Source organism: Budorcas taxicolor, chromosome 16 (assembly GCF_023091745.1).
Source record: "Budorcas taxicolor isolate Tak-1 chromosome 16, Takin1.1, whole genome shotgun sequence".
NCBI classification, from domain to species: Eukaryota; Metazoa; Chordata; class Mammalia; order Artiodactyla; family Bovidae; genus Budorcas; species Budorcas taxicolor.
The window spans coordinates 60,209,568-60,281,071 of record NC_068925.1 but is presented as its reverse complement, the minus strand read 5'-3'; the positions used below and the strand labels follow the sequence as shown (position 1 = coordinate 60,281,071).

General features: G+C 44.8%; 1 protein-coding gene across 1 annotated transcript; it reads left to right on the top strand.

Moving 5' to 3' along the window:
• The first annotated feature begins 13,745 nt into the window (after positions 1 to 13,745).
• Positions 13,746 to 54,862, top strand: SEC16B (SEC16 homolog B, endoplasmic reticulum export factor). The gene is made up of 25 exons (XM_052654003.1): positions 13,746 to 14,041; positions 15,509 to 15,621; positions 16,838 to 16,958; positions 17,723 to 17,831; positions 19,268 to 19,412; positions 22,542 to 22,693; positions 23,086 to 23,147; positions 25,025 to 25,160; positions 25,612 to 25,842; positions 30,862 to 30,959; positions 33,331 to 33,412; positions 37,491 to 37,608; positions 38,810 to 38,921; positions 40,761 to 40,866; positions 42,628 to 42,768; positions 44,115 to 44,234; positions 45,012 to 45,084; positions 46,401 to 46,685; positions 47,535 to 47,602; positions 51,298 to 51,450; positions 51,601 to 51,699; positions 52,107 to 52,215; positions 52,349 to 52,422; positions 54,076 to 54,174; positions 54,794 to 54,862. Exons 1-25 carry the CDS (start codon positions 13,746 to 13,748, stop codon positions 54,860 to 54,862), a joined length of 3,171 nt encoding a protein of 1,056 aa, XP_052509963.1.
• The last annotated feature ends 16,642 nt before the right edge of the window (positions 54,863 to 71,504 follow it).

The following is a 71,504-nucleotide window of genomic DNA, read 5'->3' as shown; positions in this document are numbered from 1 at the left end:
ATTGCTGGGAGAAATATCAATAACCTCAGATATGCAGATGACACCACCTTTATGGCAGAAAGTGAAGAGGAACTGAAAAGCCTCTTGATGAAAGTGAAAGAGGTGAGTGAAAAAGTTGGCTTAAAGCTCAACATTCAGAAAACGAAGATCATGGCATCCGGTCCCATCACTTCATGGGAAATAGATGGGGAAACAGTGGAAACAGTGTTGGCGTGCTACAGTTCATGAGGTTGCAAAGAGTTGGACATGACTGAACGACTGAACTGAACTGAAGGAACCTGGAATACAGAGAGGCAGAGGTTTATGGCAAACCTCTATTTAACAGGCACTGTGGTGTTTTGCCATAAATGATTTCAGTCTATCTGCATCACAGCCCTGTGAGGTACTTTTTCAGTGCAGTTCAGTCCAGTCGCTCAGTCGTGTCTGACTCTTTGTGACCCCATTTCCTGCTGCACGCCAGGCCTCCCTATCCATCACCAACTCCCGGAGTTTACTCAAACTCATGTCCATTGAGTCGGTGATGCCATCCAACCATCTCATCCTCTGTCGTCCCCTTCTCCTCTCGCCTTCAATCTTCCCCAGCATCAGGGTCTTTTCAAATGAGTCACTTTGCATCAGGTGGCCAAAGTATTGGAGTTTCAGCTTCAAAATCAGACCTTCCAATGAATATTCAGGACTGATGGACAGGGAGGCCTGGCGTGCTGTGGTTCATGGGGTCGCAAAGAGTTGGACAAGACTGAGCAACTGAACTGAACTGAACTGATTTCCTTTAGGATGGACTGGTTGGATCTCCTTGCAGTCCAAGGGATGCTCAAGAGTCTTCTCCAACACCACAGTTCAAAAGCATCAATTCTTCGGTACTCAGCTTTCTTTATAGTCCAACTCTCACATCCAGACATGACTACTGGAAAAACCATAGCCTTAACTAGATGGACATTTTTTGGCAAAGTAATGTCTCTGCTTTTTATTATGCTATCTAGGTTGGTCATAGCTTTTCTTCCAAGGAGCAAGCGTCTTTTAATTTCATGGCTGCAGTCACCATCTGCAGTGATTTTGGAGCCCCCCAAAATAAAGTCTGTCACTGTTTCCACTGTTTCCCCATCCATTTACCATGAAGTGATGGAACCAGATGCCATGATCTTAGTTTTCTGAATGTTGAGTTTTAAGCTAGATTTTTCACTCTGCTCTTTCACTTTCATCAAGAAGCTCTTTAGTTCTTTGCTTTCTGCTATAAGGGTGGTATCAGTTGCATATCCGAGGTGATTGATATTTCTCCTGGCAATTCCAGCTTGATTGATTTATCTTGTGCTTCATCCAGCCCAGTGTTTCTCATGATGTACTCTGCATATAAGTTAAATAAACAGGGTGACAATATTCAGCTTTGACGTACTCCTTTCCCTATTTGGAGCCAGTCTGTTGCTCCATGTCCAGTTCATTTTTTTTTTTTTTTTTAATTTTTATTTTTACTTTACTTTACTTTACAATACTGTATTGGTTTTAACTGTTGCTTCCTGGCCTGAATACAGATTTCTCAAAAGGCAGGTCAGGTGGTCTGGTATTCCCATCTCTTTCAGAATTTTCCAGAGTTTATTGTGATCCACACAAAGTCAAAGGCTTTGGCATAGTCAATAAAGCAGAAATAGATGTTTTTCTGGAACTCTCTTGCTTTTTTGATGATCTAGCGGATGTTGGCAATTTGATCTCTGGTTCCTCTGCCTTTTCTAAAACCAGCTTGAACATCTGGAAGTTCACGGTTCACGTACTGCTGAAGCCTGGCTTGGAGAATTTTGAACATTATTTTACTAGCATGTGAGATGAGTGCAATTGTGCGTTAGTTTGAGCATTCTTTTGACATTGCCTTTCTTTGGTACTTGTTAGACTTTATTTTAAAAATGAGGAGACTGGGACTGATAAGGTTGGAATGATGGTTTTCCAAAGGCACATGGCTGAGAAGTGGTGATGTTAAAACTAAATCCAGATTTCAAGTCCTATTTCCTTTCTCCTGTGCCTTTGCTCCTTCCCAAAGTGATTGAGGGAAGGAAATTGCACAAGGAAACATAAATGGGTTGGGGCTGTGAAACCTAGAGAGAAGAAGAAGGCTAAGCGGCATGACATTTCCTCCTATTTGAGGCGTTTAAGTGAGTTTGAGTCATGTATGTGTGTTACCATCAAGGAAGAGTATCTTCATTTTTGAAAATATTTATTTATTTGGCTGCATCATCTCTTAGTTGCACAGGCTCAGGAGTTGCAGATTGTGGCCTTAGTTGCCCTGTGGCATGTGGGATCTTAGTTCCCCAACCAGAGATTGAACCTGTGTCCCCTGCATTGGAAGGCAGATTTTTAACCACTGGGCCACCAAGAAGCCCAAAGGGAGAATAATTTAACTCTAAAATATTGAGGTGTGTTTCTATAAGGAGTCTGAGGACTTACCAACTGGAGAACAAACACTTCCTGTCCCAGGTAAAGCAAGAGAGTCATTGGCCACCTAGGTACTCTATAGAGTCTTATGTAAGAGAGAATTTTTATCCAGCAGTGGAAAGCCTAGAGTGCTGCAGGTCTGGAAATCAAAGAGCTGTATGCCTTGGCCTGAGTCTCTCTGGCTTAGACACTTGGACATCACCTGCATGGATGGATTCCTTCCAGAGATTCTCCCCAGCTCATCAATTATGTGTCCAAATGTCTGCTCTTGTTCAAATGTGTCTCTCAAACCTTTCCATCAAATGGCAGGGAGTGACTCCTGGGGATGCAAGGTATGTGTATGTGAACATGTGTCTGTGTGGGATGTGTGTGTACCTGTTTCGGTGAAGTAGGAAATTTTTTTGAAGTTTTTCATGTTTTGTTGTAAAAAGTAATACAGATTTGAGTTTTATTCCATTATATTCCATATTATAATATTTTTGTTTGTTAAAAATTAAGGTAATATTTTAATTTGCTTATAAAATAAAATTAGTGCTGATCCTGTGGCATCCTGACAGCGGCTACAAGTTGTCCAGTGTGAGAAGCATAGGACTGCGTTGTCATGAAGTTTCTAATTCTGAAGTTCTTACCTTAACCCATTGTTTTATGTCATATGTAGTTGTGTGACATAGTCTCTCAATTTTTCCCTGATCTCATGGTTCAGTGGGGACACTGGGTTAAATGTAGAGGAGGAGCTGTGGATTTCAGAGCAGTAATGGATAACCAATTAATTCCTGACTGATGACTTGTACTGAATGCTTCCTGAGCACTTTATAGCATTTTCAGGGAAATGGTAACAGTTAACATTTATTGAGCATTTAGTATACATCACATTTATAGTTTTTTAATCTAAAAATGTACCTTTAAATTATAGCTCTCTGAGAAAGGTTCTGTTATTATTGTTCCCATCTTATAGAGCAAGAAAAGGAGATATAGAATAACTTGCCCAAGTTCACACAGCTAGCAGGTAGTGGAGCTGAAATTCACACTCAGCTTTATTCTGTCTATTTCCAGTTGGCTTTGGGGGCTTGGAGGACTCTCCCAGCATTTATAGCCTTTTATTTCATTTAGCAGGTGCGTGAGTCATCTTTGCCTGATGGAAGCTTGATGTGGGGTTAAAAGTCAGAGCAGTATCCATCTGCCATCCCACTCATCCAGGTTCAGGGGGCATCGATAAAAAGGGAAGGGTGAGGAGAGGAGAGACTGAGGCCCCATCTCCTTCACTTCTAGGGTAAGAGCAACAGTCCCAGGATTGGCATGGGTAGCTCATGCTGCCTGTGCCAGGTTAATTGTCTCTGGCCCTTATACCAGGTTTTCCTGGCACATGTCCTTGCTGATAATGGAACTGCTGACAGGCATGTGCTGCTATGCCTGTCACCTGCCACCCAACCCTCCTGAAGAAGGAGGTTTAACCCTTGGTTGCCAATCCCTGGCTGAGGCCATGAACTCCATATCTCCAAGTCAGGCTCCAGGGGCTGGCTTTGCTGGAGTCTACAGGCTGCTCTGTGCTAAACCTTCCCCTCCCCGCCCCGCCCCTGACTGCTTCCTGGAGCCAGCGCTATGAGATGCTAGCTGACTAAAAAGCACTTCATTGTATCAGATGTTTTTGGAAAGTCTGAGGTTGGCATTATCCAGTCATTCCCCTTTAACTGAAGTTTTACATTTTGAATCATGATTGAAATTTTTTCTTTTGCTGTCTTATTGGAGAAGCCTCTTATGTATTTCTAGGCACCTCCCTTAAACAAGGTATGCAGAGAATTTGTGTTTCTGTCTCATTTATGCCCTATGTGGTGCCCCTTCCACCAGTCTTCAGTCAGTCCCCTTAACTCACTGCCTTAACATTCCCTTTTACTTTCCCTAGGAACTCTCTGTCAGAGTTTAATTCTATACTCAGGCTGGGAAAACTACTGGATACAATCTGCAGCCAAGACTGTTGCTAGACATCTCAGAGGTCCATTCATCTATGGATGAAGTCTTTATTGTGCTTTGTCACACACCAGATGCTGTGCTAGGCCTGGTGGTCATAGCATGGACAAAACCCCAGATGCTCAATGTCCTCATGGAGCTTCAGATCCATCCAAGGGTGCAGTAACAGCTGCCTTTCCTGCCTACTGCTTCCTCTGAGGACATGTTCCTGGTTAAAGCCCACTCCTGTTTTCCGCATTGGCCAATCCAAACCATCACCATATTTTCAAGTTTATCAACATAAGCTCACTTTGATCTCTAGCAGTCTATTCTGCAGAGAAGTCTCAGTAAGTACCCAGTCCCGTTTTGAACAGACTTGTCTCCATCCAAGCCTATCTTCACCGCTTTTATCTCTTTCTTGGAGGAAAAAATGCCCTTTCTTTAAGCTAGGCTTAACTGTTACTTCTATACTTCCGTATGATCAGCCTCTTTTGAGATTTAGTCCTTCAGTAATTTTGTTTCTGTATCTCCAATCTCCACATGAATCAGCATTTAACCTTTTTCATCTTGTCCACACGAAGCCAGTTTTTCAATCCTGAGTGCCAGTAGTCCTGGCTATTGTCCCCTCTTCTTCATACCCAGGCTTCTCAAAAGAATAATTCTTACTGTCTCCTTTTACTTACTTTCCATTTGCAGCACAAGTGATTTCTGTGTCTAATTCCTCACACCATTGACTATATATCCAAGGAAATTGTTTGTGTCGTGATCATCAAACCTCCTTATTGGCAAAACCAGTGTAGGGAGAATACTTTCACTGTTGCCTCTTTCAATGTCTCTCCTACATTTGGCATTGTCGATGACTCTCCCATTTCCGAAGCCGTCCCCTTCCCTGGCTTCTGGGACACCATTCTCTCCTGGCTTTCGGCCCACCTTCATTATTGTCTTTCACAGGCTCCTCTTTCTGTGTCCAGCTTTTCAATACCTACTGCTTCAATGAACTGAAAATTTCTTTAGGGAAAGGATTATGTTATTAATCTCAGTGTCCCCAGTGCAAGTGACAATGCTGGGCATGGAGTGGGTGTTCAATAAAGATTTGTTTTGTAAATGTATGACTTCCAGAATCATCTTTCCAGAAGAGCAGATTGCGCGCAGCCAACCAATCTTGGAAGCTTTGGGGACTCACTGCTCTGTTTTAGCAAATTGGGTAAATAATTAATTACTGCTATGACAGGACCACATTTGGATATAGTATTGATTAAAAACCATGTTAGTTGACTTTGTCTTTGAAAACAAGTTTATTGTAGAAAAGTTAGAAAACTTGAACAGCTAGAAGGAAAAAATAAAATCATCCATAGACCCATTACCCAGACAAATAATTACTGGTCATCTGTTGGCATAAGGCCTCTCAGTTCATTTCCTAAATTTTTACTTTCAGAAAAGAAATGGGGTCAAGCCTGGAGAGTATCTCAGCTAATGAGCTGGCCTTTGTAAGGCTCACCAGTCATTAAATCCTAGTGCTCAGGGATTCATGGCAAACCTGACCTGGATCTAGGTGGGTGTTCACATCTAGCAGCACTATTATGGTGGGAAGAGATTAGCTGCAGTATTAGCAGTGATGATGCTTTTGTTAGATAGATGTCAAACTAGGATATTTGCACCTGGTTGAAGCAAGATCCTCTTAGTGGTCTGGTATCTGGAGAGGAAGGCAGAGAAAGGAAATTCACAACAATTAGTAATTGACCAGGGCTCCAGTTCCAGGGTTTGACTTCCCTGGTGACTCAGACGGTAAATCGTCTGCCTACAATGTGGGAGACCCGGGTTTGATCCCTGGGTCAGGAATATCCTTTGGAGAAGGAAATGGCAACCCACTCCAGTACTCTTGCCTGGAAAATCCCATGGACAGAGGAGCCTGATAGGCTACAGTTCATGGGGTCACAAAGAGTTGGACATGACTGAGCGAATTCACTTTCACTTTTCTTTCCAGTTCCAGTGGACAGTTGGCATACAGAATAGAAATTGGGCAAGAGGACAGGACACTTGGGGAAGGGAAAAATGTTAAGACTATAACTGTTTCAGCATATGAGAGCCTATGGGCTCATGTGAGGGCCCTGCAGTCAGGACTTGAGGTGACAAGACCAATTTTAGCCCAACTCCTGTCGGGGATGAGCTGCTAATGTACTGTCAAACTGAGTGAATTTTGTTAGAAACCAGGAAGACTTGAGCTGCCAGGTTGAAAGACTTAGTAACTGTTGATTTATGGGGCTAGGGAAGGCAGGGACTGATAAATCCCAAACCTTTTGGAGTGCTGAAACCCCATACAATCTGTTTCATTTCATGACCCATATAACTGTGGTATGCCATATGTCTACATAAAATAATTAAAGCTAATTAAAATTAATTTTGGTTGGTGAGTATATGAAGAGTTTCATAATAACTCTTGAGATGACTGGAGAGGCTTTGGGACGTCACAAAAGGAGCATTTGCAATAATGGGGCTAGATGTTTAACCCAGATGTGTGAGATGAAAGCTAGAAATAGAATGACAATTCTGTGGTTGAAAGAACACTGGACTAGGAGTTAGGAGTTGTAACCATTGTGCCGGGAAAGTGATTATCTGAAAACAACAACAACCTGGTTTTGCAACATTTGCCAGTTTCTGTGCTGTAAATACCCCCACTGTGGTGGACTTCAAATTATCAACAGTTTTACTGTTGGCTCACATAATTCTTGAATAATTCATAATCACACTTTGGTAAGCCCAATGCAAGACAAGTCCTGTACATCTAGATCATCTTAACTGAGCTTCTAGCTAGCTTTGTGATGTTGACTAAATCACTTTATCTCTCTGGATCTGGTTTTATCACCAACCAAATGAAGTTGCTAAAATAACCTGTAAGGTCTTCCAAAGCTAACATTTCAGTGACACAGCTGTGTTATAGGGCAGGGATGTGCTGTGCTGTGCTGTGCTGTGCTTAGGCGCTCAGTCATGTCTGACTCTTTGCGACCCCATGGATGTAGCCCTCCAGGCCACCTCTGTCCTTGGGGATTCTCCAGACAAGAATACTCGAGTGGGTTGCCATGCCGTCCTCGAGGGAATCTTCCCAACCCAGGGATCTAACCCAGGTCTCCCACATTGCAGGAGGATTCTTTACAGTCTGAGCCACTAGGGAAGCCCAAGAATACTGAAGTGGGTAGCCTGGCCCTTCTGCAGAGGATCTTCTTGACCTGGGAATTGAACTGGGGTCTCCTGCATTGCAGGCAGATGCTTTACCAGCTGAGCTACCAGGGGAGCCCTTGGGGCAGGGCTAACATCATGTTATAAGCCAAAAGAGTTATATCAGATTTTCATGAATGTTATTGTGAGATATTGGGACACATAATTTGACATCTGAGACTGTGTTGTAATCAACCATGTTCTGATTCCTGTGGTCATTGTGTGTGTCCTTTTCCAGTACCTCTTCCCTGGAGGATTAAAAATGACAGGTTATTAGTGAGCCAAGCCTCAGAGCCCACCAGTGGGGTTAGAAACCACGACCCAGAGTCAGAGAATTCTACATTCAGCTGTCATGACCTCGGAATCAGTTGAAGGGCTGTGGCAAAAGCTTTTTCTTAAAACACTAGTTAATTAATTAGGCTCTTTCAGGTCTTAATTTCAGCATGTAGGATCTTCCTTGTGGTGCACAGATTCCCTAGTTGTGGCACTCAGGTCCAGATTGTGTGGGCTCAGTTGCTCCATGACCTGTGGGATCTTAGTTCCCTAACCAGGAATTGAACCCTTGTTCCCTGGCTTGCAAGATGGCTTCTTAACCATCGGACCACCATGGAAGTTCTCTGTGTCATAATCTTATAGCTTAGATACCTTAGCCTATCTGATCATGAGATCAGCCATGGACCATTAGTCCAGGCCTTCCCTGAACTAATAAACAGCATGACAGGTTAATTTGCTCAAAGATTTTTGATGACAAGGACTGTGTCCTTCATATTTATGTGTGTCAAATCCTAACACATAATAAGGACTCAGTAAGTGTTTGTTGAAAGAAAGGATAAACATCTGAGCCTTTTTAGAACAAATTCTGAATTTGATTTGTATTTTCTCCCAGCTCTATTGAGATGTAATTGATGTATAACATTGTACACATTTAAGGTAGACAGCATGATGATTTGCTAACTTTTAAAATATTAATTCAAAGGTAGACATGAGCTTCTTTGTGTTCACCTGAAAAAATTTATTTTTCAAACAAGAGAAATTATTTTCTTGTTGTAATAGAAACTTCTCAGTGCCTTCAATTCAGTATTGAGCATTTAAATTTGCCTTCCATCTGGATAATACAACTGATGCACAGTCAGAATCCAATAGTGAGAAATTCGAATGAGAAAAACATAAACCAGCCATTTACTACCCACCAGTGAATACTCTGGGCTTCTCCGGTGGCTCAGACGGTAAATAATTTGCCTGCAATGCAGGAGACCTGGGTTTGATCCCTGGGTTGGGAAGATCCCATGGAGAAGGAAATGGCAACCCACTCCAGTATTCTTGCCTGGAGAATCCCATGGACAGAGGGGCTGGGTGGGCTACAGTCCATGGAGTCACAAAGAGTCGCACACGAGAGAGCAAATAACACACACAGTGTGTACTCTGCCTACCTCAGCCAGTAGAATTAGATTATCTCCTTTGAAATGAAAAGAAATACTTATCTATAAAGCATACATAATTATATATCATTACCAACATTTAAAGGCATACCTCATTTTATATCGCTTCACTTTATCGTGTTGTTTTACAGCCTGAAGTCTTGGGGCAAAGCTGTGTTGAGCAAGTCTCACGGCACCACTTTCCCAAAAGCACTTGCTCACTTTGTGTCTCCACATCACATTTTGGTAATTCTGGCAATATTTCTCTTGTTTTCTTTTTCATTTTGTACACTGGCAGTATTTTAGATTTTTCCATTGTGATCATATCTGTTGTGGTGATCTGTGATCAGTGATGTTTGGCATTACTATTATAATTGCTTTGGCAATTTTTAGCAGTAGAGTATTTTATATTTATTTATTTGTGTTTGGCTGTGTCAGCACCTAGTTGTGGCTCGAGGGCTCAGTAGTTGTGGGTTGAATTGCCCTGTGGCATGTGGGATCTTAGTTTCCCAACCAGGGATCAAACCCGTGTCCCCTGCACTGGAAGGCAGATTCTTAACTACTGGGTCACCAGAGAAGTCCCCAAGGATTTTAAAATTAAGGGATATACGTTACAGACCTTGTGTTCTTTATTTATGTTTGGCTGCTCTGGGTCTCTTTTGCTGCATGTGGGCTTTCTCTAGTTGCAGCGAGCAGGATTCTCCTTGCAGTGGCTTCTCTCGTTGCAGAGCATGGGCCCTAGAGCATGGGGCACGGGCTTAGTTGTCCCATGGCCTGTAGAATCTTCCAGACCAGGGATCAAACCTGTGTCCCCGGCATTGGCAGGTGGATTCCCAACCACTGGACCACCATGGAAGTCCTGCATTTTTTGTATTTTTTTAGACATACAGCTGTTGCACACAATAGACTACAGTATCATGTACAACATAACTTTTACATGCACTGGGAAACCAACAGATTCGTATGACTCACTGTATTTCAGTGGTCTGGAACTGAACTTGCAATATCTCTGAAGTCAGCCTGTGGTCCTCATGATGACCCTTCTAAGTTAAGTGTTGTTATTTCTCTTTCAGGGGATCTTCCTGGCCCAGGGTTCAGACGCATGTCTCCTGAGTCTCTTGCATTGGCGGGTGGATTCCTTACCACTGAGCCATCTGGGAAAACCCACCTTGTTATTCCTCTTTCAGAGAAGAAACAGAGGTTGAGCAATAGAGCCTCCCGTGGCCCAGACAGGAGTTAACAACGCATAGGTGGCACTCTTCTCCCCAGGCCAGGCTGCCTCCGGGCTTTCTGCACTTCCTCTCCTTCAGGTCTCTGTTCTTTGTTTGCTGGGCAGGTTTGGATTCTTTCACATGTGCAGGAACCTGGCTCAGCCCACTACCAGGCAAACAGAAGCAGCAGCCTCTGACTGGGTTCTGGGCAAACACGCCAAGCCGGGTCTGGACGAAGGAGGGACTGGGCTGTACTTTGCCCTCGTGAATCAGCCCATGGAGGCTGGGCAGTTGCAAAGGTAGCTGACAGGCTGTAGATCTGAGAGCCAGGTAAGTCTTGGTAGATGTGGCACCTGGACTTTGACAGTGTCTAGGAGGGGAGAAGACACTCCTGGAGCGTGAGAAGGGAAGGTGGCGGCTGTCAGAGCAGGTGTGTGGGGATTCTGGTGCCCTTGTAGGCTTTGTCTTGGCTGTGCTTGCTGTGCTGTCAAATTAGGAAAGGCAATATTGACCTCAGTGGGGCCAGGGAAGGTCATTTATGTGGATGTGTGAGTATGACTTGTCCCTGTGCATGCAATGCCTTTATTTGGAGTATCTTAAGTGCTTTTCATTTGGGGTCCTTAATTGTAACCTGAGCCCTAACAAGCTGGTATTGATATCTTGGCAATAGAAATCAACTGGAGTTGACTTTGGTGAAGGGAGTGGGTAATGTGTCTTTGCAGTCAGAGAAGGGCTGTCTAGTGAAAATATCTGGGGATGAGGTGGAAGAGGCTTTCGTCTTCTTTTTTTTTTAAATAGTTTTTTTTTGCTGTGGACCGTTTTTAAAGTTTCTATTTATAAATTTGTTTCAGCGTTAGTTCCTGTTTTATTTATTTATTTATTTTTTTGCCATAATGCATGTGGGATCTTAGCTTCCTGACCAGGGATGGAACCCACACCCCCTGCATTGGAAAGTGAAGTCTTAACCACTGGACCACGAGGGAAATCCTGAGGCTTTCTTCTTGTTGAGCTTCCTTGTGTCCAAATGCTTTCAAATCCCATAGGACTTCAGGAAGGACTCAGGTAGCCTTTCACTGTGCCTGGGGCATTTGGCCTTTGCTGGGATTTGCTGGAAAAGGCTCTCGTTACACCTGAATTTTTCAAGGAAGTAAGCTGACATGGGAAGGAAGATGCAAGTTTTCCTGAACTGTGATTGTTCTGGAGGTAGAAGGCATTTCTGCTCCTTGTTCTTCTGGAGCATTCTGCTCACAGCTCTCTGCTCATAGCTGTGGACCCTGGCTCCGCAGCATTGGAGCAGAGTGACGTCTTGATTTCAACACATACACCCTTTGACCTTTGCTTCTGATATTTATTATTATATTGAGCTGGGAGTTTCAGGTGTGGGAGCAAGTTGTGGATCCGATTAGAACTTTTCAACCTAACATAGTTCCCAAGAGAGAAGGAACATGGGATCTGATGGAGCCATGTATCCTCCTGACACAGGAGACTCCTGAGCAGCTGTAAGGGGTGATGGGTGCTTTTCTTTGAAGGCAGCTGGGTGCCAGTGCTGCTCTGTGATACAAGCAGAGAAGCTTGGAAGGTAACTCGTCATTGGGAGCTATATCCCAGTTTGAAGAATAAGTGGGGAAAACCAGTTTGATCCTGGGGAGACTTCCAGGTTTTAAAATCTCCAGGCAGGAGACACAGCTCTCTCGTTTGTCGCAGAAGCAATCCCAAACCCTGTGTCTCCTCACCTCTCCTGGAGGAGGGGCAGGCATGGGCAAGTTATAGAGCATAGTTCTCTAAGACTTTAAGGATTTAGAAAAGATGTCTCTTGAAGTCACTTTAAGCTGCTGCTGCTTCTTTTTAAACATCTGTTGATTTGGCCATGCTGGGTCTTAGCTGTGGCAGTGGGATCTTTGTTGCAGGTGTGGGCTCCAGAACAAGCAGGCTTCAGTGGCTGTGGGATGTAGGCTTAGTTGCCCCAAGGCATGTGGGTTCTTTCTGGACCAGGGATCAAACCTGTGCCCCCTGCATTGGCAGGAGGATTCTTCACCACTGGACCACCAGGGAAGTCCCTAAGCTTCTTTTTATCTAGGAAATCTTTTCAGCTACTCACCCTACGCTAATCTCTACCTCTGATAACAGTGTTATTTATTGAACCACTACTGTATACCAGGCATAGTGTTCAGCACTTTACATAAGTATCCCTAACACTGAGAGTGACCCTGTCAGCTAATGAGTACAGTCCTTATTTTATGGGTAAGGAAATTAAGGCTGGAAAAATTTAACTCGCTAATAAGTGGCAAAGTCAAGATTTTTTTTTTTATTAGAAAATAATGTATTTATTTATTTATTTTTGGTCGTGCTGGGTCTTTGTTGCTGCATGCGGGCTTTCTCTAGTTTGGGAGTGTTTCTCACCCATGGGCTTCTCATTGTGGTGGCTTCCCCTGTTGCGGAGCACAGGGTATAGGTGTACACGCTTCAGTAGCTCCAACATGTGGGCCCTAAGGCTCGTGTGCTTCAGTAGCTGTGGCTCTCGGGCCCTAGAGAACAAGGCTCAGTAGTTGTGGTGTGCAGGCTCAGTAGTCGTGGCTCACAGGCTTTAGCTACTCCTTGGCATGCGAGATCTTCCTGGTGTGCCTAGTTAACTTCAGTTGTGTCCAACTCTTTGTGATCCACTGGGCTGTCGCTCGCCAGGTTCCTCTGTCCATAGGATTTCCCAGGCAAGAATACTGGCATGGATTGCCATGCCCTTCTCCAGGGGGTCTTCTCGACCCAGGGATTGAATCCATGTCTCTTTAGTTTCCAGCACTGGCAGGCAGATTCTTATCCACTTTACCACCAGGGAAGTTCAGAGTTAGGATCTGATCTGGGTCTAGCTCTGTCTAAAGCCCACTTTATTTCTATGACAGCACAGGGCCTCCTGAATGACTGTTTGTTGGTGCAATAGGTGAGCACACATGTCTTAATTGGAATACTTTAACTGTGTTTTGGAGCTTCATATATTGTTGTTCTCTCTCCCAGGCCTCCCACATCTATTGTTGCTCCCAATATACTTTAAAATTTTCATAACAACCTCAATATAATTGTCTAGCCTGTTATTTATTTCAAGTATCTGCTTGCGATTTTTTTCAGGTGTCTCTGTCTCAGTGCCTGTGTGGTTTGTTTTAGATAGAATCGCCAGTCCAGGTTCGATGCAGGATACAGGATGCTTGGGGCTGGTGCACTGGGAAGACCCAGAGGGATGGTACGGGGAGGGAGGTGGGAGGGGGGTTCAGGATGGAGAACACGTGTACACCCGTGGCGGATTCATGTTGATGTATGGCAAAACCAATACAATATTGTAAAGTAATTAGCCTCCAATTAAAATAAATAAATTATTTTTTTTTTAAAGAAGATTTTTGAGGACCATGGGTGCTTCTTTCACAAAACCCAATTAAACATCATGCTTGGATATAGCCCTAAAATGATATATATATGTATATTTTTTTGGTCTGGCAGGAAGATAAAATAACTACACAGCTGACTCAAAACACTAGAGAAATTCAGAAGATCTAGGATGGAACCTTGGATTCCCCAGAGGCTGCCTCAGCCATCGGGGAGGCCCCCAGCACCATCAAAGGATCCAGACCGAGGGCTTCGGAGAGATAGATACTATCAGCCTATTCCTCACTCTTGGCACAATGGAGAGAGGGTCCATCAAAGGCAAGACATGGGCAGGAGCCCCCAGCCACAGCAGGACCCCAGAGCAGACCACCAGGAGCCTCCCTGTGCAGCCAGATCTGGGGAATGGCATCCACCTGTGCCCGGGGTTGACTATTATGAAGGCGGTTATCCCAGTCAGTTGTATTCAAGGTATGAGTTTAGAGCTTGGACTTGACCCAGCTCTCCTAAACGCTTACGAACAGATCGTTCTTTTCCGTCTTCCTTTTCCTTTTATTTCTCTTCTTCCTTTTCCTCCTCCTCCCCTGACTTAGCTAAACCCTTTCCTCTCCCAGGCTGGATTTTGGTGACTGAAAATATGGTTTATTTCCCTTTGTTAGTCCCTAGGGGAGCTTCTTAAGAAGCCATCACAACGCGATTGGGTGTTGGGGGCAGAGGAGAGGGTAGAAAGAATGGTGAAATTCAAGACGGCAGATGAGACCCTCTTACTCTGGGATCACAAAAGGCAGGATTTGTGGACTATGGAAAGCTTTTCCTGTGGATGTCTATAAAAAGTTCCTTACCCTCGTTGATAACTCTAACCCAGGGTTAGCACCAAACCCACCAGCAACATAAGAGTCCTAGTGCCTAGATCAGCACATACAGTGTGATGCCTACACAGAAAATATATACATTGAGTGAATGACTGGGAACTTAAAAAAATCAGAGAGCAAATAGAAAACTGGAGTCTCCAAGCTCAGAATGAAAAGGTCTCTGTGAGGTAATGCTGGGAGAATCTGGAGTTTCTACTTCTGGCCTTCATATTTTATGGAATGTTGCAAGCCATCTATTGTTTTACTTTAGCTTTTTCAGGTGAGATAATATTTTCCTGCATCTAGGTTTAAGGTTGAAATTATGACAGCTATTGTAAAGAATCCTGCCCCTATGAAATAGTAAAGAATTATTAATTGATAAAAATAGTGTTGAATTCTTGAAGGAAGGTCTGTTAAGGGTAGAGGCAATAACAGCAAGCAGATTTAAAATGGTCCAATTTGACTTTTCTGTCTCATTTCCATCTATAATATGCATGGGAATTACAGTGGTGTATTGGGTACTTTACACAATTATCTTGGGAAGGGGTTTCCTAAGGTGATATCAGGGCAGGGTTTTCTTAGATAATATTTTGTGTTGTTGGATGTGTATATTTGAGGAGTAAAAGGGATCATGAGGAAGGAGAAGAGACACTTGGCTGTGGTTTTACTGTAAAAATTGCAGCCTCGTTCTGACACAATGATCCTATTCCTGTTCCGATTCTAGATTTTTGGTTGTAGGATGAACCATAGCTTTAGAGCAGATTCTGGATAGGTATCACAGTTTTGTCCTCTGAAGTTGTTTTGTTTGTCAAATCCTTCATTGTTTTTCTTTTTAAAAAAAATCATTTATTTATTTGGCTGTGCCGGGTCTTAGTTGTGGCACTCAGGATATTTGATCTTCGTTGCGGTATGTGGAATCTTTAGCTGGAGCATGTGGGATCTAGTTCACTGACCCGGATCAAACCCAGGTTCCCTGCATTAGGATCACGAAGTCTTAGCCACTGGACCACCAGGAAAGTTGCTCTCCATTGGTTTTTCTCTTTGCTATGCTCATCCTTGAATGAGTGGCCTTTTTTTGATTCTTTAGGTGGAGCATTGAGGATCTCTATCAGAGCTATTACTCTCCAGCCCTAAGGGAAGAATATGCTTATGGAAGTTATTACTACCATGGATACCCACAGCAGCTTCAGGAAGAAAGAGGTATGGAATAATCTCCAAGAAGCCTTTGGGATGGTACCACTGGTCTGACAGGGCAGAGGCCAAAAGGGCCATGCTCAGAGCCTCATCCTAGGTGCTCCCCCACCTGCTTCTTTATTGGTCAGATGTTGCTGTTGCTAAGTCGCTACAGTCATCTTCGACTCTGTGCGACCCCATAGATAGCAGCCCACCAGGCTCCCCCGTCCCAGGGATTCTTCAGGCAAGAGTACTGGAGTGGGTTGCCATTGCCTTCTCCGCTTGGTCAGATGAGGCCACAGCAAACACACTGCTGCTGGCCGTCTTGAGAAGAGATAGAAAAGAGTCATTTTTCTTTGTACATGTAGGTGTAGTTGATGGGACTGAAACTATTATTATGAGTGTTATGGAGAGTTTGTACTTCATCCATTTTTTTTTTTCTACTCATTATAACCAAGATTATAGTCTCTCCCTGATCAAGTCACAGTGAAGTCAGTTCTTAACAGTGAAGTCATCAAGTGTGTGGGTAGGCTGTTATAAGTCTGACCATCACAGAGTGGCAGATTTGCACAAAAAGGAATTTATACCCTATACCAATAGTAAGGATTTAGGTGTGTGTTAATGGCAGCTTCTGACCGGCTAGTAAAGAGAAAAATCTGTTTCAGTACTGAAAACACAAACACACACACAGGATCCCCACTGTTATACTATCCTGTACAGTCATGCTGATTGGTTCAGAGAAGACTGAGATTCATCCTACAGACTTTCACTGTTGGCTTTCACTTACCAACTTTATTCAATTTGGCAAATACAGTCAGCCCTCCGAATCTGCAGGTCTGTCTCCAACTGGTGATTGAAAATATTTGAAAAAAGGAAAATTCCAAAATTTAAAACTTGAATTTGTTGCTTGTTGGCAACTATTTACATAGCACCTATGTTGTATTTACAACTATTTGCATAGCATTTATATGGTATTATTAGTTTTAGAAGTCATCTAGAGATGATTTAAAGTTTGTGGAGGATGTGTATAGATTATATGCAAATATTACACCATTTTATTAATATATAAGGGACTTTAACTTTCTCAGGTCCTGAAACCAATCCCCTAAAGCATACAGAAGGATGACTGTATGTCTTTATACCTGCCTTGCTCCAGTAACCCAGCTTCACAACTTGCTAGAATCTCTGAACTTTTAGGAATAGGAAGTGACCTGTCTTTGTTTTTTTTTCTCTGAGGGTGCAGTGCCAAGGCAAGGGAGTCCTTATATCTGGCAGGAAGATCATCGAGATCAAAAGTACCTCAGTGAGCATCAACATGAAAACCAGAATAGTCAATTTGGAACAAATAGGGAGACCCAGTTCCAGTAAGTGCGAAAGGAGAGGCTGGTTCAACATGATTCAGCCAAGCTCAGACTACGTTTGGCAAAATTGATGTCATCTGGTACTGGTCCTTCATCTTCAGAAGCCGGTCTGCTTTTGTTCTGGCCACAAGGATGGAGCTCAGGCTGGCCCGAGCCAGCTGTTCGCATGGACCCTGGAAGGAGGGGTTCTTAATTCTGAGTGGCAGTTCCCCAAACCTGCCTAAGTCCCCAAACCTGTGAGGTTACTTGAGGTCCATGTTGAAGGAGGGCCTTAATTCTATGTTGGCCTTGGAACAGATGAGGCCTTGCAGAAGTTCTCATGATTGCATCCTGCCTGGGGATGGGGTGCTTCTCCTCTGCCCGGTCCTGTGCCCTAAGAATGGTCTCTCCCCTGGGACGAGAAGAGCAGGGAGGAGCATTTTGTACATGTACCTGTCTGGTACCCTTAGGCCTTTCCCCTGCCTGAAACTCACCAACCTGCCTGCTCTGATTTAAGTCATTCTGGGATGTCAGGCCACAGAGATCCAGCCTTCTCTGCAGAGTTTGGGGCCACTTCTAGTAACTGTACTATGAACCCCGGGAGTTCCTGTTTTTCTGGCTTAATAGACCATGGCAGCACAAGGGAGGACAAGGCTTTTCCCTATGGCACATGTGCCAACCTGACACCTGCCCACACTTTGCGGCAGAGCAGCCCCTAGTACAGGGCAGCTCAGCCTTGCTGGTCTGCCCTGGATCCCCTCTCACACGCTCCTGTCATTTTGCTACAGATCTAAGAGTCGGAATCCTTATAAAGACAGTCCTGCTTCTAACTCTGGACAGGAGAGGCCCGGGGACCTGTTCATGGAGAGTCCACTAACTGGGGCACAGAAAAACAAGGTAACCTGAAGTGACACAGGGCTGGTGATCTGTGACAGTGCATCAGAGCTGACACCATCAGCAGTGGCAGGGCAGGGCCCTGGGGGTGGGGGTCCCTAGTGCCAGCGGTCTAAGGGGTATCATTCCTCCCCTCTTGGCAGAGCCTCCATGCCTACGCCCTCCTTTCCCTGATTCCTGTTTCAATCTTCTGGGTCTGGGGCCCTTATTGAGCCCTTTTGCATTTTTTTTTGCCAAGTTAGCTGTCAGGAAGTATCACCCAAGTCACTCCAAGGTGGGAAAGAAAAGAAGTGTTACTGGTATTCTGGTGAACTAGCAATTTGGTTTACTTAGGAAGTGGGAAGTTGCTAGCATCTTTTTATTTGGGTATGAAAAGAAGAATTTAAAACCTTTCTTGACTCTTCCATTTCTCTCTTCTGAAATCTTACTGTGTGTACCAGTTGGGCTATGAAATGGAGCTCTTGAATTTTTTAAACTTTCAATTTTGGAATAACTTTAGATTTATGGAAAAGTTACAAGAGACAAGGTCTTAATTTTTGACAGTCTCGTATTAATCTTCTATCCCTGATTAGATTTGTATAATTTGGGGGAACAGTTTCTTCTGTATACCTAATACTTAACAGGGCCGGGCACCTATTAGGACTAACAGTAACAACAACACAATAACAGCAGTCATATATGAGTACAGTACCTTACAGTGTGGACAAAGAGCTTTTGTATCCATTGTTTGCATCTGCTTTACAATCCTCCCAGAATATAAGCTCTGTGAATTTCTTTTTAAAAAAATATTTATTTATTTGGCTGTACTGGGTCTTAGTTGTGGCATGCATCTTTATTGCAACATGCAGGATTTTTTTTAGTTGCAGCATGTGGAATCTTTTAGTTGTGGTGTGCAAATTTTTAGCTGCATCATGTGGGATCTAGTTCTCTGACCAGGGATTGAACCTGGGCCCCCTGTATTGGGAGCACAGAGTCTTAGCCCCTGAACCACCAGGGAAGTCCTTTTGTACCCATATCCTTAGGGAAAGCATTGCACCTGGAGCATAGTAAGTGCTCAGTAGACAGTTGGTGAATGAATGCAAAAGGTAAGTACTTGAACTATATAGGGTAGGTATGATTATCTACATTACAAATGAAGGTACTGAGCTTAGAGCGTCTATGTCACTTGGTCAAGGTTACAGAGCCTGGTATTAACAAAGCTGGGATTTGCATTAAAACCCCCTGACCCCAGGACCTGCACTCTACCCATGGGGCCAAAATGAATCCTTTAGCGAGAACTGTCAGTTGAATGATCCCTTCTTTTCCTTTCAATATGTCCACATTCATTAGATTTATTTGAAAGTTTGAATTTTGTTGCTTTGAAGAAACACTTCCGAGGACTGTCTCTCTGAAAGTGTCTCTGATTCTTCCCATGTGTTCTTGTCGTTTTTAACTTCCAGCCATCACTGATGGAGGAGTCCAACCTTCTCTGGCAACATGAGTCTGGTCTCACCTCCAGCAGCTATGAGCTCAGTCAGTACATGGCAGATGCTTCCGAGCTCTGTGACCCCAGGACTTCAGCAGTCTGGAGCCCAGTTCAGGCTGGTGGGTACTGACGTGATTAAAGGAGTTGGCTGAGTCTGATGAGAAGAGGGCTGGGTGGCACAGCTCTGGGAAGGTCAACTTTACCTGGTATTTCCAAGAGTAGATCCCTTGTCTGCCTGATTTGTATACGTAGGTCCCCTGGGCAGAGTGGCCAGCTTTGGCTCCATTCCCTGTCTTTTCTTTTGTACTGAAGAATGCATCATAGCTGATTCTTGGAAAGGAACATGGCCCATGGCCGTCATCAGGTTGGGAGAGGAGGGCCTCAGAGGTACTGTAGGTAACAAGGGAAGAAAGTAAAGACCAGAGTCAGTTTGGGAAAGTCAAGGCAGGTCACAAAGGTCTGGATGTAGGAGATTTGTCCTGAGTACTGGGGCTATGAGAGCCAATCCCCAACCTGTCACCCTCATGAGAGTCTAGGCCTGGTACATTATCATTTGTACTAAACCATCAATTTCTTGCATAACATTCTTCTTTTTTCTTAAAAAAAAATTTTTTTTTATTGGAGTATAGTTGCTTTACAATGTTGTCATTTTCCACTGTACAGTAAAGTGAATCAGCCATATATATACATATAGCCCTGCTTTTTTGGATTTCCTTCCCATTTAGGTCGCCATAGAGCAATGAGATGAGTTTCCTGTGCTATACAATGGTTTCTCTTAGTTTTCTATTTTATACCTGATAGTGTATATATGTAAACCCCAATCTATCGATTTATCCCATGCTCCTTTCCCCCCTTGGTGTCCATACTATGTCTGTCTCTCTCTTTCTGCTTTGCAAATAGGTTCATCTGTACCATTTTCCTAGATTCTACATATATGTCTTCATATATGATGTTTGTTTTTCTCTTTCTGACTTATTTCACTCTGCAAGAAAGTCTCTAGGTCCATCCACATCTCTGCAAATAGCACAATTTTGTTCCTTTTTATGGCTGAGTAATATTCCATTGTGTATATGTGCCATGTCTTTATCCATTCCTCTGTCAATGAACATTTAGGTTGCTATTGTAAATAGTGCTGCAGTAAACATCAGGTGCATGTATCTTTTGGAATTATGGTTTTCTCTAGGTATATGCCCATGAGTGGGATTGCTGGGTCATATGGTAGTTCTATTTTTAGTTTTTTAAGGAACCTCTACACTGTTCTCCATAGTGACTGAACCAATCCACTTTCCTACAAACATTATAAGAGGGTTCCCATTTCTCCACACTCTCTCCAGCACTTTTTGTTTGTAGATTTTTTGATGATGGCCATTCAGACCAGTGTGAGGTGATATCTCATTGTAGTTTTGATTTGCATTTTTCTAGTAATTAGTGATGTTGAGCATTTTTTCATGTGCCTCTTGGCCATCTGTATGTTTTCTTTGGAGAAATGTCTATTTAGGTCTTTTGTTCATTTTTTGATTGCATTGTTTGTTATTTTGATATTGAGCTACATGAGCTGTTATATATTTTGGAGATTAGTCCCTTGTGTGTTGCTTTGTTTGCACATGTTTTCTCCCATTCTAAGTGTTATTATTTTGTCTTGTTTATGGTTTCCTTTGCTGTGCAAAAACTTTTAAGTTTAATTAGGTCCTACTTGTTTACTTTTGTTTTTATTTTCATTACTCTAGGAGATGGGTCAAAAGAAGATCTTGCTGTGATTTATGTCAGAGTGTTCTGCCTGTTTTCATCTAAGAGTTTTATAGTGTCGGCCTTACATTTAGGTCTTTAACCCATTTTCTGTTTATTTTTGCGTATATAGTGTTAGGGAGTGTTCTAATTTCATTCTTTTACATGGGTTGTTCAGTTTTCCAAGCATCACTACTGAAGAGATTATCTTTTCTCCGTTATCAAATATTGGGTAACCATAGGTATGTGGGTTTATTGCTGGGCTTTTTATCCCATTCCATTGATCTGTATTTCTGTTCTTGTGCCAGTACCATGCTGTCTTATTACTGTAGCTTTGTAGTATAGTCTAAAGTTAGGAAGCCTGAATCTTCCAGCTCTGCTTTTCTTTCTCAAGACTGTTTTGGCTATTCAGGGTCTTTTGTGCTTCCACACAAATTATAAAATCTTCTGTTCTAATTCTGTGAAAAATGCCATTGGTTGTTTGATAGGGATTGCATTGAATATGTAGATTGCTTTGGGTAGTACAGTCATTTTCACAGTATTGATTCTTCCAGCCCAAGAACATGGTATATCTCTCCATCTCTTTGTGTTGTCTTTGAAATCTTTCGTCAGTATCTTATAGTTTTATGAGTACAGGTCTTTTGCCTCTTTAGGAAGGTTTATTCCTAGGTATTTATTCTTTTTGTTGCAATGGTAAATAGAATTGTTTCCTTAAATTCTCTTTCTGATCTTCAGTTGTTATTGTACAGGAATGCAAGGCATTTCTGTGCATTAATTTTGTATACTGCAACTTTACCAAATTCATTGATTAGCACCAGTAGTTTTCTGGTGGCCTTTTTAGGATTGTTTATGTTTAGTATCATGTCACTTGCAAACAGGATATTTTTACTTCTTTTCCAATTTGGATTACTTTTATTTCTTTTTCTTCTCTTTTTGCCATGGCTAGGATTTTTTAAAACTATGTTGAATGATAGTGATGAGCACAGGCATCCTAGTCTTGTTCCTGATTTTAGAGGAAATGATTTCAGTTTTTCATCGTAGAGAATGATGTTTGCTGTGGGTTTGTCATGTATGGCCTTTATGATGTTGAAGTAGGTTCCGTCTATGCTGACTTTCTCGAGAATTTTTTTAAAAATCATAAATGGGTGTTGAATTTTGTCAAAAGTTTTTTCTGCATCTATTGAGATGATTGTATGGTTTTTATTCTTTAATTTGCTAATATGGTACATCACATTGATTGATTTGCATATATTGAAGAATCCTTGCATCCCTGGGATAAATCCCACTTGATCATGGTGCATAATCCTTGTAATATGTTGTTGGATTAGGCATTATAGTCTGACATATTCTTAAAGGCCTAAATCTGACTTAGAGCATGTATTTCTTCTAATTATGTAACCCACCCAGAATCTTATCTTGGTCCCAGGCGAAATTTGGAAAGAAATATGTCTGTGGAATATTTCTTACATAAAGCAAAGCAGTGGTAGTAATGCTAACAGTGTCCACCTGTTTTGGTTGGTCAGAGGACATCTCAGCAGCTGGTCCCAAGGAACCCATGAAGTTCTATGTCCCTCACATGCCTATGAGTTTTGGGCCAGGAGGTCAGCTGGTGTGTGTGAGTCCCAGCTCTCCCAGTGATGGACAGACAGCCCTTGTTGAACTGCACAGCATGGAGGTAAACAAGATTCTGTGTCCCCTGAATGTCAGCACGTTACTCCCTGCTTCCCTTTGCCTGAGCCCTGGCATCTCCAGGAATAGAGTGCTCTTGGAGGGGTCTGAGCCATGTACCCTGTGGATTGGTGTGTGTGTGTGTGTGTGTGTGTGTGTGTGTGAAGGCATGCGTGGGGCTCTTCTCTGAAAGAAGTAATGCTAGACTGATGTTTTACCTGTGATGCTGTTGGCTCATATCCAGAAACTAGAGAGCTTGTTTTTGTCTTCCTGCTTTTTCCATGAGGCATTGAGCCCCATCCTAGGACCACAGCTCTGGGTTCTGATACTGGACTCAACTGAGGAATGGGACACTGGGGGGACATAGTCTTGAAGACCAAACTTGAGTTTTTGTTCCAGGTTATTCTTAATGATTCTGAGGAACAAGAAGAGATGAGGACTTTCTCAGGACCGCTGATCAGGTAAATCACCATAAAAGTTGCCAAATAAGGGCTTTCGAAACCTATAAAATCTTCCTGCTCAAGTCAGCATTTGGGGATTTGGGCCTGGCTTCCTTGAAAGAAAATATCTGTCCCCACTGGAATGGAATCTTTGTGCTATAAGTTGGAGCCAGATGTGGCCTGAGCCATTTTGACAAGCAATTTGAGTGTTGAAAGACAGAAAAAGTTTAAAAATCTGAAATAAGTTCTATTTTACAAAGGCTATGTGGTAGGAGGTTTTAATGTTCTGGGTACTTAATAATATTTAAACTGGTAGAAAAGTGGAGCACAGCCTGAGAAATCATAGGCAAGTTGCTCATATGGAAAACATTTTTCTGGAGAGATGTATAACCCAGCCAGCGTGTTACTAGACAGTGTGCAAGTCTGCCCTCTGCAGGATTGAGCTAGAACTGCTTTTACATTCCTAGTCATGTTTCTGATAAATACTGAGGATGTTCTTTGTTGTGGAGAAAAGAGTTCAGGCTGGTGTCAGAGGTGAGATAATGCATTCTGAAGCCCTTTAAATATCATCACAACTATACAGATGTGTCCTTATCCTGAAGCTTCCCCCTCCAAGAAAATCCCCAGGGTATTTTGACAGTTCCTTCAAGTAAAAATGAATTGTCTCCATTTTTACACACAGGTGTAGTAGCAATGTGGCCTAGAGTACCGAGTTGGGTGTTTGGACACCTAGGGTACTGATCCCCATTTGACTGACTTCATTAAATAATCTCAAGCAAATAATAATTCCTCTTTATTGCATACTTTATATATGCTACACAATTGGCTAATTCCTTTTTGTATGAGGTAGACTTTAAAACAGTGTTTTAATAGAAGTATAGTTGATTTACAATGCTGTGTTAGTTTCATATTACAGCAAAGTGATTCAGTTATATATAAATCTGTTCCTTTTCAGATTCATTTCCATTATAGGTTATTATAAGACATGGATTGAGTTGGAGGTAGACTTTTAAAGACATTTTATTTTGTTTATTTATTTTAGCTGCACCAGGTCTTCGTTGCTCCACGTGGGCTTTCTCTAGCTGTGGCGAGCGGGGGCTACTCTTTGTTGCAGTGCCCTGGCTTCTCACTGTGGTGGCCTCTCTTGTTGTGGAGCACAGGCTCTAGGCATGCAGGCTTCAGTAGCCGTGGCACACACGCTCAGTAGTTGCAGCGCCAAGAATCAGTAGTTATGGCACATGAGTTAGTTGCTCCACAGCATGTGGAATCTTACCAGACCAGGGCTTGAACCTGTGTCCCTTGCAGGTAGATTCTCATCCACTGTACCACCAGGGAAGCCCTGGAGGTAGACATTTTAATTACCCCTGTTTTATCAAAAAGAGCAGAGGCTCAGAGGCGATAAGCAGCTTGTGTAGACTGAGAAGTTTAGGCTAGATTTAAATCCAGGGTTGTCTGATCTCAAAGTCTGTGCTCTAACCTGCCACCCATATAAATAGTCATTTCAGGTCTCTGGGCCTCAGTTTCTTCCTCTGTAAAATGGAGACAGTGTATGAGAGAATCTCTGAGGTCCCTTCCTGTTCTATATGGAAACAACGGTCCTGTAACTACAGACTCACTGTCCCCATCCTGGGTTGCTGCTACTGCTGCTGCTAAGTCGCTTCAGTCGTGTCCGACTCTGTGCGACCCCATGGACTGCAGCCTGACAGGCTCCTCCGTCCATGGGATTTCCAGGCAAGAGTACTGGAGTGGGGCGCCAGTGCCTTCATCCTGGGTTGTCCTGTTTCTATTACTGTCTCAATTCCAGCCCAGGCAGCGCCCTCACGCTGTAGGAGGGGCTTGTGGTCCTGCCTGCGGGAGGAGTCTGCCCCTCACTCTTTGCTCCTTGAAATCTCTCCCAGGGAAGATGTGCACAAGGTGGACATCATGACGTTTTGCCAGCAGAAGGCAGCACAGAGCCGCAAATCTGAGACACCGGGGAGCAGAGACTCGGCTCTACTCTGGCAGCTGTTGGTTCTCCTTTGTCGGCAGAACGGGGTCAGTATCACCGCCGGCAGGAGGATGGGTAGGTGCAGGCTGGACTGAAATTTAAGTTTTCCTGGGAGAGAGAAGATTCTTCTTGGGGCAAAATTATAAAAGGTAACATTAAAGAAGCGACAAATGGCCTCAAGAAAAGAAACTGCTGAGGTCAATGCCAGAGTGCAAACGCTAACTTTTCCCTGCCCTTCTCCACTAGCCTCTGGTTATTGCTCAGTTCTTGGGTTACCTCACCAAGCAGATAATACACCTATGAGAGTGCATATTTCTGGTCATTGTGGCTGCTGACAGGCAGAAAATAGGCATGAGAATGAAGGTGGAGTTTCAACTACCACAATGCAAAAAGGACTGTCTTGTGTTTACCTGTGGGTCTCCTCCTGAAGCGGGCGTACCAGCTTCTGCAGCCTGGGGTGCCAGCATGGCGACGAATGGGATTCTTTTTGCCTTGCAGTCCATGGTGGGGTCTGACATCGCCGAGCTGCTGATGCAGGACTGCAAGAAGCTGGAGAAGTACAAGCGGCAGCCGCCTGTCGCCAACCTCATCAACCTGACGGACGAGGACTGGCCAGTGCTGAGCTCGGGGACCCGGGACCTGCTCACCGGGGAGATTCCTCCCAGCGTGGAGACACCTGCGCAGATCGTGGAGAAATTCACCAAGCTGCTCTACCATGGAAGGAAGAAGGCAAGTGCCGCGCCCACCCCTGCTTAAAATAGTCAGGGCAGCCATATAGCTCACCCCTCCCCCAACGGTATGAGTGACATCTACTCATTTTATAACAGGAAGTTCAGAAAGGTACAAAGGAAAAAAAAAAAAAAACAACCCAAAGTCCTACCACTAAAAGATAATACCTGTTAACATTTTGATATATTTACTTCTAGTATTTTCTATGCATATGTATCAATATTAAAAGTTAAATTAAATTACATATACAATTTTTTTCTTTTTTCCCCTTAAGACTATATGGTGAAACCCTCTCATGGCATTAAACTGTGCCACTAAAATCTAGATTATATTCCATTATATGAATGTATCATATTTTATGCACAATTCACTGTTGTTGACTATATAGGCCATGTACACTTTTGCCATTCTCTGGTAACTCAGTGGGTAGAGAATCCACCTGAAATGCAGGAGACCAGGTTTTCACTCCTGGGTGGGGGGAAGATCCTCCAAAGAAGGAAATGGCAACCCACTTTAGTATTCTTGCCTGGAAAATCCCATGGACAGAGGATCCTGGTGGGCTACAGTCCATGGGGCTGCAAGAACCAGACACGACTTATCCACTAAACCACAACCACCATAATTATACAATTCAAAAGTCTTGTTATATAAATCTTTGGATGGTCTTTTTATTATTTTTTAAGATAGATTCCTAGAAGTGGAACTACTGGGTTAAAGAGTATATACTTTTAAAAGGCTCTTCATATATACACTAAATTAGTTTCCAGGAAGTTTGTTTACAAATGAATACCTCCATCAACTATATCTAAAATATACATGTCAATACTGAATACTTTAATTCCACTGATGAAGTGATGTCTTCTGTATTTTTTGATATGTAAGTTAGACTTTGACATTTTTATATTATTTATTCAATTTTAAATAGAAGTATATTTGACAAATGAAATGGCAAGATAAAGTATACAATGTGATTTGATATATGGTGTGAAAGGATTCCCCTCACTGAGTTATTAACATATACATCACCTCATATATGTCCCTATTATTTTATACCCTAATTTTGAAGTTGAGCTCACATTTTACAAAAGTCTGAAGTGAAGTGAAGTGAAAGTCACTCAGTTGTGTCCAACTCTTTGCTACCCTCCATGGACTGTAACCCACCAGGCTCCTCTTTCCATGGGATTTCCCAGGCAAGAATACTGGATTGAGTTGCATTTCAGTAAACTTAAATATTTGCATAAATGGTTGAAATCAATTTGAATCATTTAAGAATAAAAAGATAAAAGGGATATAACAGGAGAAATAATGCTGTTCCCTGCTCCCTCCCAGCCACAAGATTTTTCCTCTCTGAAATATACGGAGGTATTTCCTCCATATATAATTATTTCCTCCCTCTTTGCCCTTACAGCATATTACATATCATGTCTTCACTTTCCTTTTGTCATTTAACAAGATCTTATAGGAAACACTCAATATTAGCATTGGTAAATTTTTTTCCATAAAGGAACAGATAGTAAATATTTTAGGCTTTGCAGGCTTTGCTCTACTTAGTTCCACTGTTATTGTGTGAAAACAGCCATGGATAATCTGTTAATAAATGGGCGTGGCTGTGTTTCAATACAACTTTATTTATGGACATAGAAATTTGAAAATATCACTTTCATGTGTAATGAAGCATTATTCTTTTTTTGATCTTTTTTCAATCATTTAAAAGTGTAAAAACTTTTTGTAGCTTGTAGGCTGTACCAAAACAGACAGTGGGCTGAACTGGGTCTTCTGGCCACATTTTGGTGACTCTTGTGTCTTATTATATACAAATACCTTCCTCATTATTACTTACAGCTACATAGGTGTCTATAGGTGAATTATAATCAATTCAACTGAACTTCTGTAGATTGACACAGGTCATTTCTAGTCTTTTGCAATTACAAATAATGTTGCAATGAATAACACTGTCATTTTGCCCTTTGGAGAGAATATACGTAAGGAAAGTTTGTAGAAGTGGAAACTTTGGATCAAAGGGTATATGGTTTGTAATTTTGATAGATATTTACAAACTGACTTTTTAGAGGTTGTATTGATTACTTTACCAATATATGAGAGTGCTTGCTTCCCCCTACTCTCACCAAACCAGTGTGTTTCTTTTTGATATGTGCCAGTGTGAGAGGTGAAAAAAATGTAGTTATTTGCACTTTTCTTATTATAAATGACGCTGGATATCCTTTAATCTGTGAATATTTTTGTCACGGATTTTCCAAATTTTTCTGTGGAGTTTTGATACCCACATATTGATTTGTAGGAGCTCTTTACTTTTTTAGGATTTTCTGTCTGAAATCACTTTTTTGGGGTGATATATAGAAAGGCTTTTCCTGCTTCAAAATTAATTTATGAAAATAAAGTTGAAATACTTTTGTGACTTCACCTTTACCTTTAAATCTTTAATTGTGTGTGTCTTTGTATGTGATGTTATCTTTTAAATGAGAGATAGACATGATACTCAGTGAAAATGGGATCAACTTGTAGCATATATGTGTGGGTATATAGTCATTATATATGTAATTTATATATTCACTATATAGTAGGGAGTGCTCTTTCACCAGTGATTCACTTACTCAATAAACATTTATGTAGCAGCCACTTCTAAGGTATCAAACCCAGTAGGGAGATACAGAGATAAATCAGTGGTAATCTCTTTCTTAAGAATAAGTAATGACCATAACAACAACAATAATAAAAGGAAATATTTGAAAAATACTTTCTATGTGCCAGATACTCACCTATCAGCTTATATGCATGATCTCATTTATCTTCATAGAAACCCTCTAGTTTAGGTTCTATTCTTATTCTATGTATTTATAAATGAGGAAAGTTAGTAATAAAGCAAGAGTTAGATTTAGGAAGCCTGGTGGTACCTGATCTCGGGCTTGTAACCACCCACCACATCATCTGTCATACTATGACCCAAAGGTAGCAAGGGCAGATAGAGCCCTGTGGGAGTTCAGGGTGATCTGTGAGGAGCTGGACTCCACAATATTTTTAAAATCTTATATTAACACTTGACTAGGGTCTTAATTCTGGCATTGTGCAAGATTGATATCCTCTATATAATTTCTCAATTCATCACTTATTCTCAAATTATATTTTTGGGGATGCAGATTTTTGACTAAAGTAGTAATTCCCCACCAATCACAGTGGTTGTCTGAGGAGGCCTTACAAAGAGCTTAGAAAAGTAGAGACGCGAAGGGCAAAGGAGAAAAGGGAAGATACACCCAACTGAATTCAGACTTCCAAAGAACAGCAAGGAGAGATAAGAAAGCTCACCAGTCTTTAGTAAATCCTTCTAAAAAATACTACTATGAAATAGTTTAATGTACAAAAATATCAATCTTCTTTTCCCCAAAAAGAACATTTCTTTTTTTTTTTTTTTAAGATTTCACCTGGGTTTCTTTTTTCTAAAATGGAAGTATAGTTGATATATAATGCGTTAATTTTTGTTGTACAGCAGAGTGATGCAGTTATAGATACACTTTTTCTAAATATTGTTTTCTGTTATATTACAGGATTTTGAATATAGTTCCTGGTGCTGTACAGTAGGAACTTGTTTCAAAAACAGCAATCTTAATGTCATTTTTACTTCTACTGACTATGAGGCTGAATTTCCTGTGATTGTTTAAATTTATTCTCTCTTCAAATATGATAATGTGGGAGATGTTGGGATAATCAAATACATTTTCATTTGGAGGTGGAAATACCTCATTAGTAATCTCCTGTCCAAAAATCAAATTACTTTGGGGACAGTAAGGAGATTGCGTGGTCAGTTACAAAGTTGTGTCTGACTCTTTTGTGACCCCATGGACTATACTAGCCCACCAGGTTCCCCTGTCCATGGGATTTTTCCAGGCAAGAATACTAGAGTGGGTTGCCATTTCATCCTCCAGGGGATCTTCCTGACTCAGGGATCAAACCTGCGTCTCCTGGGTCTCCTGCATTGGCAGGTGGCTTCTTTACTATTCAACCTCACATATAAATTAAACTCTTACTGAATAGTTTTAAAAATTAAGTGAAGAGATAAACATATGTATGTGTATGTTTTAAAATTTGCAGCTTTTGATCCATGTCACCAAATTAATGGGTGTGATTACTTTGACATATGAAGTTGACTAGTTAACTAATAAGCACTTAATATTTAGTAAGCAGTTAGTTATAGTGTTAGGTGGGGTAGGATAATGGCTATGTATACTGGCTTAAACATAATAGCAGCCTTTTTCTCTTCATGTGACAGTACTGGGCAGGTGAAGAGAAGATGGGGCAGCCCTCCTCCATAAGCAACTCAAGGACTCAGCTGTGTGAGGCTCTACCATCTTCAACACAGAGTCTCTAAGGCTCCTGGGTGTCATCTGCATTCCAGCCAGATGGGGAAAAGGCCATGGAGGATTGAACACGGGGAGTCCTATGGGCCAGACCCAGAGGCTGCACGCATTGCTTTCATTTCCATCTGATACCCTAGAACTCAGCCACATCTCAGTGCCAGGGAGGTGGGAAATACGGTCAAGCTCTTGGCCCAGGAAGGAGAGCATGGATTTGGGTGAGGAACTAGGTGTCTCTGCAACAGTTGTTAATGAACAGTTCCTCTACTGTGCCCTGTGAACACCATCTTACAACTCATCTTTAGAGACTCAGTCCTTGGTGTGAAATGCCTCTCTCATTCTTGGTGCTTAGGCTCATGACATTTTCTCAGGAGAGAAAGGTAACTGGTAACCATGTTGGTGGGGAGCTAATGAAATCATGTAATAGGTTCTGATAACATGAAGGTTCGAGAAAGGGACACTGGAGAGAGAAATACCTGCCAGCTGAAGCTGGTTCCCTACTCTTTCTTTCTCAGATTCACATGGGAGGCTCTGCGAGTCTTCCTGGAAGCCTGGCCTCTACCTGCTCAGGGGGCAGCGGCGCCCAAGCACAGTTGCTGGTTGTGTTGGAGGAAGGTGAGCAGAGGTACTGAAGGTGATGTCTGTGTTTCAGGAAGCCTTGGAGTGGGCCATGAAGAACCATTTGTGGGGCCATGCTTTGTTCCTCTCCAGCAAGATGGACCCAAGGACCCACAGCTGGGTCATGAGTGGGTGAGTCGGGGACTTGCACAGGAAGAGCCCAGTGGAGCGGAGGGACCTCCCCTCCGAACGTGGGGATGAGGGTAGGGAGAAATACAAGACGCACGGAAGAGCCCAACCCTCCAAGCGTCTTTCCAATTCTAAGTCGGGCGTAGTATTTCTCTTCTCCAGATCCTTATAACCTAGGTGCAGATACATTCTTTTTAGCTGCTGAGTTGAACAAAACATTTTAGTGACATTTTCTCAGGGTCAGAGCTTCCAAAGATTAAACAGGATTCTGCATTGCAGTAGCCTTCTCTCATTGGAAGAGAGAAGTTCCTAGAACTCTAGAGAGTTCCATCAGTGAGGGGTGGATCACTTAAAGGTGACTGACAGAGCGTTAGGACTGAGAGGTAGTAACTCACTGCTTAGTCCTGCGGCGGGCTGTGGGGCTGAGAAGTAGGGAGGGATACAGAGTAGCAGGACTGTGAGCTGTGGTAGAAGGGGGTTTATTGGGCTGGAGATTAGATACGGAAGACTTCCTCTAATGGGAGATGTCAAGACTGAAGGGATGCCCTCGGTCATAGTTTGCACTGGCATACCAGAACCTGGGTGCCAGGGGGCACTGGGAAGAAGGCTCAAACCAGAGTGGGATAGGAATGGAGGTGTGAGTACCTAGCCAGGAGTTTAGAACAGGGGCAATGAAACAGTTGAGGAGACTCAGGATCAAATGGAGGTGGTGGGTGTAGCGGGTGCTGGGGTCAGCCCTTCAGGCTGCAGTTAGCATCCGCGGGTGGTTGGGGACAGATGTGTGGCAGGATTGGTGTGGGGTGAGGTGGGGTGGTGTGGGGTCGGGGGGCACCTCCCATAAGGAGCAGGCTTGGGTCAGACAGTGAGAAGGATGTTAACTCAAAATTTATCTTCTTGTGTTGGTTAAAGCCTTGGAGCTACCTTCTCAGCTCGTTGCTTTAGTCGCTCAGTCATGTCTGACTCTTTGCAACCCTGTGGACTGTAGCCCGCCAGACTCCTCTGTCCATGGTATTCTCAGGCAAGAATACCGGAGTGGGTTGCCATTTCCTTCTCCAGGGGGTCTTCCAACACAGGGATTGAACCTGAGTCTCTTGCATTTGGCAGGCAGATTCTTTACCGGTGAGCCACCAGGGAAGCTTTATCTTATATTTAAGTGAAGTGAAGTTGCTCAGTCGTGTCCAACGCTTTGTGACCCCATGGACCGTAACCTACCAGGCTCCTCTATCCATGGGATTTTTCAGGCAAGAATACTGGAGTGGGTTGCCATTTCCTTCTCCAGGGGATCTTCCCAACCCAGGGATTGAACCTGGGTCCCCTGAACTGCAGGTTGACTCTTTACCATCTGAGCCACCAGGGAAGCCATCTTATATTTAAATTGGCTGTAAATCCTGCTGGGCAGAGTTGGATAAGAAGATGGACACCCCCACTTTAAGCTGGGTCTGTGGGGCTCACATCTGTCCCACTGCCTGGGAGTCTGTTCTTCACCATGGTCCCTGCTGAGTCTCTTTATTACTCCGACCCCCAGTCTTCCCAGTAAATAGTGACCACCATATTCTTCATTATGTTCCTGGGCCAGAATAGTGAGGAGCACTGGACTTCTATGAGGAGAAGCAGTCCCAGCTCTGGAGGAAGGATGCTTTTAAAGACAGCATTCTGAGGGATAAACTTCCTTTAGGTTTTGGAAGCGAGCATCCCACAACCCTGAGCTGTAGCGTACATCTCTGCTACGGATTTCCGCCTTGGGCCATTGATGTTTGATGGGGCCCAGTGAATCGTGAAATATCTCTCTTACTGAGTATGCTTAAATCTCAAATCAGCCATAGAGCTTATTATATCCTTGTTAAGCAGATCCCATGGTTTGTCATCCGCAGGATCATTTCTGGTCCCTGCTCTACGCCTCTTCAGTTACTGAAAATGACTATTTAGTACTTGTGAGCAAAGGCACAAGAGACCCAGGTTAGCGAGAAGCCCCCAAAAAACAGCACTGAGAACTGTAGGCCTGGCCTGGAGGAGGACTGCCTCGGGACAGTGGGTCTCGAGGGTGGCTGGGGAGGAGGGGTCTGGAAAGAAGAGGTTCAGGTTTACCGCTGGGCTCTCAGGGTTCATTGACTTATGCGTGGCTCATCTCCGTGATAGACGAAGGTCTATAAAAATGGTTTGCTCAAGAGTTAGGGTGTCAGTGCTGAAGTGCAGGTCTCCCCGGGTGGTAAGGTCTGTTTGGGGTGTGTGGGATGGGTGTCCGAAAGTGGGATGGAGCTGAGCCATAACCGAAAAGCAGAGAGAAACTCAAGTTTCAACAGAAGCCACCGCAAGGCAATGGGTTAAAGGTGCTCTTGATTGGGCCCCCACTGACGGTCGGTCCCTCTCTCTGCAGCTTCACCAGCACACTGGCGCTCAACGATCCACTGCAGACTCTCTTCCAGCTCATGTCGGGGAGGACCCCGCAGGCAGCCACGGTACCCTTCATAACGGGAGCCCAGCATCCGAAGGGCTTAGTGGGCGGGGACTGCTCAGGGACGAAGTGATGGCTTTTGAGATGACAAATAAAACAACAACTGCCCCTTTATCGCCTCCCATGTGCCTGGCCCTGTGCTAAGTAATGTGAGGTAGATTATTTCATTTAGTGCGTGGAGGTGGGAATTATTATCCCGGTTTTTCAGCCATGAAATCTGAGACGCAAAAGTTTAAAATGACCCAAGATCACAGAGCTGGGGGCAGAGGAGTCAAGACCGGTCCAGGTCTGTCTGATTCCAAAGATCTTGCTCTTTCTACAAATCCACAGCTACCTGCTGAGTGAAGACTAGCAAGTGAAGCTGAGGCTGCTCTCCCCGCTTACCACACCAGGCTTCCTTCCTTCCCCACCACTGCACGGGACCCTTCAAAGAGGGACACTTTAGATTCTACAGGTCATCAGTGTGAGATGTGGTTCAAGAGAACCCTGAGGCCATCTTGTTAGTTTTCCCATTATAAGAGACTTGATCTTTCTGTCCCAAGGTATTCCTTCCTTATCCTCGAAGTCCAATAATTTTAGTAAGATATATCTTGTTGTTGACTGTCTGTGTCGATTTTGGGGGGGATAGAGCACGCTCTTTTAATATGTGCATCCATCTCTTACAGCTCAGGAAAAAATTCTTGAATTATACCCTTCAGGATTTGTTTTGTTCTCTTATATTGGTTTTCTTTTCAGGAACTCCCTCTATATACAAAATATAATAGTACATATATATATGATTGATTCTTTCTTTTCTTCTTTTTTGCTGTGTCCCTCCTGTGTGTCCCTTACTATGTTTTCATCAGTATCTCTTGCTTGCTGTGCTCTTTAAAATTTTGTCATTTAAAAAAAAAAAAAATATATATATATATAATTTATTTATTCGACTATTTCTGGTCTTAGTTGTGGTGCTTGGGTTCTTTGCTGTGGGAGTGTGGGCTCCAGAGCACGTAGGCTCAGTAATTGCGGTGTCCGGGCTTATTTGCCCCATGGCATGTGGGGTCTTGGTTCCCTGACCAGGTATAGAACCCACATTCCCTGCACTGGAAGGCAGATTCGTAACCACTGGACCACCAGGGAAGTCCCCTCCATTTTCGTCTTTATTTCTTTGATTTTCCTGCCACTTCTCTCCTGAGCTTTGTGGTCACATTTGCCTCCTCCTGTTCTCCACCATCTCTTTCCTCTGCTCCTACAACTTAGCTTTAGGCCCTTGCTTCATAAAAGAAATTGTTTCATTATTTTACTTGCATTCATGATGAAATATTTGGTGACCCATTTTTGTTTTGTGGTATCATTTTTTTTTTTTTTTTTGGTGAATGTTCTCTCTACCTTCTTCCCTCCTTTTATCTTGATGGTATATTTGTACAAATTCTGTATTTGTTCCTTCACAGGCTTCAAGCCTTCCTTCGACCAGTTATTTATAGGAGGTTTGAGCTGGGGAGATGCCAGAGCCATGTTCCAGGCCAGCTGGCATTTCCACACAACCTGGTATTTTCTGTGAGCATCTTTGCTTCTCCCCAGCCAGTGGAGATGGCTGTGGGATCTCCTCTCTCTGCCTCCCGAACCCACCTCTGCTTAATCTCTTTTAGAAGCCTTTTCTTGTATTTAGAGGCTTGGGTTTTTGTTGACATTTAGTTTTAATGAAAACACACTCACACTTTTGCTTTTTTGTCCTTATTGCTTGTGGACAATTTCAAGAAAAGAAAAGAAAAGAGAAATGCTGACTTTCATGCCCCTTTGTCAAAGGAGCTGGCTATATTAGGACATGGGATGCACCTCACAGTTCTGCCGAATGCCTGTGCCCTGCAGTGAAATCCTACCATGTCACAAAAACGCTAAATGCAGGGAGTGATGTAATCAACGTATGGTCCATTGGGTCTCAGTGCACTGGTAGAGTTTGCTAAATGATCCCTGCTTCTGGGTGAGAAAACCAAGGAGCCAGAAGTGATATGGCAATGTGGTATTTCACACCCGTGTTGGAGAGTTTCCTAGCATCATAGCAGCCAGTAAAAGGCTAGACTTTGGTACTTAGAATAAGAGGTGTAGTGGACGAAGCATGGTGATTGGAAAACAGAGATGTGGGCTTCTGTCACAGGCTTAACCTAGTCTCTGCTCCTCAGAGTCTAGCTGTGTGAATGGGTCTTGTTACTTAGTCTCAGAGTCTCAGCTTTTCATCTTTGTGGGCATTTGATGCCTAACAGAGTTATTGTAAAAATTAAAGGAGAGAGAATATCTGAATGTATTAATGACCATACTTGGCCCATTGAAGTTAGTTAATAAGTGTTCTTTCTCTCCCCACCTCCATAGACCTGCTTTACAGAGATTTCCGCCCTCCACCCCCAAATCACCTGGGGAGGAGACAGAAGAATTGCTTCTAAGTTTTTGTTCTTTTAGCAAGGGCTTTTCTGTTGCTGGTTCCCTTAGTTCCAGCCAGAAAGAGCCTGGCTCACATGTTAAAATGGGGATAATAATAGTACTTAATGCATGTGATTGTTCATAGGAGAAATGCTTAGCACAGGCTATGGCCCAGGGTCAGAGTGCAATAAGTGAGAACTGCTATTATTTTTGTGATTTATTATCATCATTCCTCTCATTCATACTGCTTTGCCCAGATAAACAAAGAGTATCTTTAAAATGGAGCTGGATAAAGCATCTTTTGTTCTGTGGGATAATTACAAATACAATACCAAATAATTGTGAATTGTTTTGACCTCCAGATCTTAGCTATTACTGTCAATCTCCTGTTCTGTCCATTCTGTGTAACAAATTGGAGGACAGACTGGTCTGCAAATCACCTCCTTTCCTCTGCTGTGCTTCCATGTGTGTGTGTATTTACACCTACATGTAATTTATAAAGTGCAAACCACGTGCAAGGCACTATGCTATGGGCTTTACCAATCTTGTTTTATCATCAACAGTAATCCAGTCAGGTAGACATTATGATCTCGATTTAAGAAATGAAGAAACAAAGCTTCAAAGGCATTAAGAAACTTGCTCCAGAGGCAGGGCCCCTGTTGAATCCAGAGCCTGTGACATTGGTTTGTTTATTGCTATTTCCTCTGCCCTGAAATTCCCCGTCATTCAGGAGAAGGACGGCCCATCCGGTCCCATGGGGCTTCCACCTGCGTCCACTTCTCTGACTACCCTCTACCGCCCCCTCGTGGAGCTCTGCTGCCCCTGCGTCTCACTAGCGACTAGTGCTGCCTGGGCGCCTTGGCCTGTTTTCTCACTCCTCAGGAGGCGGTAGGAATTAGATTTCACAGAGTTGTGCGAAGATAAAGAAGGTCATGTGTAGAAGATGACTCTGTAAAAACAGAAGACATTAGCCATTTGGTAAAATATTAAGGAGCCCAGTGTTCCCCTGTTTTCTTACAGGTTAATATGGATTCTTCTCATGAACCAAGGTTTTGTGATCCTCCTTCTTCCATGGAAATGTCAATTTTTTAAAAAAATTTTTGTCCCCAGCTATCGCGATTAGGGGCACCAGGATGAAATTTGAAAATTAGTGACTAGTAGTGTGATTTTATCTACCTCCCAATATTGGAGAAGGAAATGGCACCCCACTCCAGTATTCTTGTCAGGAGAATCTCATGGACGGAGGAGCCTGGTGGGCTGCAGTCCATGGGGTCGCTAAGAGTTGGACATGACTGAGCGACTTCACTTTCACTTCTCACTTTCATGCATTGGAGAAGGAAATGGCAACCCACTCCAGTATTCTTGCCTGGAGAATCCCAGGGACGGGGGAGCCTGGTGGGCTGCAGTCCATGGGTCGCAAGAGTCAGACATGACTTAGTGACTCAACCACCAACGGCCACCTCCCAATATTCCTGTGTATGTGTGTATGTAATGTGTCTGCCTACCCATCCTTCTAAGAGTTTTGCTTTTTTAAAAAGAGAAAACTCAGAATCAGTGAGTGGCTGCACTGCAGGCAGCCAAATAGGCATTCCTGGCAAATCAGAAAATAGACAACAGCCTTCCTTAACCTATGTTCTGGCTGGGGCTGTATTACTCAACCAAAGTTCCATGTTTCTGCTGCTTTTCAGTGTTGTGGGGACAAGCAGTGGGGAGACTGGAGGCCACACTTGGCAGTGATTCTATCGAATCAGGGTGGGGACCCGGAGCTGTACCAGCGCACGATTGTCACCATGGGGGACACCCTGGGTAAGCAGAGACCAGCTCCGTCCCCTCCTCGCCTCTGTCCCCAGGCCGGCTTTAAACACCCTGTGCTTAGACTTAGGCTCCGTGTTGGGCCTGAGTCTATGCCTCAGGCATTCCTTTGACCCAGGAGCCTCAGTGTTTTGGGGACAGAAAATCCAGGGAGAGGAGTGTCCTTCTTGCCTTTCTGTTTCCCAGATTTCTGCTGTGAGCGAGTGCAGGCCAGGCCCCTGAGACTCCGGGGTCCCGCCGCTGCAGGAGGCTGCCCTGAGTGGTTGATTCCTGTGCCGGGGTCAGAGTCCCCAGCGGATGGAGTTAACACCTGGAGCATCTCCCCTACTGTTGTTGTTAGACCCCCAGTGACCCAGCTCAACCAGATAGGAAATTCTATTTTCGCCTGAGCTACCCTGGGGAACTGTGTAGTCTTTATTGCTATCATCTCTTTGTGAATGTGGCCTTTTAAACACTTAGGGGCTGTTGGATGTTGCGGATCAGTGGTTCTCAGACTGGGTCAAGGGACAGAATATTTAGAAAATCATTGCTTTGTGGCACTTCGTGAAATACTGCTCTGCTAAACTTAAAATAGCTACAGGTACAGTGCCCAGTCAAATGACGAGTTATTCAGCACCTGAGTAGAAAGAACTAACTTTTGTTGAACCTTCTTGGGTGCCAAGCTAATTACTTTGCCTACTTGAATTACCTCAGTGTTGAAGTAATGAAAAAGGTATGGGAGAACATTTAAAAACTGGGAACAATTTGGTAATGTGATTTTTATGAGCACTGGGAAAAGTCTATTGTTTGATTTTGGCGGGGGAGGCACGAATGCCCCAAGAAGCCGAGTTTAAAAACCGCTGCTTCCAACAGTCTGCTTCTCTGCTCAGGTGTAGGCATTTCTTACCTATTGCTCCTCTTCCAGAAGGACTACAATGCGTAGAAACGTCCTCATCAAAAGTCCATTGAGGGGAATGTGAAATAGTGCCTTCTCCTGGCTGAAGAGAAGTGTAATGTCGGAGGGCAAAAATGGGGTGGGAGCGGGAGTAAGGTGTGGAGTCTGTAGCTCGTGTCTTGGAGAGCTTGTTGTTTCATCCCGTGAAGCTGTCTGCTCTGACCTCGGAGCCGCTCTCTAACCCTCTCCGCTCCCGCCCGGATGGTGGGTCCCTCCCTTGGTGGGCGTGTTCCCTGACCCAGGCTTGTTCTCCGCCTACAGCTGGGAAGGGGCTGGTGGAGGCTGCTCACTTCTGCTACCTCATGGCTCACGTGCCCTTCGGCTACTACACCGTGAAGACAGACTACTTGGCCTTGCTGGGCAGTAGCCACAGGTATGCCAGTCTTCTGGGGGGCAGAGAGTGGGGAGGACGTCTTCCAGGGGATTGGGTTAGCCCCAGCTGGGTGGCGTGGCTTCATTTTTCCATCGTCGTCTGTGAATGTTCAGCTGCTGCTGACGGTGTTTCAGCACAGGTAGGCTCTGGGCTGAGAGCCGCCGGGAAGAGTGCCCCATCACACCGCCAGCGGTCCTCAGGCCCAGGCCTTGCTCCCGGAAGCTGCGAGCTGGTGCCCGTGGGTTGTAGTGTGCCCCTCTGGCCACTCGGTGGCGCCCTGGCTCCATGACCAGAGATGGACTCAGAAAATGCTAATAGCGCGGTGGCTTGAGGCTCTGCGTTAGGCAGCCCTGAACCTATTCTCAGAACTGGCCTTGGGCAAAGCCTGCAAGTGGAAGAAGTTTGTGTTTCGCCCCCACAGCTTACACTGACTTGACACACAAGCTACTCAAAAGTTAGGCCTGTCACTTGTTCCCTGCTGGGCATAACATGAGACTTCTCACAGAGAAGGACCTTGATAAGCCCCTCGACAGTGGATAAATGGATGAAAAGACCAGGTTGCTCCTTAGCCACCCTCTACATTCTGGATCTTTCTTTCTCTCTCTCTGTTGATAGTTAAGATTTCCTAAGCTCTTACTGTACCACCTGTTTTATTTGCACCGTTTCTTTTAATCATTACACATGGACCCTGTGAAGAAAGTGTATTTTTAAGCTTCACTTTATAGAGGAGGGAAACTGAGGCACAGAGAGGTGGAGTAACAGGTCTAAGACTGTACAGCTAAAGTGCAGTCAGGTTGGACTTGGAATCCAGACTGTCAGGCTTTTCTTTGTAGAAATGCATTGTCTCATGACCTGTCTGTCAAGGTCATGGTCTCCGATAGCACATAGTTAATTTGTCAAAGAAGCCTGTCTCGGCCAGATGTGCCAAATAAGTGAAATGGGTTATGCAGTGTCCCCAACCCTTTTGGCACCAGGGATTGGTTTTGTGGAAGACAGTTTTTCCATGGATTTGGATTGGTAGGGGGAAAAAATCCTCGTATGGTTTCGGTATGATTTAAGTGCATTGTATTTATTGTGCACTTTATTTCTGTTATTATTGCATCAGCTCCACCTCAGATCTCCAGGCATTAGATCCTGGAGGTTGGAGACCCCTGGGTTAAGGTGTCCCCCTCCTGTCTACTGTATGAGGATGTTTCTGGAGATCCAGCCCTGACCTCAGGGGAAGCCCTGGTGATTATGGTTTCAGCCCCCACGGCAGCTGTTTTGGGGCCCGTGGGGACTCTGAGGGTCCCCCAGATCACGTTCACTCAATCTGCTTTCTCACTGGAATGAGCGTGCAATGTAGGGACCATCATTTGACTTTGGGCTCTGTGGTGCTACCCTCTCTCTGCAGGGCCTTTGTCTTCAGTGCTCCTGGAACATCACACGGCTCCCTCTTTCCTGCTCTTCTGCTCAGGCTGGGGTGACCTCTCCCAGACACCTCCTCTGGGCTCTCAGGGCACTCAGGCTGGTGCTCAGCATGCTTACAGGGGGGATGCAGTGCCCCTCTGAGCTGGGTATGAGAGCATCTTGCCTTAAGTGACCCTCAGGAAAGATGGCAGGAACCGCCCCCACTCCCTGAAGCCCCTGCCCCCCCCCTCCCCCCCGCTTGGCCCCGCCTTCCCCCAGAGCCTTTAGGGGCACAGATTCTCCTTCTTCTCTTGGAGCTGCCCCAGGGATCAGCCCAGGACAGAAACTCTGCCTTGAATGGATGCAGCTGGTGTTTGGCTATCTATGAGTGAAATCCATCCCCCGTCCGCCCCAGCCTCAAACTCCTTTCTTGTTATTCCCTGGTTTTAGTCAAGAGTTTTTGAAATTTGCAACAACTGAGGCTATCCAGAGGACGGAAATCTTCGAGTACTGTCAGATGCTGGGCCATCCCCGATCCTTCATCCCTTCTTTCCAGGTAACTGAATGCTCACGAGGCCCTATCAGCATCTGATGGCTGTGGGCGGCTGGATTCTCAGCCTTGCTCTCTGGCAGGTGGTGGCTGGGCTAAGTCATCCACTGGACTTTTCCTCATGAGCTGGAGTGTGGGCAGGGTTAGGATTTCTTTCTAGGTCCCCTCAAGGTCTGCGTTTTAAGACAGGAAAGCAAAACATGGCAGCAGCCTCTGTGCGGCGGACTCCTGCCTCCCTCCTGACAAAGGAGAATCAGGCAGGCGCCCCTGGCCCCTGCTCTTGTCTGCAGCTCCTTCCACTATTCTGTCTCCAGATGGCTCCGTCTTCTCCTTGGCTCCACGGCCATCCTGCCCGGAGCAGCCCGCGGCTGTTCACGTTCCTACTCTCCTCTGACCTGCCGCTCCCATCTCTCTCGGATGCCTCCATCTTTAACTCTGGAATTCCTCCCTGCTCTGTCCTTTGGCCCCTGTCCTTCCTTTTTCCTCTCAGGCCTGCAGGTGTGTGGGCAGCATCCATGTCCAGGTTCTAACCTGTCAACCTCTCTACTGGACGCCCTGGTGTCCCCTTTGATCCCCAGAGACTTCTTCAGTGATTGTAGTGAGAGTGTATCTGGTGGCAACACACACACACAGACACGCAGACCACCACCAAACACAAAACAAAGCCTTGGAGATGAATGGATTACTGTCTATAGGGCCGTGACCCAGTTAGTATCTTCTGTAAGGGTTTCACACACACACACACACACACACACACACACACCACCACCAAACACAAAGCAAAGCCTGGAGATGAGTGGATTACTGTCCATAGGGCCGTGACCCGGTCGGTATCTTCTGTGAGGGTCTGACCGGAGGCCCGCCTTTCCCAGCGCAGCCCTGCCCAGCGGGCTCCTCTGTGTCCGCGCAGGTCTTCAGTCTGTCTCTTCTGTACTCATCCCACCTCTCAGCTGTCTTTGGGCTGATAGCAGTGAGATTCGCTGTTTTTAGGGAATGAGTTTTGCACACCTGGCACTGTGCTATGATCCTCTAACTGAGTGATCTCTAATTCTGTGAGGCAGGCGTGATTACCCTCTTTTCACAAAAGAGGTTCCAAGGAGTTACATGCTATTGGCTCACATCTCTTGGGTACCATTTGCTCTAGGGACTTTACATGGATTATCTCATTGAATCTTTGAAACCACCAAGGGGGAGATCGTAGTATCATCCCCGTATTAGAGCGAGGAAACCAAGGTGCGGAGAGGAGGTGGGTGAACTAGTTTCATGCTCCATACCAGCATAGAGCTGGGGTTTGAACTTGGGTCTGTCTGATTCTCAGCCCCTCTGTTCTCCATCTGGCTCTGTCCCTCATGTGTCTCTGAACCCTTACCTGTATCTGCCTGTACTCTCCCTCTTAGGCTTGAAGCCCCTTCCACCAGAGGCATTTTTTTTCTTCTTTTACCTGTGCCCCTGGCGCCTGGTCCTCTGCCAGACACCAGGCTTCCCAGAGATACAGGCTGCCTGATAAGAAGTGGAGAGGCTGCTGCATTTCCGTGGTGACCAGCGCCTAGGGAGACTCAGCTGATGTGCCTTCCACCCCATTCTCTGCAATGATGGAACTGCAGGCTGGGTTTGGAACTGTGCCTATACATAGATAGAATGCCCTATACATAGATTGCAAGGCCCTCTTTTATATTTGGACCCAGAGTTAGAGGAAGTTGGCAGTCCACTGACTTCCAAGAAGTCTTATCTCCACTTCTCTCTTTCTGGCCCTGCTCCTCTTCGCAGGTGTATAAGCTCCTTTATGCTTCCCGTCTGGCAGATTATGGCCTCACGTCCCAGGCCTTGCATTACTGTGAAGCCATTGGCACAGCCCTCCTGAGCCACGGAGAGAGCAGCCACCCTGTGCTATTAGTGGAACTCATCAAGGTGAGCTTCTCAAAGGGTTCTCTGCAGGTGTGTTATCTTCAGTGTTCAGAGAAAGCTATTGTAAAGCGGTTCAGAGCCCCATTTCATCTTCTTTGAACATGCTATAAAATTGGAGCCCCTGGCTGTCTTTGACCACATATGCATGCCCAAATGTGATAAGCAGAGGCCTGACACTGCATAAAGAAGGATGCTATGGGTGGGAGGGGCGGGGGGCGGGAGTCGGTTTGAAATAGGGGGACTGGAAACCAGGCGTGTGCTGTGCAAGGAAGTCATTCTTGCATCTGCTTTTTTGGTACAGTAAAAATGCATGTTATGGCAAACCATTCTAATTATAAAAGCTGGGCTTAGAAAATATATTTTAGTGATTAAAATGGGAAATGATCCTTATTAAAATGCTTTTAAATGCATGGAATATTTTATCACGTGAGATACATTCAAAAAAGAGAAAACAAAAACATCAACTTTTAGTTCCTGGGAAAGAAAACAATCAGGCAAATAGTTGTTCCAATTAATTGAAGAAAAATCCATTAGCTGAGAGTAAAAAGGCAGCCTACCATCACTTTTTGCTTTGCTTGAAATGAGGCCCAAGTGTTGGATTCTGTAGCCAGTAAAATCTGTGCTACTGAGTGCCCTTGATGGCAAATTCCTGCCAACAGGATGATGGTTGTAGGCAGCTCAGGAGACAGAAGGGAGGAGTCACAAAGTTTGGGGACTTTACAATGGGATGTTATTGTTGTTGTTTAGTCACTGAGTTGTGTCCTACTCTTTGTGACCCCATCAAGGCTCCTCTGTCCATGCGATTTCCCAGGCAAGGATACTGGAGTGGGTTGCCATTCTCCCCTCCAGGGGATCTTCCTGACCCAGGGATCAAACCTGCGCCTCCCGCATTGGCAGGCAGATTCTTTACCGCTGAGCCACCAGAAAAGCAATGACTGAATAATCTTGCAACATAAGCAGTCCTTCGACCGGCAACATGGGCATCACCTCGTGGGGGGCTTGTTAGCAATGCCTGATCTCAGGCCCCACAGACTCCTGGGATCGGAATTAGCATTTTAACAAAATCCCGGGTGGTTCCTACCAGCTCTGAAGTTTGAGAAGCACTGCTCCTGAGAACAGCTTTGCAGAGAGGTAGAGCAGAGTAGCAGTTTCTCCTCACATTTTATTTAGTATCTAACACCAGGATGGTTTAACTGTTTATGCTGCGATTTGAGGAAGGTATCTGCTGAATTTGCTCTTTGGCAGTTCTTTGTAATCTGATTGACAAGTGAGCGGAGGCTTCCTTTTTTCTCACTGCCATTTCTCCTACTTCTCTCCCTCCTTTTCTCTCTCTTACCATCTGGGCACAGCTGGCAGAGAGACTGAAGCTGTCAGATCCTCTGGTTTTAGAACGCCACCGCCACCGAGGAGACAGGGACCTGGAGCCGGACTGGCTGGTGCACCTTCGGGGGCACCACAGGGAGCTGCAGGTGAGGGGGGGGTGGTCCTCTAGACACAGCGTAGGCAGGCGCTGACCTCAGCAAGTCCCCAAACCATGGAGGGCCGTGGTGTTCTCTGTCCCCAAGGAAGCACAGCCTGGTGGGGGAAGGGGTAGCACTCAGCTTCCGCTAACGCGCTCCCCCCCCCGGGGGGAGACATTTTCCTGTGTTCCCCTGTGAGACAGTGGGACCCTCTCCCGAGTCACCCGGCCACCCTTCTCTGAATGACCATCAAAGCTTCCGTCTCTCTCTGTAAGGAACAGTGGCTCACGGTGGCCCGGTGCCACTTTCATGTAATGTAGAGCAAATGCTTAAAAGACTTCCGGACCTTTCCTTTTTTTTTTTGGTTCTGACAATTGCAAAAGCAGCTGGTAGTAATTGTCACAGTAATTGGAACAAGGCCTCCTCCATCTCCTTTCTTCCTCTGTCTCTGAGAAAGGGGCAGGTGGATTTTTTTTTTTTTTTTAGACACATGTGGCCCTTGCTTCCCCCGTGTGCTTTGGGCCCTGGGGCCCGTGGTTTAGTTCCCTCTTCTTGCCCCATCCTCTGGGAGAGGAGGATGCCCTGGCTTCTGCCTGCTGTCTCCGAGCAGAGCTGGGAGGTAGGAAGACCCGTAGGCCCCCTACCCCCAACCCCTCACAGCCCCCACATTCACCTGAGGCTCCCTTACCTCGTCACTGCCAAAGTGTCTTGACTTCATTTCAAATCATGTCTCCTATTTTTGTTTTCCTTTGTGTCACCTAAGAGGATTTTACTTTATCTTAATAGCGAAAGGAAGCAGGAGATGTTGGGGGTCCTCAGTCTGCTCAAGTGGTTATTTCAGAAGCCGGAAAAACTCCAGGTACCTAAACTAATGAACTGAGTGTGTAAATAACCGACTCTTGGGATCTGATTATAGGAGATAACCTAACAAAAAACTTTCCCCCTTCCTTGCCTGGAGTGCCTTCCTTGCCTGTGTCAGTCTGACCTGTGGTCCAGGCTTCTCTCTACACAGCCCCGCCTTCCCTGGCACTTCTGTTTCCGCATTGCTAGAGGTTTTGTTTCACACTCAGGCTTTAATCTTGTTGTTGTTGAGTCGTTACATAGTTGCCTCGCTTGTGTCAGTACCAGCTCCCCGGTGGATGCATTTCTTGGTGCCCGAGGTGGTGGATCACCTGTATTTCACGTTAGTGGGGGGGGGGGGGGAGGGGGGGGAGGGCGGGGGGGGTACATCGGAAGCGCCTGTGCTGTTTGAGCATCAGTTGCCGCATACGTGAAATAGGCTTCAGAGTGTTTTCAGCAGATCCCTCCTTTTCCCTTAGGATACTTCAGTTGTTGCGCTGGGCAGACATTATTATCCCAGTTAACTCCATGCTGTTTCCCCAAATAGCACTCACTGGTGGGGTGAGGCGGGGGTCTCACAGCTTTGCTTCTGGCTGGTTCCCAGCCTTTTGTACCTCCTTTAGGGATGATTAAGGGGATAGCAAGGATGGGCAGGCCTTGGTCTCTGTATCCCAGCTTTGCTGCTATGCCCCAGAATCGGTGAGGGGAGAGGGATGTAACAGGCTGGGTGCTCCTGAGTGGTCACTTCCCCTGGCAAACAGCCGTGTCTCCTGCTGCCCTATTAAGCGGGTAGGTCAGCCGACCTCACTGGTCCCATAATTTGGGCCAACCATTGTCCACGTCCACAGTCCACACCTTGGTCTGTCTCGTCAGAAGCATAGCAGAGCCAGAAAGAATGTCACCAAGTCCCCTTCCTGGGCCAAAGCTCTTATCTTTCAAAACAAAGCCATCATTTCTGTAGTCTGATTTGGGTTTTACATTGAAACTTTCTAAATGTCAAGTACCCCAGTCCATTAGTAAATCCATAAAAAAAAGTTTATCCAAAAGCTAAAAAGTGTGGAGTTAGACTAAATGGTCATTTCTGCCATCCCAACCCCCTGGTTTAAAAGGCTCAGAGATCATACAAGCTGTGAGGGAGATAGTTTTGAAAACTCTAAGTCATAAGTGGTGAAAGGTGTTACAATCGCTGCTGTGTTATACTTGTCCCATTGATGGTGGCCACATCAACTGGCCTGTCCTCGTCACTGCTTTCCAAAGAGCAGGCTTGTTCCTGGTTAGTCCACACAAAGGCCACGTTACAGGTCTCACCTCTTCTTCTTTGTCCCGTGTCCTTAGAAAACACTTTCTATCAGGATCTTTCTGGACCTCAAGGCAACTCAGAAGCCAATGGTGACCACTCGGCTCTGTGGCCAACTCTGGAGCAGTCGGGCCCGGCCCAGCTCAGCCCACAGCAGCCAGGCTCCTACCCAACAGGTGGCGGTTCTGGGCAGATGGGGGTCCCAGTGCCTCTCTACTCGGTTCCTGAGACCCATCTGCTGGGGCCCATTGGCAGCATGGCAGTGAAAGGGGCTCCCGGAGGAACAGCCTGGGAGGAAGCCCAGCAGATACACCTGGCCCCTGGTAAGAGCTGCCAGCAAGGCAGCGAGCCTTGGGTGGGAGGTGTGGGGGGAGCAAGCAGAGGAGGGCGGTGCAGGGGCCCGTGTGGGATGTGGGGTGGGAGCTTGTGAAGCCCTGGGTGGTGGGTGTGCACGTGATTGAGGGCTTCCGGGTGTCAGACCTGGGCTGGTAACTTCGCGTTCATCCGAGGGAGACGGCTCTCTCCCATTCCAGCCCCGCTCTCTGCTGGGACAAACACAGCACAGCCTCCAGCAGCCGCTCCGGCCCTCCTTTTGGATTCCGTAGTTTCCAGGAGAGAGGCATAGAAGGCAAGACAGGGCCACTTGTGCCTCCAGCTGGAGTTTAGGCCAAGGCCTCTTTCTGAAGTCATCTGTGTCAGGGGCTGCAGGCAGAGGCGCGTGCTTCTGTCTTGTCCCGTCAGATCTTGGACAACAGGTGCCGAGTGTGGGTGAGCAGTGCCGAGTGATGCCAGGGAAGTGCAGGAAGCCAAGCGGAAGGGCCAGATCTTAGACCTTCCAAGACAAGGGCCCATCCAAGATGGGAGGCTCACATGGAGGGGAAGCCTGGGAGGATCCCTGTGACCCAGCCTGACTTGGCTCTCATTTCAGGGTTCTCGTGGAGTGATCTTGGTTTGGGGTGGAGGTTGGGTGAGTGGCATGTTCTGGGGTGGCCGGAATTGAGAGGCTTGTGCAAATGGACCTCATATTTATTCTGATCCACTGGGGGCTATGTGCCCAGAGCTCTGGCCACTTGGCAATTAGGAAAGCTGGCTGTGTTCCCATTACCCTTCTTCAGGAGAGAAGGGAAAGACCCAACTTCACATCCTGATTTCTGTTGTGTTTTATGCCGTAGGAGAGAACCCAGTGTCTCCAGAAACCCTCCAGCATCCTGGTGGGCAGAAGGCTGTTTCCAGACCCCAGGTGAGAGGACAGAGTCCCCAGAAGACAGCACCCACTCTGAGCTGTGGATTCCCTCCAGCTGCCCCAGTTGCTGAGCCACATGCAGGCACCTTCCTGTGCCCTGCACCAGCCCTTCCTTCCACATTGCCCCTTGCTTCTTTCTACACCGGATCCCAAGAGGTGGAGAGGAGGCTTGTTCTTGTTCATTTCACTCCTGCCAACCTGTGTCCGTGGGGGCAGGACTGGGTTTGCCTCTGGTCTTGCACATCAGCCCCCTCCGATGCCCTCTTCTTACTGATGCACTGAACACTTGCTGTGCTCTGCGCCATCAGGGAAGACTCTTGATATTTCTATCTTTAACATTTTTACCTTGCTCTATTTCTGAGAAGGACCTATGGCAGCTGTGTCTCTTCTCTTCAGGTCTTGGAGGTAACCATGTCTAGTTAATTGTCTATTCAGCTGTTGAGTGAATGAATCCCTCCACTAGTAACAGGCATTGCTGGTCCAAATTTAAGATACTCTCTAGCTTTGCCTGGTTGGAAGTGATGTCATAGAACTGTCTTGAGTAGTAACTAAGCTACAGACCTTAAAACATGTTTTTTCCCCCTAAATTAGTGCTTTATTGTTATACAAAATCTGAAAAACAGAAAATGTCATGTAAAGTGTCAAACAGCCATCACTCAGAATCTCATAGCCAAATAGTTTATTTTCTTCTTATATTTTTTCTATGTACACATTTCTCATGCTATCTGAAAGCAGAGCCTTCCTATGAAACCTTTTGTAAGTCTAAATGAAGTGAAGGGAAGAAGCAATTACCTCAGTACACATCTTGCTCACAATGCACAAAATGAATCGAGATGAAGCACAGATGCTCACAGATACGGTTCAAACCCACGTGAGATGCTGAGTGTAGTTTCCGGTAAAGGAGCTTAGTGGGGCCAGTCTCACTGATTGGGATACGAGCTGCCTCTAAAATGGCTCCTACAAAACAAACGCTGAGTGCTTTTTTCACTTTCTGACTTTTTTGGTAAAAGTGAAAGTCCTCTTTGGGTTTTTGTTTGTTTGTTTGTTAGTGAAAATAGGTACTAATGTCAGTCTTTGGTAAAAGCAAAGTTGTATGATACAAACTTTCAAAGAGTGAAGGAGGCCGTCTGTATGGGTGTATATATAGATGTGTGTATGGGCTTCCCAGTGGTGCTAGTGCTAAAGATCGCGCCTGCCCATGCAGGAGACTTAAGCAATGCGTGTTTGATCACTGGCTTGGGAAGATCCCCGGGTTGGGAAGATGCCTGGAGGAGGACATGGCAACGTACTCCAGTATTCTTGCCTGGAAAATTCAATGGACAGAGGAGCCTGACAGGCTACAGTCCACAGGGTTGCAAAAATTCGGACATGACTGAAGCGACTTAGCCCACATGCATAAGTGTGTATATATATATACACATACATGTCTTTGCGACCCCATGGACTATAGCCTATCAGGCTCCTCCATCCATGGGATTTTCCAGGCAAGAGTGCTGGAGTGGATTGCCATTTCCTTCTCCAGGGGCTCTTCCTGACCCAGGAATCAAACCCGGGTCTCCCGCATTGCAGGCAGATGCTTTACCGTCTGGGCCACCAGAGAAGCCTGTTATACACATAGATGTGTTTTTAAATGGTTGAAAACATATGTAGATGAAGCTTTATTTTCTATTTTTAACACTATAAAATGATATTTTCCATGTCATTCTTAAATATGATTTTTAGTATTGGTGTGATAAATTCACTGTATGGAAACATCATTGCTCATGCGTTTATTCATTCACAAATACAGAGATCCTGCAGTGTCCCTGGTCCTCTTATCGAGGCTGGGGATACACAGGGAACTAGACAAAGCCTACCTTCATGGGGCTTCTGTTCAGTAGAGGCGACTGCAAATAAACCACTGTACACTTGAGGGATGTTCCTTTAGATGGTGTGGGAGGCAGTGCGTCTCTGAGCTCAGCATGGAGGGTGGACATGAGCCAGATGAGTATTAAGGGAACAAGTGTTCAAGGCAGAGGGCATAGCAAGAGCAAAGAGCCTGTAATAAGATGACCTGGCACAACTGAGGGAGAGTATGGGCTGTATCTAGAGAGAGGGACGAGGGAACTCCGTGATGGTTCAGTGGTTAGGACTTTGCTTGCGCTTTCGTTACTGAGGGCTTGGGGTCAGTCCCTGGTTGGGGAACTAAGATCCTGCAAGCTGTTCAGTGTGGTCAAAAAAGTAAAAAAAAAAAAAAAAGAAAAAATTGAGGAGAGGGCTAAGAAGCCAGACTAGAGAGACAGAGAAAGGCAGGATCATAGAGGGCCTGGTAGGCCCTGGAAGGAGCTCGGATTTTAATTCGTCTTTACTACTTTGTTAAGCACTTCAAGTGTCTCTCTCTTCCTTTTCTTTTCTACTCTTTCTCCTTACTCCTCCCTTCCCTTCCCTTCATATGTAAAACACAGTGATGGACATTCTAACATATAATCCTTGCGTATTTCTTGAATTACTCAATTAGGAGAGAAATTCCTAGAAGGAAAGTCAGACAGCTTGGGTTTGAATCCTTGCTCTGCCCTTAACTAGTTGTGTGACCTTATACAGGTTGCTTTTCTGTGTGTTAGTTTTCTCATATGTTAAATGGGATGATAATAACAGTACCTACCTAACAGGATAGTTGTAAGGATTAGATGACTCACCGTATATAAAATGCTCAGAATACTACTTGGTACACAGTAAGTTCTATACTCATTAGAATAAAAAATGAAACTTTTCTGTATTTGCAAAAGTGTTTTTTCTAAAGGTTATACCAATTATCTTTTTCTGAGAGTGCAAATTGTAAATACAACACAAAAGGACAAATACTGTATGGTTCCACTTATACAAGCCATCTAGAATAGGCAAACTCATAGAGACAGAAAGTGTAGAGGTTCTCAGGGGCCAGAGGGAAGAAGGAAAAATGGGGAGTTAGTTTTAATGGGAACAGAGTTTCTGTTGAGGTTAATGAAAATTTCTGAAAATGGAAAGCGGTGATGGTTATGCAACATCACGAATATTCTAATACACTGAACTGTACACTTTAAGTGGTTAAATGGGTAAACTGTAGGAAATGTATTGGGTTGGCCAAAAAATTTATTTGGACTTTTCCGTAAGGTGTTACAGACAAACCTGAGCAAACTTTTTGGGCAACCCGGTATATTCTACCACACACACAAAATTAATACACAGGGATGTGGGTGTATTTTACTTCCCCCGGTACAGCTGCTCACAGTTCATCTTGAGCAAGTCAGCCAGGAAGTAAGGTCTGGGATGAGTTCGATTCGGTGGTTGTCAACCTTCCCTGATCTTTGCATTTAGGGGCTCCCTGAAGGGTGTTTCCTGGCTCTCTTCATCTCCAGTGGAAGCATTCTACACCCCTGCTCCAGGCCTTGGCATAGTGCTGGAAACCTGACGCTCCTAGGGACTAGTAGCACAGTGGCCAAAACCCTGTAGGATTAAGGATGATCTGAAGATTGAGACTGGTCTCTGCCCTTGTCCTGAGGCCTTCAGCAAGTTATTCCTTGTGGCTAAATCGTGGTTCCCCATCAGTCATATTAGATCCTGTAAGGCTATCCCGCTGATCTATCGAGCAGGTCAGGTGAGGGAATTCACGTGAATGTGCCTTTGTAACCTGTCAAGTGCTATAAAGATGTTACTTCTCTTTTCTCTAATTCCAGGTGCCACTGATTCCCAGAGCTCGAAGTATTTCTGAGAGTCCCACCGTATCAGTCAAGGAGGATGGGGAGGAGTCCTCCGAGGAGGCGGATAAAAAATCTTCCCAAAATACCGTCCAGAGAGAAAAACTCGGAAACGTGAAGGAGAACGCAAAGGTGGAGGGGTGTTTTTCTTCCCGGATGGTGGTGCAGAGCTGGGGAGCTGGGCTCTTGTGGGGTCCCCTCCTCTCCTGTCTCACCACCGTCACAGTGAGGGGGGGTTAATCTCCACCCTGCAGACCACAGAACTCCCCATCTCTCTTCCAGAGCTCAAGGTTTGGCTGGTTCAGCTGGTTCCGCTCGAAGCCCACCCACAACGCATCCCCCTCTGGAGGTGAAGACTCGTCAGACAGCTCGGATTCTGAGGTAACCTTGGGCGGAAGGTTGCGGGGGGCTGGGCAGGGAAGCGCCCCCTCCTGTGGCCCCTTCTGAGGAAGTTTCCTCAGCTCCAGGAGGGCCTGGAGGTGGCCTCTCCACCCTGGTCTGGAGGAAACTGGTCTTGTGATGGGAGGTTGTGGGAGACAGATTGGTCCAGTGAGGGGAGAGGCAGATGACGAAAGGCCTTAAAAGTTAGGATGTAGAATTTTAACTTTCGAGAGCCGGCAGTGACTTGGCTTATTGAGCAGAGCAGTGGTATGAAGAGAATGGAGTGTGCTGGAGAGGAGGCCAGCCCTGGTTGAGGGTGGAGGCCACCGTGTGGGTGCTGCAGGAATGCAAGCAGGTGGCACGGACGTGTGGACCATCAGTGCCACCCTCCTTTCTCCACTAAGCAGGAGATGCCCAGGGCAGCGTCTCCACCTCAGCCCAGCCCAAGCCTCTCACTGACACCTCCCCCAGATCCCCAGTCTCTGCTGGGTGCCAGTGCCTTCTCCAGGGACACAGGTATGCCAGCCTCCTGTCCTCTGGGCCCGCTGTGGTCCTCTCCACATGTTCCAGGGGGGATGGGGGAGCCTTCTGGGAGTGGGGACTCCTCTGTCCTGGGAAGCTAGAACACCCCCGATGCATTGCTTCCTAGGTGGAGATGAAGGCCGAGGGCCTGGTGCCGGGACAGCTGAGGGCCCGGGGAGTGGAGGCTTGTCGGGACCTGAGGTGAGCAGCCCACCTGTGTGTGAACTGAACTTTCATGGGGGCTGGAGGTGCTGCCCCGTGAGGGCCTGACTCGTGAAAAGTATGGAGAAAGCCTCTGTAGTCGTTTGCTAGGGCTGCCAGAACAAGGTGTCGTAGACTGTGCCGTTTAAACACCAGAGTACCTCCTCGCAGTTCTGGAGGCTGGAGAGCTGAGATGGAGGTGTCTGCAGAGGAGGTTTCTCCCAGGCTTGTAGATGGCCATGTTCTTCCTGCGTCTTTATGTGGTCTTTCCCTGGTGTGTGTCTATGTCCAAATTTCCCCTTCTTACAAGAACACCGGTCATAATGGGTTAGGGCCCACTCTAATCACTTTTTAAAAAATTAATTTTATTGAGTATGGGGCTTCTCTCATGGCTCAGATTGTAAAGAATCTGCCTGTAATGCAGGAAATGAGGGTTTGGTCCCTGGGTCAGGAAGATCCCTTGGAGAAGGGAATGGCCAGCCATTCCATTATTCTTGCCTGGACAGCTTTACAGTGTTGTGCTGGTTTCTGCTATACAGCAGTGTGAACCAGCCATAAGTATACATATTTCTGCTCTTTTTTTGGATTTCCTTCCCATTTAGGTCACCATGGAGCACCAAATACAGTTCCCTGAGCTGTGCAGTAGTTAATCACCTCTTTAAAGACCCTGTCTCTGAATACATTCTGAGGTCTCTGGGTTAGGACTTCAAGACAAGAAGTCTGGGACAGGAACATGAGTTAGCCCACCACTGCTTCCTTACGTGATGTCTAGAGAGTGGCCTTGGGACTTCCCTGGGAGTCCAGTGGTTAAGACTCTGCTTCCAGTGCAGGGGGCACAGGTTCAATCCCTGGTTGAGGAACCCAGATCCCACATGTCACAAGGCACAGCCAAAAAAAAAAAAAAAAAAAAAGAAGAAGAAATGAAAAAAGGGAATGTCCTCTTTCTCTGTTCCCAGTAGGAGCTAGAGTTCACCAGTATCCCTTGCAAGGATTGTGATAAAGCCTTAACAAATTGTCCAGTATGGATTTCATGCCAATTGCTAGGAAAACAATTTTATTTCTTGGGGCCTGGTTATGGCACTCTTGTAGTATTTTAGGCTTTTCAAGGAATATGAGGTTGCTTTTTATGATGCTATTAGTACATTTTTTGTGGCCTTTTCTTCTCACACAGCAGCACCTGAGCCTCTGCAAAGCTCCCCCAGGCCCCTGGGGTGGCTGTGCCCACTGGAACTGTTTGTTTGAGCAAACTGTTTGCTCAGGATTCCCTGAGCTCTATCACATGTGCATCTTTCTTTAAAAATTTTTAAACTTTATTTATTATTTTTTTATTTTGACTCTGCTGGGTCTTTGCTACTACATGGGCTTTCTCTGGTTGCAGTGAGTGGGGCTCTCTCTGGTTGCAGTGGCTTCTCTTCTCGCAGAGCACACGCTCTAGGCATGTAGGCTCAGTCGATGTGGCGCCCAGGCTTAGTTGCATGTGAAATCTCCCTGGAGCAGGGATGGAACCTGCGTCCCCTGCACTGGCAGGTGGGTTCCCATCCACTGCATCACCAGGGACTGCGTCGCTTGACCAAAGTTGATTCTCAGGGAAGCCCCTTACAGTCTAGAATCCAGGAAGAGGTGACTAAGAGGATTTTCTATTTTCCATCACAGGGTGTTTCCACTGAGCTCTACTTCAGCGCTGGTGTTCTGCCTCCCCCACCCCCTGTGAAAGGGAGTGTTCCTCTTTACAACCCATCTCAGGTTCCCCAGGTAAGGAGGTCCTGAGGGAGAGGGGTTCGGAGCATGGGTTCTGAGTGAAGGAGACCCTGGTTTATAACTTACTGATAATAACTTACTATGCCTGAGTTCTTCAGCAATGACTAACCTCTGTAAGCCTCAGTTTCTGCATCTGTAAAATGGGGTTAGTAGTAACTACCTCACTGGATAGTTGAGAGGATTAAATCAGGCAGCCTGAAAATGCTCAGTCAGTGTCACTATTATTAATATTGCTCTTGACCTTTCATAAGCCTCAAGAGAGACAATTTGTGTTGGTGTTAATTGTGTGGCTGCACCAGAGCAGTGTCCTGAGGGTGAGGGGATCAATGCAAACTTTGGCTGAAACTAAACTCCCTGCTTCTGCATGATCTGAGGCAGACTGCTTGCTTGGATGTGTTATTGACTTCTCTTCTTTATAAAATCAAGTTTCTTTCTCCTTATTTAAGAGGTAAAGGTGTTGTGTTGAAAGAGAATAATGAGAATACCACATGGGAAGCCAAATGCTCCTGAAGCATTCTAGACTTTCAGGATGCATAAGCTCAATACAGCCAGTCAGCCCTCGGCGGAGTCATGCTTGGGGTTATAACCTCATGCTGTGCTTGTCTTTTTCCAGCTCTCCATGGTCACCAGCCTGAACCGGGCAAATCGCCTAGCTCAGCGCCGCTATCCAACCCAGTCATGATGAGAAGGACCACCCATCCCAGGCTGGTCTCCCTGAAGCACAACTGTTATGTTGCTCTTGTTTCTTAATTTCCCAGCCCCTCTGCCATATTTGGGCCCCAAAGAGGGTTGTGCTAGCCAGTTGCTTCCACGGGGTATGGAGAAAGCAAGGGGACAGGGTCTCCCAGGATATAGCTCAGTTCAATCTCTTAAGATTAGCTTCACAGTGATGGTGGAAATGACTTCTTCAGGTGGAAAAGCTGGGTATGTCATCAGTCTGGAGGGGAGTGGAATGCCATGGTAGCAGCATTAAGGACGCGACTGTAGATCCTTGGAAAAATCAGGGCTTAAGAGTTCCTCTGCGGGAATCGAAGATAACAGCACTGGACTCCGCAGCAGCAGTTACTGGGGAAGAGGCACTCAGAGCAATATTCTAGATTAACTTGACTCCTTCCACAGCCTTAGTTACAGACCAATTCATGGCTCTCGTTAGCGGAGGATTTTTGAATCTTGGAAACTCGATCGTTGTTTCCTGTCATCATTCTCTCTTGGGTGACATTTCGGCAGTTTCCTTCTTGGTTTTGGTTTGTGCACATTTTTTTTTTAATGTGGTTCAGATTAATTATATTTCTCTCACTTTCTTAGCTGGTCCTATTTTTTCACATTCTGGCATCTGGCTATCAAGTTAGATTGCTGTAGGCATCATATTGTCATGGTAACTACTGAACCTAATGATGCAAATGGATGAAACATCAGTGTAATAAAGGACGGAAAATGTTCCCTAAAAATTCACCCCTTCCATAAGAGGAGAATTGAGTGTCTGAGATTGTTAATACTTCCCTTCCTCCCTCAGGCCTTCGCAAATTGATGTTCAGAGGGTCAGAGGAGCCCGAGGGAGGAGGGGGCCATCTCGGAAATTTCCATTTCTCCTTTCAAACCCCCAGTAGGAATGACTCTTGCTGTTTGTCAGATTTGTTGAAAATTGCTCCTCACAAAGAACATTTCTTTGTATGTGTAATTGTACATACAGGTTTTGTACTTTAATGTACTACAGTTCTGATGTTGATAGCGATTAAAGCAAATAATTTTATAGCAGATGCTCGTCTATGGCTGATTTTTGCAGAGAGAGAGTACACACTGCTGAGACTGCGTACTCAGTCTCTTCCCTGAGGTCTTTCTAATAATGGTTTCATTGGGTGATAAGGTGCAGACAGCTGGAAAAAGCCCTTAATTAATGAAGAATCTAGGGACTGATCCTCTTAACTTGTCTACCGTTATTTTTACAATTTAAAAAAAATGAACAAACCTGCCTCTCATGAAAATTAGTTACTCCATTAACTAAATGTTGCACATTCTGTCCTCTAAGAAGTTTATTCATCTCTCAGATTAAATTAGGAAATGTACGTGTAAGTGTTTTGCATCTAGAAGGCCCCCGGTGAGTGCTGTTCCTCGTCTTCCTGAAGACTGCAGCCCCTTCAGTTTGGTGTGCTGACACCCAGTGGTGGCACAGTGTCAGTAGTGTGAGTTTCAGAGGCACCAAATTGTTTAGACTTGAATCCTGGCTCACCCACAGTTCACCTTGTAATCTTGGACAGGGTTATCTAATTGTTCTTGTCTTCAATTCCCTCTTCTATAAAATGAGGATAATAATGACTATTGCAATTATTATAATTACAATAGTAATTATAATAGTACTACCACATAGGACCCTGGAGGAGGGCATGGCAACGCACTCCAGTATTCTTGCTTGGAGAATCTCCATGGACTCCAGGCTCCAGGAGAGGAGCCTGAGAAGCTGCAGTCCATGGGGTCGCAAAGAGCTGGACATGACTCAGCACACGAGGCATCACATATGGCAGTGCAAGGATTGAGTAGTCTTGAAAAAGTACCGAGTACATGCTACACATTTTATGTGTGTATTTCTAAACAATTATTAGTGTACAATCTAATAAGTAAAATCACGTTAATCTTGTTGCCTACCAGACTAAACTGGATTTTTATTCACTTAAAAATTTTATTGAAGTATAGTTGATTTCATGGCTGCAGTCACCATCTGCAGTGATTTTGGAGCCCAAAAAAATAAAGTCTGACACTGTTTCTACTGTTTCCCCATCTATTTCCCATGAAGTGATGGGACCAGACGCCAAGATCTTCATTTTCTGAATGTTGAGCTTTAAGCCAACTTTTTTGCTCTCCTCTTTCACTTTCATTAAGAGGCTTTTTAGGTCCTCTTCACTTTCTGCCATAAGGGTGGTGTCATCTGCATATCTGAGGTTATTGATATTTCTCCCAGCAATCTTGATTCCAGCTTGTGCTTCTTCCAGTCCAGCGTTTCTCATGATATACTCTGCATATAAGTTAAATAAGCAGGGTGACAATATACAGCCTTGATGTACTCCTTTTCCTATTTGGAACCAGTCTGTTGTTCCATGTCCAGTTCTAACTGTTGCTTCCTGACCTGCATACAGATTTCTCAAGAGGCAGGTCAGGTGGTCTGGTATTCCCATCTCTTTCAGAATTTTCCACAGTGTATTGTGATCCATACAGTCAAAGGCTTTGGCATAGTCAATAAAGCAGAAATAGATGTTTTTCTGGAACTCTCTTGCTTTTTCCATGATCCAGCGGATGTTGGCAATTTGATGTCTGGTTCTTCTGCCTTCTCTAAAACCAGTTTGAACATCAGGGAGTTCATGGTTCACATATTGCTGAAGCCTGGCTTGGAGAATTTTGAGCATTACTTTACTAGCATGTGAGATGAGTGAAATTGTGCAGTAGTTTGAGCATTCTTTGGCATTGCCTTTCTTTGGAACTGTAATGAAAACTGACCTTTTCCAGTCCTGTGGCCACTGAGCCATGAAATTAAAAGACGCTTACTCCTTGGAAGAAAACTTATGACCACCCTAGACAGTATATTCAAAAGCAGAGACATTACTTTGCCAACTAAGGTCCGTCTAGTCAAGGCTATGGTTTTTCCAGTAGTCATGTATGGATGTGAGAGTTGGACTGTGAAGAAGGCTGAGCACCGAAGAATTGATGCTTTTGAACTGTGGTGTTGGAGAAGACTCTTGAGAGTCCCTTGGACTGCAAGGAGATCCAACCAATCCATTCTGAAGGAGATCAACCCTGGGATTTCTTTGGAAGGAATGATGCTAAAGCTGAAACTCCCGTACTTTGGCCACCTGATGCGAAGAATTGACTCATTGGAAAAGACTCTGATGCTGGGAGGGATTGAGGGCAGGAGGGGAAGGGGACGACAGAGGATGAGATGGCTGGATGGCATCACGGACTCGATGGACGTGAGTCTGAGTGAACTCCGGGAGATGGTGATGGACAGGGAGGCCTGGCGTGCTGCAATTCATGGGGTCGCAAAGAGTTGGACACGACTGAGTGACTGAACTGAACTGAATAGTTGATTTACAATGTTGTGTTAATTTCTAGTGTACAGCAGAGTGATTCAGTTATATATATGTGTGTGTGTTTACACACACTCATTCTTTTTCATATTCTTTTCTGTATAGTTTATCACAGGATATTGAATTCCCTGTGTTGTTTATCCATTCTCTGTATAATAGCTTGCATCTGCTAAGCCCAAACTTCGAATCCATTTCTCCCCTACCCACTTCCCCCTTGGCAATCACGAGTCTGTTCTCTATGTTTGTGAGTCTGTTTCTCTTTCACAGATAAGTTCATTTGTGTTATATTTTAAATTCCACATATAAGTGATATCCTATGGTATTTCTTTTTCTGATTTACTTCACTTAGTATGATAATCTCTAGGTCCATCCATGTTCCAAGTGGCATTATTTTGTTCCTTTTTATGGCTGAAGCATATTCCATTGTATATATGTACCACATCTTCCTTATTCATTCATTTACGTGTTTCTATGTCTTGGCTATTGTAAATAGTGAACACTGGGGTGCAGGAATCTTTTTGAATTATAGTTTTCTTTGGATATATGCCCAGGATTGCAGGATCATATGGCAACTCTATTTTTAGTTTTTTGAGGAACCTCTATACTGTTTTCCGTAGTGGTTGCATCAACTTACATTCCCATCAACAGTGTAGGTGGGTTCCCTTTTCTCCACACCCTCTCTAGTTTTGGTTGTTTGTAGGATTTTTAATGGTGGCTGTGACCTGTATGGTGACATGTAATGGTGGTCACCCACTATGAGGTGATACCTCATTGTAGTTTTGATTTGCATTTCTTTGATTATTAGTGATGTTGAGAATCTTTTCATGTGCCTGTAGGCCATCTGTATGAGATTTTTCCTTCTTGATGCAGGTATGTAATGGAAAGAATAAATTAAAATTACTTTTCGATAGGTGATCTTATGACTAAGCTGGTTTCTCCCCATGCATCCCAGCTGCCACCAGTGTTAGGCCATGTGGCTTAGTGCCCCCAGGAACAATGACATAGGGGAAGTCCTGTCTCATAAAAAGAAGCACTTTAGAGGAAGAGAGTGAGGACCTAAGAGGAAGACAAAGATGCCTGTGTTTTTTCACTTCCGCCTCCTGTTGGGATTATTCATGGAAAACCAGTGACTACAGTGTCAACAAAGTAGGCCTTGAGCTTGGTTACTTTCCAGGCAAAGGAAGTAGTGCGTGGAGCAGTGGACACATTTTCTGAGGGGAAGATCAGAGGGTTTTATGCAGTGGAAAGGCCGCGGCACTTACGCTATTTCATGTTTGGAAACTTGTACTCCAGCGAAGTCAGAATGCATCCATTCATTGGTGTGTGGTTGGTTAAAACAAGTCCTGCTGTTCATTGGTCAGGAAGGAACCCTCAGTTGAGTGCAGTAAGGGTCTGATGAACTGGGGTCACTCAGAGGTCATAGTCATTTATCAGCTTTTATTAGTGGTGGTGATGGTGGTGAGGTTGCTAAAGGTCATGATTGTTTTAGAGCTCTAGTGGTTAAAACCAGTTTTGGTGAAACAAAGCAAATGCAGCTGTAAGAACAAGATATTTTTCCCTCCTATATAGGTAAAAGCTTGGGGATATAGAACAGGCTGTGCTAGAAATATGCTGCCAGGAACAGTGAGCCTGAGAACACTGGGGCTTGTGGCCTGTTTCCTCATCTACAGCTCCTGGGGGGCTGCAGGCCTCTGCAGGCCCAGGAGAAGCTGGCTTTGGCTTGGGAGCTGTAGCATCCTGGCCTTGGGGATGACCATGGTCTGAGGCAGAGCCTCTGGGTCCCTGCAACCTGGTGCACATGGGACTCTTGCAGGCAATGATTGTGCACCAAAGGTCACAAGGGACCCGTTGTGCCCCAGCAGATGCCAAGTCAGGACTGAATCAGACCAGCCACCTGCAAGGAGAGGGGCTGGCTGTGTCAGCCACAGACCTTCTTTCTCATTTTGGAGAGAAGAAATAAATAGATCTTTCTCTCTTTTAAAAAAAGACTTACCCAAAGACACTCTTTAAAAGGGAAGAGACTGAGATATTGTTAATTGGCAAGTTTGTTTTTGCCCCACACTCCTCAATAGGGTGTGAACTTGGAGGAAGAATAGTTATAGGAAATAAAGAAGCTACATTTTCCTTAAAAAACAGAGTGGTAATGTGCAAATTTGTAATCCTGCTATATACATATAATTTAATATTTATATGGAAACATTTAAACCTAATGTTCAGTAATTTGGAAGAGAATAAACCGTTAAATTCCATTTAAGTGTCTTTATCACATATCACCATTCCTGCCTTCTGTCTAATCCACTTATGTGGCTATAAAACTGCAAACAAGCCTTGCTTCCTCAGTCACCTATACAGCCTCTTCTTTCGGTCCTAACTCAAGCTTCAGGTTGCTCAGGATCAAAGCCTCTGTTAGCTTTTTTTTTTTTTCACCTTAGAAATCATCTTTCTTTTTGGTTTCTTCCTCTGAGCCACCAAGAATAGCAAGACTGCCTCCACCTCTTCACTATAATCAGAATATTTTCTTCCCAAGAGGAAATATGTAAAATACTCCTGATCTTGGAAAGAATAATAGGTGTGTAATTTGGGTCTCTCCACTCACAGGGGTTTTTCTGTCACTTTCTCAGCCAAGAGAGTGAAATGGAAGTGCCTTTTCCCCTCTTGTTTTTGCCATCTTAAGCTGGAAATTGCATATGATGTGGCCTGAATATAATAGGATGTTAGGTACTTTCCTGAGTTTGCCTCAAACAAGACCCCCAACACTGCCTTCTCTCATGAAGTACTTATACCAGGTACCATTCATTCAGATCCTTCAGAAATGATTTCTTAATGAGATTTAAAGTTATTTTGAATGAGGATTTAGAGCATGTTCAACAGTTTTCATTGCAGTCTCACTTAGTAGATGAATCTGCTTGCCATACTCTTTCTTTTTATATATATCTCTAGGTAATGGTACTTCAAGGGACCTAAGTCAATAGCAGTGTAACTCAAACTTGACTGACCCATGCAAACTGCTTGTTATTTTAATGTGAGATGCTTTTCTGGTCTTTATCCAACTTAGAGCCGATTCAGTGTCCCATTTTCAAAGAATCTCTAGAGAGGAGGATTCCATGGCTTCTCTTGAGGTTTCAGTGTAGAGTTTCACACTCTCAAACATTAGGAAGGTATTCCTAGTACTTTATACCCAAATTGCTCATGTGGCTCTTTAAGACTCTCAGCTGGTCCTCAGCGAGATGGAAAACAGCTGCTCACCACCACCTGTGCTTGGAACTCTTCCATGTTTTGGAAGCCCATTAAATCATGTCTCAGCTTGTGAAATGAAGGCTTACAAAAAGGGGTTTTCTTGACCAGAGTTGGGGATTAAATCAGCTAAATGTTTGGAATCTTTTGGTAGCTATGATGACCAGACATTCTGCATTGCAACAACAATAGATATGTGTTTATTGAGTACTTATGTAACAGGAGTGGCGCGAACATGCAGCTGTTAGTCTGTAATTGTTATCAGGAGACCTTGAGCGTGGCCAACAGTCAGCCTCCCAGGGGTCCTTGCGGCTGAGAGTGCAGATTAAGGCCTTCTCCCCGGGGCCCTCTAGGCCTTCCAGCCTCCGGGCCGGTGGATGAGCTGGGCAGCCTGAGGACAGGCTGAGGGCTGGGTCCTGAAGAGCTCCAGAGTCCTCACCATGGCTGGGCACAGGCCTGGAAGCAGCAGCGAACCTTTCCCGCAAACCCACAGTCCATGGAGGCCTCAGCAACTGGAGTGTACGGACATGGCCTTAAAGGTAACAGCTTTAACCAGTTTCTCTCCAAGTTTCAAAAGTTGGTCCAGCTTAGATCAGTTGTCACCTAGGAAGTGGCCAGAGGTCAGGGTTAAGTTGCACGGACATTGTACTTCAGAGTATCTCTGTGGTTGGGGCTGTTCTCAAAGAGGGGCCATTGTTGTGAGCTGGGGATTAACCTGAGTGGTATTTGCTACAATGTGTATTCCTATTGGTTCTAACAAAGGATTCTCTCCAGTTCAGATGAAAAGCCTGAGGTGCCAGCTGGGCCCTGGGCATCTGGCTCCTGCAGAGATGGCGGCTGGGCCGGGTCTGGGGACCTGGCCCTGAGGGTGCTGCCAGTTCACCACCCTTCTTCAGCCAGGCCTGGGCACTGGTGGGAGAACCAAGACGGGCTAGATGAACTCTCCTGGGTGGATAACCGGCCCATGCAGGGACCTCTCCTTGTAGCTAGGGCCTGGACCTGAAACCCTGACATTTTGATATTGTTTGGCCTCACTGTGGGTTGGGCACAGTTACTTGCATTTGATAACACTTTGTGTCAGACACTATGCCATATACTCAGTGTGTGTGTAAGTATGTGCTTAGTCATGTCCTGTATAATAGTACTGCAACACTTTATTAACGGGGAATCTGAAAGCTCAAGAGAGAGTTTAAGGAATTTGTCCAAGGTCACTTGGCTCGTAAGGATGGAGCTGGGATTAGACTCCAGGTAGTCTGGCCTCAGCAGAGAAGGCAATAGCAACCCACTCCAGTACTCTTGCCTGGAAAATCCCATGGACAGAGGAGCCTGGTAGGCTACAGTCCATGGGGTCGCTAGGAGTCAGACACGACTGAGCGACTTCACTTTCACTTTTCACTTTCATGCATTGGAGAAGGAAATGGCAACCCACTCCAATGTTCTTGCCTGGAGAATCTCAGGGAAGGAGGAACCTGGTGGGCTGCCGTCTATGGGGTTGCACTGAAGCGACTTAGCTGCAGCAGTAGCAGTCTGGCCTCAGAATCTGGGCTTTGAGCTACATTGTCCCTGGACATATGTACATTTATTTGTTCACTTATTCATCAAATATTAATTGAATGATGTGTCAGACATTGCACTGCTTTTCCATCAAGAAGATCTTCTCCCTAAAAATACTCATAGTCTAGTGAGGGAGACAAACACATGAACACAGAAATTACTGCTTAATGTCAGAACAGTTGTGCTCAAAAATATATTCAAAGAACTTAATTACCTTGATATCTTTAATAATAAGGAGTTTCATCTATTTATATAATTTAAGAGCTAATATAATATGTAACTGTTCAAATGGTACCATCTATTGTTGGTTAAGATCAGGGTGAAGTTTATTGCTAGTAGGTAGAATAGCAAATTCAAACTTTTGGGCTCAAGTGTAAAGCGGCATTAAGCTGCAGGAGGCAAGCATGAAGCCTGAAGGAACAAGGGTCGTGGTGCACTGTGATGACAAGGACAGGGACCAGTGGCATCGGAAAGGAGGGTGGTCTGGTTTAGGTGTGCCAGACTGCCATCACAGAATACCTGCTTGCTTCTTCCTGCCTTTTCCAGGATCTTGAGGCTGAAACTGACTGACTATTGCATTGGAACTCTCTTAGGGAAGGGTCCAAGGTGAGGAGTGCATGTGATTTGTGTGTGTGTCTCTTTTTACCTTTTTTTCTAGACTTTTATTTCCTTGTCACAGTTGCTGCCTATCTGGAAGACAGCCCCTCCTTTAAGCATCTTCCAAGTGGCTGATAGTATGTAGCTATTCATGGAGTCCTATTTACCAGAATAGGATATGACAGATCCTAGGTCAATAAATCCAGACTTAGGGCTAGAAAACTGTAGGTACAATGTTATGTTCCCCCAGTCTGATTCTTAGAAATCTGGACTTTTAAAAAACTTGTCTCTGAGTTCTAAAAGTCCATTTTGGAAGATAGAGGATGATGATCACGGTTTATTTTTCACTGTCCTTGTGTTCTACAATCACGATTTGAGATCACAAGATCTCATTGTCCTGGAGTAGACATAATCTGAGTTGGGGGCCATAAGAATTTATTTCCAATACTTCTCTGAATATTTGGATGAATACTCATGAATTGAGAACAAATCAGAGCCTTACACTCGTGACTTCTTTGTGTAATTTTTCAGCTGCTTCTCCTTGAAGACAACAACATACCAGCCCCGACCTCACAGATGGTGTTAGTCATCCTGATAATGTACCTCAGTTAATATCTCAAGTCGGGATCCAGCTACACTTACTTGCTTTGTGCACCAGGTACTTGAACAACAAGCTGTAGATACATTGACGTTTGCTAAATCAAATTAGTTTTTAAATGTACTGGAGTGGCTTGCTATTTGAAGGTAATTGATGTTAAAACCCTAAAATAAAAAAATGGTTTGCAAAGAAAATGTTCACTTCAAATGAATCACTCAGTTTATAGAGGCTGACTTGGTGGTCTTGGGGGAAGATACCACAGTAAGAGAAGACTTCCAGTTCTAGGCTCATATCTCCCACTAGCTAAACTGATGATTTTAAGTAAATTAATTGAATCTCTCAGTGTCCTCAAACTTCTCAGCTAAAGACTTGGATTTGCTCATTCAACAAATAAATTAGGACCTCTCATGGAATGGATGGGCTTCCCTTGTAGCTCAGTCGGTAAATAATCTGCTTGCAGTGCAGGAGACCTGGGTTTGATCCCTGGGTGTGAAGGTCCCCTGGAGAAGGAAAAATGGCAACCCACTCCAGTATCCTTGCCTGGAAAATCTCATGGACAGAAGAGCCCGGTGGGCTGCAGTCCATCAGGTCAAAAAGACGGGCACGACTGGGTGACTAACACATACTTACTTACACTTATGAAATGGATAGGTGAAGAAAAGGACTAGCTCAAAGAGCTCACGGACGGGATGGGAAACCAAGTAAACAAGTATATTTCAAGATAGCGATTGCTCCAGGAGCTAGCAATGTGCTGCAGAGGGCCCTGATACTGCCTGCCAGGGAAGGAGGTGACTGGAAGGTTCTCGAGGGAGTAACTATTGTGAAAAGACCGTGGATGGGAGAGGTTAGTCAATTTTCCTGTGTGTAGTGTTCAGTCACTCGGTCATGCTCGACTCTCTGCGACCCCATGGACTGTGGCCCATCAGGCTCCTCCGTCCATGGGATTTTCCAGGCAAGAGTGCTGGAGTGGGGTTGCCACTTTCTCCTCCAGTGATTGAACTCGCATCACCTGTGTTGGCAGGCGGATGCTTTACCGCTAGCACCACCTGGGAAGCCCTTAATTAAAGTTTTGATTTCCAGGCTGATGGTCTTTTCCTTTGACTATGAGAACATAATTTAAAATATAAAGCTGTTTTATTAGTACATCGAGAGTGTGTCTGTAGTAATAAAAACGTTGATAATAATAACTAAGATTTTGTGCTAGGTGTTGTTACTTGAGTTCACATGTTTACATTCATTAAATTTTCCTAACATAAATGAAGCAGGTATTTGGAAGAAATTAAACATGGAGTTCAAATAACTTGGACAGCACAGCGCAGCTAACGATGGAGCTCGGAAAGCTAGGTGCTGGGTGGTTCGTGTATGTTGTCTTATTTAATCATTAAGATAACTCAAAGCAGGTGGCTTTATTCAGCCTCATGTCACAATTGAGAAAATGCAGGCACAGAGAGTTTAGGTAACTTTGCCAAGATCACACAGTATTTTGAGGTGGGGAGTTGGGATTTGAACCTATGCAGTCTGGCCCCAGAGCCTAGACCCTTACCTTCTGTTCACTTAGTTTAAAGTGGTTGACTGTCCTGCAAACTTGAGCAGGACGACTGAACGTTATCCCCAGTCTGACAGTTCTGTCTCATCTAGGGTGAATCTCTGTTCCTCTGTTTTCCATCTGTAACTGAGGAACACTACTCATGATCTTAAGTGTTTAGGCATATGTCTGTTTTTTCCCTTAGACTTGTGACTTCACAGGGACAGGGCTGATACAACTTACCTTTATATTTCCAGAACCTTTCACAGTGCCTATGTCTAATAAGGGCTCAGTATTCAAAGTAGACCTGAATGAATATTTCCTCATTATGAGTACTTGAAAACTGTAAGAAAATATTTACAAATTATTTCTGGCCTAGAGGTTGCCATGAAGAATCATCCTATTGTTAGAATTTGATCCATCTCCAGGAAGATCCCCTGGAGAAGAGAAAGGCTACCCACACCAGTGTTCTTTCCTGGAGAATCCCACGAAAAGAGGAGCCTGGCAGGCTACAGTCCGTAGGGTCCAAAGAGTTGGACACGACTGAGCGACTAACACTCACTGCATCTTTAGGAGTTGAGACAGGTCTCAGTACATAGGAAACACTCAAAAAAAAAAAAAAATCCATAAATAAATGATAGCTTAGTAAGGGAGGCAAGGGGTGCAAATCAGAAGCATCACAACTTTTGGGAAACTGTCCATAGAAGAGGTGATAGAAATCGCTGGGAGGGGGAGCCCAGGCTCCCTGCAGAGATTCCCAGCAGACAGCCTTCATGGCAGCTGATGGAAGGGAGGTACCTGCTTGAGGTCAAGGCGAGTGGTATTCTGCAATGACTGCTCCTCATTTGACCCTCAGGGGTGCTTATTTCTGGCAGAAGCATTTTTTGGTTTTAGAAGGGACTTCACCCCCTTTACAACCTGTGTAATTGCTATTGGAATGCTTTGCTCTGCTAGTGTCTTAATTAGGTCAAATTTTATACCAAGGGCTTTACCTTAACGCTACATTTGCAATTCTAAGACCCCACCCCTACTCTTGGCACTGCCAGGAAACACTCACATTCTCTAGACGTGGCAACATCCTGACCCGGGAGCTTGTTTTTGCATTCTTGCATGCAAATGCAGCGTGGAGTTGGGAAGGGGGGGCAGAAGGGGGGAGGTGGGGACGGGAGCCAGGCCAAAGGAGCTGTGTGTGTCAGGAGAATCATCTAAATGCTTCTAGAAAGGAAAGCCCATTTCTAAGTTGCCTTGCTCCAAGTGCTGCCTGGATGGAGATTGGTTGGATAATTGCAGGACCCGAGGCTGCTCGTGTTTAGTTAAATTATGTAGTCTTGCTCTCTGTGGGTTTTACCAAAAGCCACCTTTTTATTATCTGCCTCTCATCAAGCAGAACACACCCCTAGAGTTACACCCTTCCTCTCCCCTCCACGCCACCCCAATAATGAGAAGGAAGCCATCTGCCAAGAAAACAAACACAATATAAAAATCACACAAATACATAATCCCCAACCCAGAAGGGAAGGAGCAGCTGCCACCTGGTCCAAACAGAAAACAGCTTAATATTTATACAGAAGAGAAGGTCCCCCAACCGGCTGTAATTCCTCTGTGGTGTGGGGGTAGATGAGGGGAAGACAGGGATGGGAATTACCTCCAAGGTCTGGGTCTAAGTAGGGACACGCTGGGAATCAGGTCATTAAGCTCAGTGTTGCTGTCCCCTGTCAAAAGGTGCATTCAGGCGGCACCCGGGGAGGCCATCAATCTGTCACCGGAAAGGATTGGAGAGGGGATAAAGGAGGCAATTGGAAATGAGGATCGCTGGGGATTTCTCCTCCAGCGGGAAGTGTCGCTAGAGAAATATGGAGCAGGGCCATCCCCAAGGTAAGGTAAACGCGGGGCCCTTGGCCTTGGCCTTGGGGAACAGTGCCTAGGAGAGATGAAAATCTCTGCCATCACATTTCAGACAAGCCTCTTTCCTTACTCCCTATCTGCTCCCGGGTTGGGGGAGAATTTTACTCCCCTTGCCTGAGAAGTGCACTTTCCAACATTTCAGTCAACTCAGGGCTTGCACTGATTTATATATAACTTGTATCTAATTCCTTAATCAAATGCTCTCTGACTGAATGGAAATGCAGTTATTAGAAACTGTGCAGTGCATGCAAGCAAGGCAATCTTCCGTTTTATTGATAAATCAGGATGTTGAGACAATGCTGCCAAACGGCATGACAGCTCTTTCTAAGGAAGAGGCAGTTTACAGAGCTGTGTAAATCAGAAGTGCCCTTAAACTGTGGTTGGGGAGACATGATATGGCAAAATGTCTACCAATAAAGTGGAGGATTACAGCAAATTACCCAGTTTATACATGCAGACGAAGCTTCGTTTCTCGTGCCACGTTCGAGAGCCAGTAAAGCTTGCAAATGTGATGGGAGCCACTATTTCTGCCTCTGTGCAGCTGTTTATCAGCAGCTTTTTAACACATTTTCACATATTAATGAGGTGGCATAGCAGTTCCAGAATTAGAACAGTGGGATGTATCATTGTCTGCCTTATCTGAAGATATGCCTGCTGTCAGCATCACTGGCAGGGTGTGTACCATGGAAGATGGAAATTTCGGGGGATGAAGCAGGTGTATGTAACCTCTGCTTCCCTGTGCCTCCAACCCCCTCTTCTCTGATTGTACCTACATTGGCCCTGGCACTGGTGTGTTCAGCTCTTGGTGCACTTTGCAGCTTTATCTTTTTGTTTCATTTTTTAAATTTAATTGAAGTGTAATGGTCTTATTACATTAGTTTTAGGTAGAAACCAGAGATTCAATATTTTCATAATTATAAAATGATCACCATGATCAGTCTAGTTACCACCTGTCACCATACAAAGTTATTTTAATATTATTGAATATATTCCCCATGCAGTACATTACATCCCTGTGACTTATTTTATAACTGGCAGTCCATACCTCTTAATCTCTTTCACCTGTTTTACGCATCTTCGCGCCCCCTCAACTGTAGCAATCACCGGTTTGTGCTCTGTAAGTCTGATCCTGTTAAATTTTGTTTTTTGTTTTTTTTTTTTTTAGATTCCACATACAAGTGAAATCAGATGGTATCAATATTTATCTTTTTCTATGTGATTTAATTTACTTTAGCAAAAGGCCATCTAGGTCCATCCAGGCTCTTGCAAATGGCAAGACTTCATTCTTTTTTATGATGAGTAATATTCCATTGCATAACTATATCTATATCCTATGTGCTTTATCCATTCTATTGACACTTAGGTTGCTTTCAAATACTGGCTATTGTAAATAATGCTGTGATGAATATCATTTCGTGATTTATGTGTCAACACGGCTTGAAAATTCTTCTTTGCTTCTCCATTTTCTAAAATAATCCCTAACGTTTAGTAAGTGGTGGTGGTGGTGGTTTAGTCTCTAAGGCATGTCTGACTTTTGTGACCCCGTGAACTGTAGCCCACCAGTTTCTCTGTCCATGGGATTTCCCAGGCAAGAATACTGGAGTGGGTAGCCATTTCCTTCTCCAGGGGATCTTCGCAACCCAGGGATCAAACCCACGTTTCGGCATTTCAGGCAGCCTCCTGCGTTGCCGGCAGATTCTTTATCACCGAGCCACCAGGGAAGCCCTGCTTAGTAGGTTCAGTTCAGTTCAGTTCAGTTGCTCAGTCATGTCCGACTCTTTGCGACCCCATGAATCGCAGCATGCCAGGCCTCCCTGTCCATCACCATCTCCCGGAGTTCACTCAGACTCACGTCCATCGAGTCCGTGATGCCATCCAGCCATCTCATCCTCGGTCGTCCCCTTCTCCTCCTGCTCCCAATCCCTCCCAGCATTAAAATCTTTTCCAATGAGTCAACCCTTCGCATGAGGTGGCCAAAGTACTCCGTAAATAATGAACGAATGAATGAGTGGCTTGGTGGATGGATGAAAGTCTTTGTTTGCTCAGAGACTAACCTCTGCAGGCAGCCTACCTATCATTATGGTTTCAAGGAGCGAAACAATGAGGCTTGGTTTTCCTTGAATTTGCCTACAAACGGTAAAGTGGCAAATGAGATCTCTGAACTGAAAGCCATCAGAGAATTTACGGAGCATCTAACCTGGAGATTTCCAAACACAGCTGGAGCCAGACACTGCAAACGTTTCACCAGTTTCGTTAGCCTTAACTCGGCAAAACTAAAAGATCCTAAGCCCCTTGCATTTTGGGAGGATGAGAGGGGAAGTTTAATTAGTCTGTGAAATCCCAAAATCTGGACCCATGGTTTAACTCATCTCTGTCTTTTGAAAAAAAAATTCACTGAAACAACCCTATTGTTTTTTATTTATTATTTTTAATTGAAGATAATCGCTTTACAGAATTTTGTTGTTTTCTGTCAAACATCAACATGAATCAGCCATAGGTATACACATGTCCCCTCTCTTTTAAACCTCCCTCCCATCTCCCTCCCCATCCTACCCCTCTAGGTAGATACAGAGACCCTGTTTGAGTTCCCTGAGACATACAGAAAATTTCCATTGGCTATCTATTTTACATACGGTAATATAAGTTTCCATGTTACTCTCTCCATACATCTCACCTTCTCCTCCCCTCTTCCCAGGTCCATAAGTCTGTTCTCTATGTCTGTTTCTCAATTGCTGCCTTGCAAATAAACTCATCTGTACCATCTTTGTAGATTACATATATATATGCATTAGTATATGGTCTTTATCTTACTCTTTCTGACTTACTTCACTCTGTATAATAGGCTCTAATTTCATCCACCTCATTCGAACTGACTCAGTTGTGTTCCTTTTTCTGGTTGAGTAATATTCCATTGTGTATATGTACCACAACTTATATTTCTATTCATCTGTTAGTGGACTTCTAGGCTGCTTCCTTGTTCTAGCTATTGTAAATAGTGCTACAATAAACATTGGGATTCATGTGTCATTTTCAATTTTGGTTTCCTCAGGGCATATATGGAGAAGGCAATGGCACCCCACTCCAGTACTCTTGCCTGGAAAATGCCATGGACGGAGGAGCCTGGTGGGCTGCTGTCCATGGGGCCGCACAGAGTCAGACACGACTGAAGCGACTTAGCAGCAGCAGCAGCAGCAGGGCATATACCTAAGAGTGGGATTGCTGGGTCATATGGTAGTGAAACCACCCTATTGATTTTAAGTGAGACACTGGGCTACTTAAAAGAATTAGCTCATTTCAGCAAATGATAAGCTGCCTGAAGCCCCGCTGGCTCCTCTCTGTCTTGACTCTTCAGAGCAGGGGCCCAGGCTGGGCCACATGAGTCATTCAGGGATGCCATCACTAGGTGATGGAGACTTTTAACATCCAGGTCAGTCCCTGTAATAGGAGCACAGAAGCCAACACACTGATGTCTAATACATTTTCTTCTGCTCCAGACGTAGTTGCTCTGTCTTTAGGTGGAACATATATGTGCTCCAATCATGTAAATACAGAGCTCCTCTCTGAGCTACAAGAATTCTAGTTGGTATGAAAAAAAAAAAGACTCTACACAGACACATCTGCTCAGTCAAGTCTCCTTTATCTGAGTCCCTGAAGCTCATACTGTCTATGCCACACAGCACAACAGCCCTTTGTTTTTACATTGTCTTCTGTTCTGTGGATTATTCACAATCTTATCTCTCCTAAAGAATGGAAATACTCTATTTGAATCCTGTTATTCATTGATAAACTTTTTTTTTGGTCAGCAGTCTTTTTTTTTTGGAAGCTGTTGGCTGCTCAC

What these genes read in the sequence shown, in the direction of transcription:
- SEC16B (XM_052654003.1), top strand. Translation starts at nt 13,746, where the DNA reads ATGGAACCTTGGATTCCCCAGAGGCTGCCTCAGCCATCGGGGAGGCCC. An exon ending in GCAGATACACCTGGCCCCTG is followed by an intron (nt 46,686 to 47,534) that starts GTAAGAGCTGCC and finishes TTTATGCCGTAG; the next exon opens with GAGAGAACCCAGTGTCTCCA. An exon ending in AGGCTGTTTCCAGACCCCAG is followed by an intron (nt 47,603 to 51,297) that starts GTGAGAGGACAG and finishes CTCTAATTCCAG; the next exon opens with GTGCCACTGATTCCCAGAGC.